The 72,089-nt window shown below is 38.3% G+C and overlaps 1 protein-coding gene across 2 annotated transcripts; it reads left to right on the top strand.

Annotated features, from left to right (window-relative positions):
* The first annotated feature begins 29,030 nt into the window (after positions 1–29,030).
* On the top strand, positions 29,031–65,533 carry Pgant5 (polypeptide N-acetylgalactosaminyltransferase 5). 2 transcript variants are annotated; one of them, XM_071584043.1, is made up of 11 exons: positions 29,031–29,145; positions 29,620–30,357; positions 33,368–33,534; positions 35,595–35,802; positions 36,053–36,163; positions 41,747–41,924; positions 45,185–45,365; positions 56,040–56,179; positions 56,583–56,681; positions 59,809–59,943; positions 60,049–65,533. In XM_071584043.1, exons 2-11 carry the CDS (start codon positions 29,858–29,860, stop codon positions 60,202–60,204), a joined length of 1,875 nt encoding a protein of 624 aa, XP_071440144.1. In that variant the 5' UTR covers positions 29,031–29,145; positions 29,620–29,857; the 3' UTR covers positions 60,205–65,533. The 2 variants fall into 2 exon arrangements, with proteins under 2 accessions (XP_071440144.1, XP_071440143.1); XM_071584042.1 differs by lacking the exon at positions 45,185–45,365 and adding an exon at positions 44,382–44,562.
* Positions 65,534–72,089: the final 6,556 nt, after the last annotated feature.

Genomic DNA, 72,089 nt, shown 5'->3' with positions numbered 1-72,089 from the left:
GACACTTATTATTTTAAGGGAACAAATAGTAACGATCGCCTGGAAACAGCGTGACATTCAAATTCATTTCATTGCCGAAAATTCAGAACAGCCTTAAACATTTTATCTTCGTCTCATCTTCTCTTGGTGTGCAGCAGACAGCGACCATTGACAATCAATCGGTTGGAAACCCGCTCCTCCCTCGATGCGTATTTCCACTGCTGGTCGAAATGCCTTTTGCAATACACCCTTTCGGCAGAGCGTGGGGCATTTTGCAAGCATATCATATGCATAAAAAAACCTATTCATTCCCGCTCCCCGTTGGGCAGAGGCACACGCGGAGACTGGACATTTCGCAGTACCCTTGAATCAATAACTTGAAATTGAGGGAAACCGTTTCATGATTCACACTGCTTTTCAGGCCGAGGTTTTCAGACTTGAAATTCAATTCTTTTTTTCCACAACGCAGTGGAAAATACGCATTTAAATACGTTATTCCTCAAACGATTATTCTCTGCAAGAGGTCATTACGTAAAAAGATCCACAACTGCTTTTTACAAGCATTTCTTCCGTATAATGAAGTGGGAAGAGCATACGAAACGCGTCGATACGAGACTTTCATAGGCTCTCTAGTCGCTCGAGTTTCCCAGTGCAAATAACTTAACAAACGTGGTTGATGCGGTCGCTTCCCCGTGAGAGGCAGTAAATCCAATTGTATGTACGAATATTTGGTACTCAGGCCGTCTAGCAATGATCTATGTTTTCCTTGGAAGGGGAGTGATGACGAAGCGGTGAGGATGGCGATGGATGTCAGCCGGAGACAGAGGATGTCACCATTCCTCCCCTTTGCAATAATAAAATCCCTGTTGCTTTTGTATTGAAGTTTATAGTCGTGACGATCGTCTGGAAACAACGTGATATTCAAATTTATTTCAGTGCTGAAAATGTGGGGGAGATAAAGGACATTTAAGTCCATTTTATCTTCGTCTCATCTTCTTTTGGTGTGTAGCAGACAGCGGCCATTTAGAATAATTCTGATGGGGGCCGAGCTGGTTAAGCCCAGAGAGCCAGCAGCGTTGAGCAATTATAAAAGACTACACCGGAGAGGAAGTGAAAAGCACCAAGATGGCTTAACCTTATTACAGCAAAGGGGAGGAATGTTTGTTAAGTTATTTGCACTGGGAAACTCGAGCGACTAGAGAGCCTATGAAAGTCTCGTATCGACGCGTTTCGTATGCTCTTCCCACTTCATTATACGGAAGAAATGCTTGTAAAAAGCAGTTGTGGATCTTTTTACGTAATGACCTCTTGCAGAGAATAATCGTTTGAGGAATAACGTATTTAAATGCGTATTTTCCACTGCGTTGTGGAAAAAAAGAATTGAATTTCAAGTCTGAAAACCTCGGCCTGAAAAGCAGTGTGAATCATGAAACGGTTTCCCTCAATTTCAAGTTATTGATTCAAGGGTACTGCGAAATGTCCAGTCTCCGCGTGTGCCTCTGCCCAACGGGGAGCGGGAATGAATAGGTTTTTTTATGCATATGATATGCTTGCAAAATGCCCCACGCTCTGCCGAAAGGGTGTATTGCAAAAGGCATTTCGACCAGCAGTGGAAATACGCATCGAGGGAGGAGCGGGTTTCCAACCGATTGATTGTCAATGGTCGCTGTCTGCTGCACACCAAGAGAAGATGAGACGAAGATAAAATGTTTAAGGCTGTTCTGAATTTTCGGCAATGAAATGAATTTGAATGTCACGCTGTTTCCAGGCGATCGTTACTATTTGTTCCCTTAAAATAATAAGTGTCGGACTCCTCCTTGGATATTGCTCTCATTTACGGGCGTCACTATTTCTGCGCAAAACGTTCACGGCTTCATATAATTTATCCAAGGGGATGCATATCTCGTTAAATTTCTGCTGCTGCCCTTTTTCCAGAAGTTTCCATTAGTTACATGCTTATTTCGTTGCCTCTTCTCGCCTTTTCCTCACTCACATTTTACTTCGGAGTCAACGTTAGACCCGAGGTTATTGTGTCCTTTCCCTTAGTCATCAACATCCAATCTTCCGGGAAGGGGAAGGTAGACGTTGGGCATGTTGGATTGAATGAGCTATGAAAGAAATATGCGGCATTTAAAAGATACTAACTGAGGCAAGTTAAAGTGTCGTGCTACCATTGTATAAGCGCTCTTACCCATGACCGCCATCAACCCATAGAAAGCGTTAACCATAAAATTCAAAACTGTATATTACAATAATTATCATCATTTTTAGTATATGTATACAAACACATACATACATGCGCACACATGTCTGCATTTCCTGACTCATTAGGCGTAATATGACTTTTCAGGTAATACTTAAACTAACTGTAAGATGTTAACTGTATCGGTTATCATTATATTCCGAGGAAACACGACAAAAATGTGCACTATATTTTATTCAAATGGAGTAAACCGTCATCTCACTATGACTGAAATCACAATATGGAACGATTAGGTTTTTCTGGGGGGAGACTATTCGAAATGCAATTCCCGGAAGATATGGTGGGTGAAATAATTTTTTCCTGCATGAATGTTGCATTTAAATCCAATATAGGTGGAAATGAAATTTCAAAGAGGGATATTTTTTTAAGGATAACTTACGCAAAATTTCAGTTCTATTTCGCATAACATTTTCCAGTCGAGTTCATTTTTCTTTGCAATTTTTCTGGGTTTTTTAATAGAAAATCAAATTAACCTAGAAAAAAATTTCTTTTATACGTATGTCACTTCCAATGATGTAACCGGATTACACTGATAAACCTGGTAATTTCCGATACGATCCATATTACGTAACCTGTCGCAATTAAGCATTTTAATTTTTCTTAAAACGGACAGGCACTGGGACTTGGCGCACATTTTCCTCATCCCTTAATCTTCAGTAACAATGCGAAACAAAACTGTAGCCGACAAGTTCAGTGCATTGGCAACCATCTTGATACCCAATACACGGTCAGAGTCCAACAATTGTCGAACACGAGCCACATTGTGGTCGGTTTTGCTGGATGACGGCCGCCCAAAGCGTTGTTCGTCGTGAACCTCTTCCCGGCCCTCCTTAAAGGCCTTTAGCCACCTTGAAACTTGCGATTAGGACAGAGCAGATCCCCCCGTAAGCCTCACGAATCATTTTGTTAGTCTCTCCAAGAGATGTTTTCAGTTTGGCAAAAAACTCAATCGCGTAGCGTTGCTTGATCGTCAATTGCATTTTTTCGTGGCACGGTCGGCGCGCAGAGGTTTACAATAACTGATGTCCTGCCGCTTCCGCAGTTGCCGAAGCGAGAAAAATTAGATGAACGTGCATTTAATATTCTTAGTGACATACTCATTTCACTGTTTAAAAAGCAAATTAATGTTGGGGCCACATTGAGGTATCGCCAAAGTTCACATTCCAGGCTATAAGTAAAAATTTTACTTTAGGTTTCCGTTAAGTGCGTCATAATATTGTTAAAGGTGTGACATTATGGCAGAAGTAGAGGTGCGCGCCCCGCGGAGACATTTTATCGCTCCGTCGTCGCATGTTACCCGAGGCAGTGCGTCATGGCAAAGCCACATGCGATGGGAGTGGAGCGAGCTTATCTAGCCCTCACTATCTAGCCGCCTCCTGCATAGCTAATAGATATAATTAATACAACTTGTCCCCGCCTTCGTTTTGTTACTCAGAATTCTTTGGGTGAATTATCGGCGTTTGGCCTACCCGACAGACCTTATTGATGGGGAAACATTACGTGGATGCCATTGTATAGCACTCCTCTTGATATTCCTGCCCACTTATTTCTGTTCGATATTATTTTTCCCTATCACGGCTGCGGGGGCTGGATGTATCGTGGGAAAAATGTGTCCCTTCGCTAAAATAAAAAAAAAACACTTTCCATTATTTGAAAAGGCCAGTGGGAAACGGTTTTTTTCTCAAAATTTCCTTTGGCTGCAACGCCACCAAGCCTTTGACTTCCATGAAGTGAGACACATTTTCTCCGCTTGTCCCCCAGAAATTTGGGAAGGAAGCACATGCCCCTTGTATTTTTTCCCGCGCTGTCCTTTTCACTCCCATGTTGATGCTATGGTTGAGCATAACTTCCATCTGCCTGCCATACGATCCTTATTTTCGGCTCGTCGGCGCCCCAGTGTTTGTGGAAGGGCGTCTAAAAGAAACATGTTTGCGTCAAGAGCACTGCTGCACATTCGTGCTAGCGGAGGAGAAAAACGGAGCCCGAAGGGTTTGAGAGGAGTCAGAGGATGGAGAGCTGGAAAAACTGCGGCTTCTCTCCGCTCAAGATAATTGGAAACGAAAAGACGAAGTGATTAGCATATTAAATTTAATATTATGTATTATATATATATACACACACATATATACATTAATATATATATATATATATATATATATATATACACACGAGGGTCATCCGGAAAGTAGTACCCGTTCGTGCCGCATGAAGTGCTGACGACGCGAGTAGCCGCTGGACGAGGTCAGATAGCTTCAGTGGCTTGTCTGCCTTCTCTGAGCCAAGTTGCGTGACGCTAGCATTGCCTGTGTTGTTTCTGTGATTGTTTACAATGTTTAAAAAAATTGAGAACGCCGCCAGTTGTGAAGTGAGGGCAGTGATTAAATTCCTCAATGCAAGAAACGTTCGCCCATGTGATATTCATCGCCAATTAAAGGAGGTGTATGGAGACAATGTAATGGACGAGTCGTCTGTTCGGCGGTGGTGTCGCAACTTCAACATGGGGAGGGGGAACACACACGACGATGAGCGTTCGGGGAGACCGTCTGTCATTACAGACCAACTGGTGAGCTCAGTTGACGAATTCGTGAGGAACGATCGGCGCGTCACAATTGATGACATCTGTGAGCATTTTCCCAATGTTTCTCGAACAATTGTTCATGAAATTGTTAAACACCATCTGCATTATGCAAAAATTTGTGCAAGATGGGTCCCTCGCGTATCTCAATGAGCTGGCGGCGAAGGACTATGCAGCAGGAATACAGAAACTTGTCACACGTTATGACAAATGCCTTAATTTGCTTGGAGATTATGTTGAGAAGTAGTTTAAAGTATCCTCTTTCATATAAAATTTTTTATGTTTGTTAATATTTACTTTTGTCTTTATTTCACGAACGGGTACTACTTTCCGGATGACCCTCGTGTGTGTGTGTGTGTGTGTGTGTGTGTGTGTGTGTATATATATATATATTTTTGAATCTTTTTTTTTTTTTAAGTAATCTACCGGTTAAGGTAGGTTTTTGGACTGACACAACTACCAAACAAATATTTTATTACTCCTAACAAAACACAAAATCAATCATCCTACTCTATATCAGGTCCCTCTTCATCTCTGAGTACTTCCTTCCTCCCTTCATCCCGTCCAACAACCCTATCCTGTTCCTTCCCTTTCCTCTTTTGCCCAACATTCTACCCTCTATCACAGTCTTCAACATCCCACTGCCAGTCAACACCCCCTTCATCCACTTTTCCTGCCTCCATAGGATTGCTCCCAACAAACCCCTCTCTTCGCCCACCATACCAAGTACTTCCTCATTTGTTTTCTTCTCTGTCCATTTCACCTTCTCCATTCTTCTCCACACCCACATTTCAAAAGCCTCCAATCTACGTCTATCCTCCTGCTTCAATGACCACGTTTCCGCTCCGTACATAGCTACGCTCCATATCAAAGTTTTTACGAGTCTTTTCTTAACATCCTTACTCAAAGTCCCTGTCATCAACTCCCTCCTCCTTGTGAAAGCTTCTTTGCCTAGCGCAATTCTTCTCCTTACGTCCCTACTACTTTGACCGTGTTGGTCCAAAACACTACCGAGATACGTAAACTGTTCTACCTGCTCTAGCTTTTGCCCTCCTATTTTAATGTTAAGCTTGGCCTTTTTCTTTCTAGAAAATCGCATAACCTTTGTTTTATTAATATTGATTCTCATCCCATACCTGTCGCACTGAATTTCCAATTCACTAAGCAATGCTTGCAGCCCCTTGGCTGACTGACAAACTAAAGCTTGGTCATCAGCAAACCTAACTGATTTTACGACTTCCCCGCCCACTTTCATTCCTACCTCGAGTTCTTCCCATGCCTCTTTGATCATTTCTTCTGCGTACAGGTTGAACAGCAACGGTGATAATGGGCAACCCTGCCTTACACCCCTTCCTAACACTGCCCATCCTGACTCCCCGTTTCCCACCCTCACCTGGGCAGTCTGAGACATGTACAGATTGCGGATTAGCCTCCTTTCCCTCCAATCTATTCCTATTTTCTGCAATATACTCATTAGTTTTTCCCAATTTACTCTATCAAACGCTTTTTCGAAATCTACGAAACAGGCAAATACCTCCTGGTTGTGTTCTATATTCCTCTCGATTAATAATCTCATTACTGCAATGGCATCACGCGTACCTCTCCCCTTCCTAAACCCAAACTGATCATCCCCTAAGTAATCATTTGCCCTACTCTCTATCCTTTTGTTTATGATCCTGAGAACAACCTTAGCTGCGTGGGATATCAAACTAATTGTCCTATAGTCCTCACATGACGTGGCCTTTACCTTTTTCGGAATAGGAACTAAAACTGATCTCACAAAGTCTTCCGGCCAGATTCCCTCCTCATAAATACTACGGATCAGCCCATATAGCCTCTTCCTCCCACATTTTCCCAAGCATTTCAAAAGTTCCACGGGAATGTTATCTACCCCCACGGCCTTATTTAGTTTCATCTCCCTTAATGCCCTTTCTATCTCATTGTCTAGTATGCCTGGACCTAAGCTATCTTCCTCTACGTCATGTTCCTTTTCAATGTCTAACTTTGTTGGTCTAAGCTCTTTACTATACAGGTCTTCTACATATTCCTTCCATCTCTCTTGGATCTTTCCTGCGTCAACTATTACCTTACCGGCCTTATCTCTAACTGCTATCGTTGATCTCCCTTTCTTACTTCCCGATAAAGATTTAACTATGCTGTAAAGCGCACCGATTTCCCCCTTCCTCTGCAGACTTTCCATATTCTCGCACTGCGTCTTCCACCATGCTTCCTTTGCTTTATTTGTTGCCCGCCTCAATTTATTGTTCAATTCTTTGTACTTCATTTTGCCTAATTCTGTATTTATATTCTTCCATTTTCGCCGCTCATCCATTTTTGTAATCATCTCATCCGTGATCCATGGTTTACGAGTCCTTTTAGCGTTAACGGTTCCAATAGTGTCTTTTGCCGCTTTAGACAACCCTTTTTTGATACATTCCCATTTTTCTTCAATAGTACTTAGCTCTTTACCGTCCTCCATGATTTTCTCTACCGCCTGTTTGTATTCCTTTCTTTTCAACCCATTTAATGCTTCTAAATTCCATTTTCTAACTCGCCGCCCCTGCCTTATCTTTTTAAAACGTACGCTACATTTCATAACAACTAAATTGTGGTCTGAGTCCGCATCCGCTCCCGGGAAGCTGTGGGAATTTATCACACTGTTCCTAAACCTGTGTCTAACCAGGATATAATCTAGCTGATATCTTCCCGAGTCACCTGGCATTTTCCATGTATACCTGCGTCTTTTGTGGTGTCTGAACCAAGTGTTGGTGATAACTAACCCCTGTCTCCTGCAGAACTCAACTGCTTTCTCCCCGCGGTCATTCCTCGTGCCTAAACCGTAGTCCCCCACCTCATCACCATCTCTTCCTTCGCCTACTGTCGCATTCCAATCCCCCATCACTATCAAATGTTTCCCTGCAGGAACACATGCAATCATGTCCTCTAACTGATCGTATATCCTATCGACCTCTTCTTCCTTATGGTTGCTCGGTGGCATGTATACCTGGATAATAACTAAGTTCGTCAGTTCTGCTTTTATCTCCACTAGTAGTATTCTATCCGTTACCTGTTCTATGTTGACTACGCTTCTTCCTACCTCTTCATTTAATACTATGGCGACCCCTCGTTGGCTCTCGTCCCCACCGCTGTATATTATTCTATACTTATCACTCCAGTAATCCCCGCTATCTTTCCATCTCACCTCGCATAGACCTAAAATATCTATATTTCCCCTTTCCATCTCTCGCTTAACATTCTCCAATTTCCCCGTCCTCATCATTGTCCTAACATTCCACGTTCCTATTCTAACTAATTTGGTCTTCTTCTCCTGCGTCTTCTGTCCTGCTGCTGCTGGTTTTCCCTTGCAAGGGTTTCGTGGGATGACGACCGCGGAAGCCTTGCCTCCCCCGCTGCCGGGCACGACACACGGCCGATTGGGCCGAGCCCCGTGGTTGCCAGGACTCAAAATATCTCTATTGTCCATCACATTGTTCTTGGGAATGATAATTGAGGTGGTTTCCCGTTGCCTTCCTCAATAGTGTTTTTAACGTGACACCATCACTTACTGGCCGCCCCACTGGGGTCAGACGCCATTGCAGCCGCCTCACTGAGGAACAGACGCTGCGTGGACTACCTTTCGTCTGGCTCCTAACCTTCGACCTATCTGGCATGGGTGACCCTACCAGGAGCAATTTTTATTACTCCCGCCAGTACAGCTCTAGGGGTCATCGGAACGCACAAGCCCTTCCACCACGTCAAGGTTGTAGTCCGGGGAGGGATATATATATATATATATATATATATATATATATATATATATATATATAATACATATAAACCATAAACACAGTAATCAACCCGAAGGTCGGTTTGGTATGTGATGGTAGAGTTCACCAGTACTAAGCCCGGCGGCGTGTGAAATTCACACATGAGGGTAGGGGGGGGCAGTTCCTTTCCCTGTGCCGGTTATGGTTTCCCAGGAAGATCTGGTACCTGGAAAATCTTGGGTTGAGCTGAGGACGCCCAGAGAAGCAGTCGTTCCCCGGGAATCGAACCCGGGCCCTCCGGTCAGTAGTTCATCGCTCTACCCCCTGGACTACCGCGACCCATGTAACCGATATATATATATATATATATATATATATATATATATATATATATATATACACATATATACTCCTCTATATAAATCGCTCGTCCCTAGCTCTACATAATTCCGTGAATTTTAACCTTAGCGTACTCATGCCAGTGGCCTCACACCAGAAATTCTCCACGAAGGAAGAAAAGTACGGAGGATGGACCCCCTGAGCAATTGGAGATTAGCATCAAACTAGGGTGAAACTGGTCTATATATATATATATCCCCCCCCGGACGACAACCTTGACGTGGTGGAAGAGCTTCTGCGCTCCGATGACCCCTTGAGCTGTGCTGGCGGGAGTTATGATAATTGATCCTGCTAGGGTCACCCATGCCAGATAGGTCGAAGGTTAGGAGTCAGGCGAAAGGTAATGTACACAGCGTCTGTTCCTCTGTGAGGGGACTGCCAAGGCGTCTGACCCCCGGGGGCGGCCATTGAGTGATGGTGTCACGTTAAAACACTTTTGAGGAAGGTAACGGGAAACCACCTAAAAATACTAATCTAAACATTTTTATGATGGATAGAACCGAGAAAATGAGTCCTCACAGCCACGGGACTCAGTTCAATCGGTCGCACGTCGTGCCTGGCAGCGGGAGAGGCAAGGCTTCCCGCCGTCATCTCAAGAAACCCTTGCGAAGGAAAACCAACAGTAGCTGCACCGAAGACGCAGAAGATGAAGACCGATCGGATAAATTGACGGGTCGTTCGAAAGTAACAGCGGGACGCATCGTGAACTTTTAGTTATTACTAAATATAATCCTGATAAAAACGTATTTTTCTTTGTAATTTTTAATACCTCTTTTAATGGTCAGAATCCAGAGTTGCACATGCGAGAACGTTCCTTGAAGGCTCAAACTGTGTAACTCAGCAAAATGCGTTGAAAACCATTGTTCCATCTCTTGAATGAGTTCATTCAAGAGATGAAATAAATCCCCAAATCCGAATTTTTTTTATTCTGGGGATGAGAAAAAATTGATTGGTGAGAGATCGAGATAATTGGGCAGATGTGACAAAATTTCAAAGCCACGTCGATTTCATTGCAGGGCGCGCCGTGTTTGCTTCTGAAAAGGGTCAGTAGTCGTGGAACCCAGCGTGCTGACAACTTTGACAAGTGCAATTCTTCGTGAGTGATTTTCCATAAACGGCCGTCACTAATATCAGTCTCACTTCGGTTCCATTGAATGGCTTCTCTACGGTTTAACACGTAAGATGAAGTTCTCCACTTTCTTCGCTGTCCCATAATCGTCCACGAGAGATGGTATATTACTTCTTGGATCGTCTCTGATGGATATCAAGCCAGTTTTAAAAATCTCCTTCCGCCTCACAAGTGTGTCATACCGTAATCAGCCATTATTTAACAATGGATTCTTTGACCACTCTAACTTTTCTTATGAAGGAATGTAATCACGTTACGAGGCTCTCTCTCCTCCACACTGCGAGTTTCTTCAATCTACGATGCAACAGACAAAAACTGCAATAAAGCTGTTATTTACAATATTATTTATATAACGTTTAATTTATATGCTGAGTAAATTTTATCGAGAGATCTCGGTTATTTCTTAGTAATAATTACTTTAAAATAATACCCCTACGTAGCATAGGAAATATGCTTGCCGTTGTTTTGTGGTTTTTCAGTTTGGGGAAGAGGTGTTTGGGGGTATGTTTGACGAACTAAATTCCTGGGAAGTAATTGAGCAAATGTAGAGGAGGAGAGCGTTATGTAAGTTGGTGAGAAATTTTTCGAGAGTGATAGCATTGTTACAAATACGGTGACCGCGGGTGGAGAGTGAGTACGGAAGAGAGCGTTTAGTTAGCTCTGCTATGGCGACAGCTGTTTTCACGGAGGTACACTCTGGCTGCGGCTGATCGCTCTGATTGCGGCTGCAAGGCACTCCTTAGGTTCATGCTCGCGGTGATCACCCACGCATCATGTCAATTGTTGTCGGATTGTCCCTCTCATCGCGGGTGTCAACGGCACTCTCTCGGATCCCTGCCCTGCACAGGTGACACCTGGAGGCAGGGCACGTGATGTCTGGTACCAAGCGGCTGTTCTAGTTATCCCTCCCGGTTTCTCGACCACTGGTCAATTAGTTACCGCGACGGCGAGATCGAAACTTGAAACGGTTATCATTGGAATGGGTTCGAGATTAATGATACACTACTTCAATTTGATGGAATGTGTGTTTTACTCTTTCCTCTAGCTATTTAACACGATCTTAGGCAGGGTGGAAGCAATATTCCAATTAAAAATATGAAAAGAGAAAGGGATTCCCTTACGCGAATTATTTGCAGTCGTTTGTTTGACTAAGATTTTTTTCAAGGATAAACCTGAGAGGAAAAACACGAAGAAAGGCCCTTGATGAGAAACGCGGAGCGGAGAATCACTGACACCAGAGGAAGGAGAGTGGATTCGCCGATTGGAATTACTGTCATTCATAGGGACGATTCTTTTATCCCGTGAAATAATAAATGCAGAGAAAATGGAAACATCAGCGAGCATTCCAGTGTACTACGTGCATTTTCATCACGTAGACGGACCCGACTAGTGCGAGAAATGTATCCTCGGCCTTCACACAACAAGAAACTTGTCTATCTTTATAGAATACACGTCCATTTGCTTAACTGATATTCGCGTTTTGGCACGATATGACCCAAGGGCCTTCAAGCTTATTTCGTTTGTAATTTAAGAAGTGCAGCATTTTTTCTTGTTAAATACAATTTTTGATGCATATGCGTAGGAATTGTTATCTTTTCTGCACGTTTTAAATACTGAATGAAATGTTTTTGCAGACTAGTTTTGTCACTTTATGCGATGAAAATTATTTTACTATTAAAAAATTTAAACCAATTACAAAAATACAATGATACATAGATTGAAATGAGGAAAAGTATTGTGGTCTAATGTTTATATTTCTTCAATTTCAATTGAGGAAAATCGTAAACAGATTATGATAGACTGTGATCCATTATCTGATTATAAACTACATTCATTGGTTATAATTCGAAATTTCGTTCAAGTTTTCGCCATAGCAATTCTTTAAACAAACTGACGTGAAAAATCTGCCTCGCAGGGGATAGTGTGTTCGAGTATCGGCAAATACCACGACGGATTCGGGTGCGGTCGAAGAAGTTAAAATGCACCACATTCGGTTTGACGAACAGTGAGAATATCACCCCTAAGATTTATTGAATGAATAATGTATACACACAAGAATGTTTCTTGAGTGTTCGCTCTATCAGACATAAATCGGTCACCTTTAATTGTACTCATTTCGCCATGCCTAGGAGTTTGACTCACATCATGCACTCGTTTGTACTCGGAGAGGAAGACCAGATCATTCTATCGAAGGCCAAATGTTTTAAAATTGCGGGTTGCGGTTCCAACATTTTTTTTGTGAGTCAAATTTCAACTCAGTCTACTGACCCAAATTTGACGCGAACCGCAAGCCCGATGCTCCAAAATATGATCCAGGGACTTGACCCATTCGAAAGCCCTTGCGATCAATTTTAGAGGTCGTGATCCTTCGGCGTTGCAACCACCAACAGAGATCGCCCCAAGAATAGCTAGTGACTTTCTTCACAGTTACTTGCCATGGGCTTCTCGGTCGTCAGATGATGTGATGTCCTCTCGAAGAGAAGACATTTATTCCCGCGCTCTATCACACAATTTCAATCACACCTGGGAAGCAAATCCTGGAAATATCTTTTGCCAAATTTAGGCATTATAAGTGCAGAGGAGTACAAATCCTCTCGAGCCTTATCACGGAGCGTGCCAAATGCACCTTATTGCCAAAAGAAAACTTATTTAATAAGTATTTGGTCTCTTAGAGGTATATGTATTCTATTCTAATTTCGATTCAACAATGGAGTTTTCCTTGACCCACTCATATTTCTATTTAAAGAGAAGTTAATATATATTATGCTTCTTCAATGAAAAAAATGCAGTAATTCCAAAGCGTAAATATCATATGACTAAGATCGCGGTCAAGGCGAATGATTTTTAAACTTTCAAATTGTTGCATTGTAATGCGCATTACCAGATGTCTGCGTTTAACGTTATTGTCGCGGCATTACCCACAGTTCTTTCTATTCTCCGACGGAATGCAGAAGTACTTGCTAATTAATTAGAGCTCGAGCCGTCGAACTGAATTTTTTTGCGAGTTTGCAGAAAGTGGCGTTAAACCATTAAACAATGGTAATAATCGTCATTTATTTACAACGCCGCAGATAATGCATTCATTTGCTGCAGGGAATTGTTTTTGGAACCTCAAAATGCAAAAATATTACAGCTCGTCTTTTCGATTATTCTGCATATAGGGTATATATAAAAGTACCAACTAAGATACGCAAAATTTATATTTGTTTTCAAAATACTCGTAGCCCGAGTTTATTGGCATAAATTTATGACTGTTGGCATAAAGTATTACCTTATTTTTACGTACGATATTCGGGTTCAAATTTCCGATTGCAACAGCAATTTTAGGTCTCCTTACGGTTGAAATGAATTAGAATGCCCTGTTTCGACGAATTGTTTAGGGATTCTCCTTGGCTCAGGTTTTTAAAATAGAATATTTCTTCCTGGTTTTGGAAAATAAGTCGCATGTATTCCAATTTTGTATCTAAACATAGTGAAATTGTTCATTCGTTAGATAATATTTCTTTTATGCATCTCTTATCAGAAATGAAGACGTGGGTAATTAAGCGTCAGGCATACATGTACGTCATGCGCTCATCTCATTATCCGAGTGGTGAGCGCTCGGTGCACGCATTAGACCCATGGGATGACGCTGACGAGTGCCGCAATGTCTTCGCGAACAATAAAAATGAGGAATTGCATGTTCAAGGTCTTAGGCTACTCATCTACTGACACGATTGTCCCAAAAATGGAAAGTACGCGTCAGATTTCCGTCGCTCTGCGGTGATCAATGGGGCGAGAGTCGGGGCGCAATGCGAGAACAAAATTGAAACTAAGTCGGCATTTCATAGAAATGCTCATAAAAATTTCTGAGCTAAAAGAAAATTATTCGACTCTTTTTCGGAATATCTGTAAATAGACCAAAAGTAATGGTTGTCGAAGTAGTTTTCCCTGTAAAATCAGTTCAGTTCTGCTACGAATAAAATGAGGAGCATAAAAAATAACTAAACGAGCAATGTAATAATTTTACCAATGTTAAATTGTGGCGATTATTACTTTTGAATGCCATGCCATACACATGCGTTATGCTTATGTCTTCATTTTGTAAATGGAATACAGAATAATTCAAGTTTAAAAAATACTTGATGGCAAGCTTTTCGAAAAAAATATAATTTTCAAAGAGATCTGAAACGCCATTCTATCAAGTTGGCGTTTGGCTGTAAACAGGTTTTCAACAAGTAAACTTTTTTTGCCTCTGTTCGGCGACAAGGCATTTAAGGCTAATGACGACGCAATGAAATCAAGGGAAGGCTAGTTCCCGAGGCTCTCCTATTGATAAGTCTCCTGAGCCCGTCGTAAGCTGTACTCAAATAAACATTTAGCTAACTTTTGAAGTAGTTGGAGGTTAGGATCCGGATTCACGGACGCTGTGCCGAGTCCACCCCTGGCTGCTCTCGAGCCGTGTTTAACAGTGAGAAATGAGCCGAGACGTCACGCTTATCAAGGCAGAAGAAAGACCACTGTCAAATATTGCGTTGGATTACACTTAACGATGACACTAATTTCACACTTACATTTTCCAATCTATTGGTCGGCTCTCCCATTGATTTATAGGTTATCGACATCGCCTCAAAACCTGCAAAAATTGGCTTCCTCTCACTTGCGCACTCTCAAGTGAGTGCGTAAAAATATGAATCCCATAGCGCGTGCTCTGCGCTCCCCCTTTCGTCGGTCAGGCTCCCTCCTCCCTTCCCACACTTCTACGTGGAAGTGACGTAATATATCGATGCCACCACAACCCTCCGCGCAAAAAACAATTGGCGCGGAAGACGTTCCGCAATCCGGTAGTTTCATCATATCCCTTACTCCGCCCGGTGGTCTTCCAAAACACACGCATATTTTACTCCTGCCGTAGACGGAAGCTCAATCTCCCCAGTTTTCGAAAGAAGCAGTGACTCGGGCGCAGCCGCCTCGTCGTACGGTTCGTGGCGCAGCTTTTTGATGAAACGTAAGCTGAGGTGCCGACACTGTGTGAACTGCTTGAAGTGCCTTGTATGCGCCCAACTGTCGTGAGACGGTTCTTATTCATTAGGGGCGGCTATTGAAATGAGGGCGTCGAGTTGGAAACACGATTCGAGTAGGCAATGGAAAACAACCCCCATTTATTTTTCTCGTGGTGTGAGAATGGATGAATATAGCAGAATAATGAATCCCGACTATGCGAATCCTAACATGGTTGTGTGGAAGGCAATTCTAAAATCTACAGTAATCATTGCATGGCCTCTTTACGGGTAAAAAGAACAAGGAAAAATAAATTCAAAACAATTTTGAGGGTAGGGAAATAATAAATCATGAATTAAAGGAATGCAGAAGTAAGCAAATATATATTTTGTACCTGTGCCAGTGGAATGCAGTGAGAGCAGCCACGGAGCCCATGCATTTGTAGTAATGCAGAGAGGGGGTAGGGCAGTTGACGTGAAACAGCCGAAATGTTAAATATTAATTTAGAGGGAAGGGTGGTGAATATTGTGTCGGCGAGTGTCAGAATTTTATTCGTGGAGACGAAAGCAAACCAAAATCTACAGTTCTTATTGTTTTTAAGGCGCGTACTTGTCAGAAAATATTTTCTATGGATGTATACTATCAAATAGAGGTAATGGTTGGGAAAAAATTGGAATAACATATCTCTTCATGATAGTTAATTGTAATGAAATGGCAGTGGATATAAGAGAGAGGCGCGGATTTAGAACGGGGGCTGGTTGTCGAAACAATTGGATTGAATCACGGAAAAAATATTTTAACACAAAGTCGTTAAAATTTAACAATAAACGCATGTACACGCTGCGTATTAAAAATACCTTAGGTTACGAAAAATGCATGTTAGATATTATGATGAGCATAACCATATTTGGTAGCGGGATCTATTCTCGCGGCTTCCTTGGGGTGGAGGTACGTTCTAACCCCACTTGCCACGAAATGAAAATTCAAAGAGCCTGAAACGATCGACGGAGAGAATAGTAAAGTTTAGATTTTTAAATCAAAACTTATGCAATGAATATCTAGAAGCACCACAAATAAATCAAAATGAGCTTGAGCGATTGGATACGGTGAAAGGGAAAGTTTGGAGGATCTAAATGAGGCTCAAAGAATGGTGCAGAGTAAAGTATGTTCAGGTACACACGAGAATAATTTGACATCCTTTGATTTTAAGATCTCATTATTATGAGTGGCGCGATGGAGAGGGGAAGAAAGGCATGCGAGAACAAATACTTGGGAGCCGAGGAGAGAAATGTGTAGAGAACGAAATATTGAAATTCGAGGAGAAAACAATCAAACATCTGACCCCGATAGTTTTTTTTAAGCAGAGCTATACATGACATGAAATGTACCCTCTATCCTTTTCGTGATTCAACCACGTTACACGCTGTTTTTCGGGTTATTCTCACAGCATGGGTGGTTTGTTATCGTGGGCTGTCTCGACAGGGTACCCCTGCCGGTGGCGAACCTCGACCTGCCTGCCTGCATGCCCGCGGCCGCACATTTGGCAGCGTTTGGGTTATTATTCAAGTATTCAAGCATTATCGAAATATTGATCAGCATTTTTTTCACTCACAAATACTATGGAATATTAATTTTTTGCCATTTAAACATTTCGGAAGCTCATAAAGGAGGGTAAGAGTAGGGTACTTGTGAGATGTAACTTACGGAGATAAAATCACGGCCTTTATCTTGGTTGTTATTCAGATTTATATATAGACAGGCAACCAAACGAAGGAAGACGGAGACAGTGTGTACGATCAACTAGAGGAAATAATTGCGGTTCTCCCTGGAGGGAAGCCCTTGATAGTGAGGGAGACTGGAGTGCAGAGGTGGTGGCGGGGAGGAGTGGGACCGGGGTACGGGGGCTTGCTCTGGGAAAAAATGTTTACCGCGGGGAGAACACAAGAGTTTTGCAGAGGCATGTCATGACTCTTATGAGCGCCTGGTTTAAACACAACAATAGGCATAGGTACTTGGGAAAAAATCTGGGGAAGTCACTAAGAAATATCAATTGCCCTTACAAATAGATACAGAATTCGTAACAGCCTGTTGTTTTCAAATCCACAGGAAACTCGGTGTCCTTTGATGACATTGCAGAGTCATCAATTCAATCAGTTTTCCGGTAGTGGGTGTTGATTCAGATCATAATACTTTTCTCATCAAAATTAATACCAGATTCAGCGCATGAAAAAGGGATTACCTTAGTGATTAGAAATGAAATTCTGTACCGATAACGTAGGCAAAAAGGTGGAGATACCAGGAAGCCACCGGCGATATCCTGGTTACCGACTAAGGGATGGATGTAAGGAGAAATGTGGAAATATTCTAATAATGTGGTAATGAGAGCCCTAAACATACTCGTAACATTAGGAATGTATATATACACAAATCCTTTTCCTCCTTTTGTTTATCCTTTTCACACACAAACATATGTGTGTGAAAAGGATCAACAACGCATTAATTACGGAGAGATGATTTTATATATATATATATATATATATATATATATATATATATATATATATATAGTACAATACACAGTAACACACAATATAGAAACACAAAAAAAGGACACTCACACGTATTTTCTTGATATTTCGACGGAAACAATCCGTCTTCCTCTGAAGATATACGAGGGTCATCCGGAAAGTAGTACCCGTTCGTGCCGCATGAAGTGCTGACGACGCGAGTAGCCGCTGGACGAGGTCAGATAGCTTCAGTGGCTTGTCTGCCTTCTCTGAGCCAAGTTGCGTGACGCTAGCATTGCCTGTGTTGTTTCTGTGATTGTTTACAATGTTTAAAAAAATTGAGAACGCCGCCAGTTGTGAAGTGAGGGCAGTGATTAAATTCCTCAATGCAAGAAACGTTCGCCCATGTGATATTCATCGCCAATTAAAGGAGGTGTATGGAGACAATGTAATGGACGAGTCGTCTGTTCGGCGGTGGTGTCGCAACTTCAACATGGGGAGGGGGAACACACACGACGATGAGCGTTCGGGGAGACCGTCTGTCATTACAGACCAACTGGTGAGCTCAGTTGACGAATTCGTGAGGAACGATCGGCGCGTCACAATTGATGACATCTGTGAGCATTTTCCCAATGTTTCTCGAACAATTGTTCATGAAATTGTTAAACACCATCTGCATTATGCAAAAATTTGTGCAAGATGGGTCCCTCGCGTATCTCAATGAGCTGGCGGCGAAGGACTATGCAGCAGGAATACAGAAACTTGTCACACGTTATGACAAATGCCTTAATTTGCTTGGAGATTATGTTGAGAAGTAGTTTAAAGTATCCTCTTTCATATAAAATTTTTTATGTTTGTTAATATTTACTTTTGTGTCTTTATTTCACGAACGGGTACTACTTTCCGGATGACCCTCGTATATATCCATTACTTCTATATCAAGAAAATACGTGTGAGTGTTCTTTTTTTGTGTTTCTATATTGTGTGTTATTGTGTATTGTACTATTCGGCACTTCCGTGTTACGTCTACGAAAGCATATATATATATATATATATATATATATATATATATATATATATATATATATACATATATATCAATCACGTTGCTGAGTTCTCTGAATTTCTATGTTCATCTAAGTTTTCAAGCAAATTATATGCCTGTGCTTGCGTAGCCGGTGGAGCGTGTTTACTTTCGGAGAATCCATACAAAACAGACGTGCGTGACGCGATTTTGCGGTATTTGGACAAATTCCATTTGATTGCGGAGAGCTCTGAATCAATCGTGCCTTTGGATTTCTCTCGGCAGATCCCTCTCCTCCCCCACCATGCCTCGCACTCCCTCGTTCGTCTATATTTCTGTCCACTTCGCTGTGTCCATCCCTCTTCCCCCTCATCTCTCAAAAATCTCCAATTTATGCCTATATTCTTGCATCAGTGGCAATTTTTAGTAACCAAAACCATATTTTTTTACAGAAATACGAAGACGGTAAAGAAAGTAACTTCCATTGAAAAATAATATTCGAACCTCAATCAAGGCACAATCCTAAAATATTTTCTTCATGGCCGCTATTCAAATTGAGGCATTCATCATAACGATACACAGGCTTTTCAATTCCGCCTCTAAATAAATCTGCCACCTTATTTTTTAACCTCTTTAACCACCAGCATGAAATTCTGCGTCATTGTCAAACCGCTGAGTTGCAAGTCACGTCTAGCGAGAGATCCGCAATCGTAAATCGGCGATTTTAACGAATGTTTTTGTTGATTTTGACCGTCAGTTCATCTGTCACAAGGCTAGACCGGACGCTGCGGTCCTCGTCGTGGGCATCGGTACGACCATTTTTGAATTAAATGCACCACTTCCTCCCTGCACCTTCACTTATTATCCGTCTCCGTCCTCCTCACTTATTTGCCCTTGAATTTCAAGTGGCTTGTGGCTTTTTTTGCCAGTAAAATACTAATCACAGATCGCACTTCACAACTCGCGGGATTTTCTATTGCAGCGCACACTTCAACAGTTCGCAGTGAGCAAAGTAGAAGAACGATAGCTTGCACACTACCACAGCATGATTTTTACCGAGTGTAGTAACGTTGAAACACCAATATGGTGGCTCCTGCCCTCCCCACCGTCACGCTAAGCTGAAACGTAAGTTACCGTCTCGTCGGTCACGTTAAGTTAAACACACAATCAAAAGTTAAGACGATTCTTTTATGTCGCATGGTTAGAGTGTAATAATCCCCGCCGCACACCCCAGCGGTGTCGGGCGGTTACCATGTGGACAGCAGGGAGCAGAGAGTGTCCGGCGTAGTCCCCCAGAACTGAACCCAGACCCTCCAGACAGTGGCTCCGAGTTCTATGCACGGGACTACTGCGCCCCGGTTGGAGAAATTATTTCGAAAGTAATATCATAATGAGTCTTTACACTGAAAATGTTATACTGCAATTTTATATCAAGAACGTGAAATAAATCAAAGCCACAAAAATTGAAAATTTTAATTGAATGGATTGATGATGCAAATAAATTATTAGAAATTTAAACAAACTCGTACTTAATGACAGAATCAAATTAGTCTTTAAAATGCAAAATGGGCAAAAACATCATCCGAGAACCGTTTTACACCAATGGCATGATCGCACATTAAAGCTTCTGAAATTCTTTGGACCTTTCAGAAAATCCTAATCTTCTCTCCTGTTATATATCTTTTCTAAATTTACATTAATCTGGCCTAAAGTTAAACTTAAAAGATTCTCTTTAGCAGTAAGAAATCTTCAGGTTGTTAGTAATAAAACAAATGTGTCATGAAGTATAGGTGAAAAAATATATACATACGAGTATAGATCATAAAAAATACTCATACAAATCTCTAGTTGGCTATATCCCTATTTCTTAGCATTAAGTGTGATATAACAGTGTGGGTGTTTTTAAAAGTATCAAACAATCCACAGAGGAGAGTGTGAGGTCAACATTAGACAACTATCTTAGCAGTTAAATGTCTCTGTGCTTGGCAAGCCTGCCGAATGTATGTGTGGCAAATGCCGGAAGGGCCAAATCTGCCTCTTTCGCTTCTGAAAAAGTAATTTATCAATGATATGAAGGAATATTCGATATGCCGTTATCTATTACTTTCGCAATGCATCCTTAGGTAATATTAATTGGAAAAAATATTCCGTTGCAATGAATTTACTCATCAAAGTTTGCCTCTACATTGAGATACGTCGCACTTAATGATGCAGAGTGCTAAAAAATTAGGTACTCAAATTATTTCACTGAAAATACATTATTCTCTTAATATAATGTAATAAACGAGTTGTAGTTAAAAACAGCTCGTATTGGCGGTTTTGAGCTGCAATAGCTCCAGACGGCCCAGGGCGGACGGTGCGTCTGCTTGTCCGAAGGTCGCTGGTTCAAATTTCGTCTCGGACGAGGTTGCCGCATGAAGATACGGACCACATTTGACTTTAAGATGAGTTAAGGCCTCAGGAGTCGAAGGACTTGGACGATAAACGTCTCGAATAAATGAATGGACAAGAAATACTGGGACAATTTTTTGCACGTTGCGATACACATGAGGGTATGACTACAGTTATTCGGAAGTCAATATATCATGCCTTTTTAATACACTCAAAACTGTGAGCCACATTAAATAAACATCTTAATGGAGATAGCCTTGAGGCCACAACAATCCCGCTTAGGTTACGATTCAGTAATCCTTTTCAAAGTTTTTGAGGCATTTCAACTTAAATGGCCACTTGAAAGTTTTACAATGAATGGCTGTCCATTTCTGTCAACAGCCGAAAACGACTGGATTTTTTTCATTGAAATCGCCAGACAATACGATGACTGAAGAGCAAGCACGCAAAACCTGGTCATCGGATGTAAAAGGCCCGAATTTGACTCTTTTCCAAATAAAGTAGAGCAAATGTTTATGTAATGAAACAAAATAATATTTAAAATTAACGATGAATGCTTAATAGTGTTCCGTTAGGTATATTTTATTCCATTAGAAACATTTAGAAGGTTAGTGACTTGATTTTTCAAAGATGCTGGTTGTAGACTGATTTTTACTGATTTCCTTTCATTTCCACGTGCTCATTGAAGCAGGAGGATACACGTAGATTGGAGGCTTTGGAAATGCGGGTGTGGAGAAGAATGGAGGTGAAATGGACCGAAAGGAAAACAAACGAGGAAGAACTTGGTATGGTGGGCAAAGAGAGGGGTTTGTTGGGAGAAATCCTATAGAGGCAGGAAAAAAGTGGATGAAGGGCTCGATGTTGATCGGCAGTGGGATGTTGAAGACTGTAATAGAGGGGAGAATGATAGACAAACGAGGAAATGGCAGGAACAGGATAGGAATGTTAGACGGGATGAAGGGCATAAGTTAACCGGTAGATTACCGCATTATATATAAATATATAAAAATATACTTAATATACATTTAATATTTAATATATTAATTATTTATAATATATAGTGGGTCGCGGTAGTCCAGGGGGTAGAGCGTTGGACTGCTGACCGGAGGGTCCCGGTTTGATTCCCGGGCGAGGCACTCTGGGCGCCTGCAGCTCCACCCAAGCTAAAGTGATTTTTCGGGTACCAGATCCTCCTGGGAAACCATAACCGGAACAGGGAAAGGAACTGGCTCCCCTACCCTGATGTGTGAATTTCACACGCCGTCGGGCCTAGTACTGGGTGAAACCGACCTTCGGGTTGATTACTGTGTTTATGGTTTATATATATATATATATATATATATTTATATATATTAAATATATATTTATATATATATATATATATATATTTATTTACATATATATAAAATATATACATATACTATATATATATATATATATATATATATATATATATATATATATATATATATATATATATATATATATATATGTGTATATATATATATATATATGTGTGTGTGTGTGTGTGTGTGTGTGTGTGTGTGTGTGTGTAAGCTTTGCTGGGTGCATTAGAAATTCAGTGCGGCAGGTATGGGATGAGAATCAATATTAATAAAACTAAGGTTATGCGATTTTCTAGAAAGAAAAAGGCTAAGCTAAACATTAAAATAGGAGGGCAAAAACTAGAGCAGGTAGAACAGTTTACATATCTCGGTAGTGTTTTGGACCAACACGGTCAAAGTAGTAGGGACATAAGGAAAAGAATTGCGCTAGGCAAAGAGGCTTTCACCAGGAGGAGGGAGTTGATGACAGGGACGTTGAGTAAGGATGTTAAGAAAAGACTCGTAAAAACTTTGATATGGAGCGTAGCTATGTACGGCGCGGAATACGTGGTCATTGAAGCAGGAGGATAGACGTAGACTGGAGGCTTTTGAAATGAGTGTGTGGAGAAGATTGGAGAAGGTGAAATGGACAGAGAAGAAAACAAATGAGGAAGTACTTGGTCTGGTGGGTGAAGAGAGGGGTTTGTTGGGAGAAATCCTATGGAGGCAGGAAAACTGGCTGAAGGGGTATTGACCGGCGGTGGGATGTTGAAGACTGTAATTGAGGGGAGAATGTTAGTCAAACGAGGAAAGGGAAGGAACATTTCAATGAATAGACGTGAAATGTATGGAAGTGTACGACGCACATGACCCGTGAGATGGGCGAGAGTGCTGAGCGGCAATCATTGGAGTAGCTCGGTCCGTTTCAGAGTTATGGGAGAGGCAAGAGGCGTTCTCGTTTTGGAGTGAGTTACTATTCGTTGCGGAGTATGGCCGTCGGAAGGTGGGAGTGAAGACATCTGATCGCCATGTCGCTTATCCGGTCCGAGAATCTCTCTTCTGGCACCGACATGGTGGAGATAGTGGGAGCGACCGGGTCCTGAGAAGGCGACCGCTGAGGCCGGGCGAAGTCAGGGAGCGGGGGGAACAGGTTGGTTTGGCGGCGAATGAGTTATGAAATTTTTTGGTTCCAAACCCATACACTCAGTGCCGGATGGTATCGGTACCAGCGGGTTTATATTCTGTCAAAAAAAGGTATGGTACGGATTTCTTTTCTTTCTTTATTTTTGCAATGATGGATGATGAGGTAGTTGCTATGGAGTGAATCCGTTTACTTTTTTTCTAAAATTCGTGAAGGCGCAGATCTCTCTTCCTGAAGTTGAGGATGACGAGACGAGAGTGGGTGGACTCTGAAAGTGGTGGCACTCAGCCACCCGCCGGGCCCCGATTGCCTGTTATGTGGCGGTTACGCGTCACCTTTACCAGTACGATTCCAAGAGTTCAAGGTTAAAAGAGAAAACAGCGACGGATGCCATGTTTTAAGCATAAGATAAGTCTAGGTATGTAAGGTCAGAGGTCAAAGGGAAAAACAGGCCAAGGATGGTTGAGAGGGTAGGAGGAGGAGGAAAGGAACGTCGCGATCAGCTTACAGCAAACAATCCTATTGAATTTCAATTCAATTCAATTAGCGAGCAGTCTCTCCCTCCCCCCTCTCTCTCTTTACAAGGGATGTTATTTCTTTTTTAATTTCCTCTTCGGTTGTGCCCGCGATGGTCTCGAAGTCATGAATCCCTAGCGAGTCGTCTCACTATATCAGAGCAACTTCCTCTGCCTCGTCGTGTGATTGGGGATCGGAATAGCTTGGTGGATAATGCAATGTCTTCTTACCCTGAGAGTCCGCATTCGGATCCCGGAAGCGGTCAGATTCTTTATTGTTATTCCGATCTTTACTTTGGGTGCTATGTGGAGAGCGACGTAGGCGGACACGGCGTCTGTTGAATGGGATGTTGAATGACGGATCCCCTGACGTATACTGTTAAAAGTAGGTTAATATCGACGCCGGGTTTCTCTTCGCTCTTCCTTTTATCCCGAAATGCCCTGCCTCTGCCAGTTACCCACCTACAGGCACCTGTATTCTCAATGGCTAAATGACCTTAGCTGTTGGTGATCTATCTCGTCAGTTTCTGGTCATCTCTGATAATTTTCTCCGAAGCTCGTCCCTTTTCAGAAAGGACACAATACAACACGTGTTGAGAAAGGAATGTTGATAGAAACACAGAACAGATCTTGCTCACTTTTGTTAATGAAAATGGCACAACAACGTTAGCAGTTGGCAGCGTCTGGTGTGTCCAGCGCTCTCAAATTTGACGATGAAAGAAGACGTTTTTCCGCATGTCTGTAGATATTTTTAATATTATGACCTAGGTTTTGTTACAGCGTAACATCTTCAGATGGTTTTACCTGAAGATGTTTCGCTGTAACGAAGCCTAGGTCGTAGTTTAAAAAAAATTCTATGTGGAAAAGCAAGATTACCACCATTTGCTCCCAAAGTTCCTCATTTGGTCATTACGGATTGCATCAGAGGGATTAAGTCATCAGTAGTCTTTCAGGTGTTATAGCGTCTCCCGTACTTCTGTTTCGATGCCGTATATTATAGTGTTTAGGGAATATTTTCATATTACCATTGGCTCAAATGGACAAAATATTTTGTGATAAATAATCATAAATTATTGGCATACTATCGATGTTCAAAATACTTCCATGAAATGCCTTTATCTAATTGAATTAATGGTGTCCTTTAATAAATTTGTACCTTATATATACCCTGGTAAAATTTGTAAGTTGGGATGTAAACAAAAATACTATATTTCTTCCATTGAAGCGACTAGACGAGTAATTTACGGCTTCCACATGCTGGAGTAGAGTTTTCCTGGATGGTAGATTGTCGAGCTGAATAATTAGAGGTTAGCTGGGTAATGAGAGAATTTTATGGAAATACAGCATTAAAAAAACTGACATACTATGACGGTGTACGATCATTAGGTCAGATTTAGTATTACCATTCTGTAAATATACAAAGAATTAGCTCGTAGCTGTTGTCAGTAAATAAATTTCAAACCTCGCGGAAAGGGGGATTCTAAAATAATATATAGAATACACGATAAAATAGGAATAAAATTCTAATTGTACGGAGTGGATTAATCTTTAAACCATATTAACCATTGTTAATTGGCTGGGATGGGCAAATTAAATTCCATAATTACGAACAGACTTATTCTGAAACCATATATTGACGAATGTGTCCTATCAGTAAATAAAATTATATTCACACGGAATAGTTTGTTGTTATTCTGAGCCATATTAAAAATTGGCGAGTGGCTCTTGTCAGCAAATTAAGATCTGTTAGCTCGGAGACGAGTTATTCTGAGAGCACACAATAAATTGTCGAGGGGTTGGTGCCAGTAAATAAAGGTCTGACAGCACGGAGGTTGGTTATGCTGGCGCCATATTGATATTTGATGAGTGCCTGCTGTCATTAAATAAAGATCTAATGGCACCGAAGGGGTTATTATGAAACAATATAAGGAATAGGCGAGTGGCCGACGTCAGTAAATAAATTATTAATATAAAGGTTTGTGTTGTTCTAAAACCATATAAAGTATTGGTGAATGGCTGTAGACTGTAAACAATGTTCTAACAACACGGAGGGAGAACAGTGGGCCTTATTTTTATGAGAAAAATTGCGAGATCATATTTGTTGGTACAGCAATATTCCTTTCACTGCAGGTGCAGTAAAAATTCCTTCATATTAAAAAAAATATTAATTTTGTGGAACAAAGTGGTAGTGGATGAATCGGCTGATAGGAAGGAGGTGGACTAAATGCTGGCCAACAAATTTTAAGAAAGAAAGAGAATACGATGAGGGAGAAGGAGAAGCTTTGGAACAGACCTACTTGATTGCGAGATAGATGGGGCATTAAGGAAATTGATTTCAAATAAGGCCTCGAGGGTAGATAACATTCCCGCAGAACTATATAAAGGCCTTAGACAATGAAGAAGGAACAGCTATTATGTGTTGCTTTTTAGTATTTCTAATGGGGAATTTCGAGGGGATGAATTGGTCAGATTAGTGTAAATTCTTATCTAAAAGAAATGACGGGTATCCTAATGAGAGGACAGGAGGCCTGAGGCAATCCTATGGAGGCAGGCAAGATGGATGCAGAACGTTTTACCTGGAAATGGAACACTGGAGACTGCAATGAAGGGTAAGGGAGAAAATTTGACTGGTTAGTTATGGGGAAGAAAATGACTCATATTTGGAACGGAATGAAGGAGAAAGGAAGTGCGTGGAATTGTGGAAGAGTTAAATGTAGATTGGAATGTAAGTGTGTGTATTTGTAGACGAAACTAAGAAATGTTGCGACGCTCAGTCTGTATCTATCCACAATATACCCGATATGGTAAAATACACACCATGCAAGAATATTTCTTAACTTGGTAGAGCGATACAGAAGGTAACGAGGAGTCAAAATTTACTATACCGAAGAGCAGAACTAAGCTCTCATTTCTTCAACAGATCATGGTTTGATTGAAATTAATGGACATTAAGTCTCGACGACTCAGAGACGCAGCCGATAGAAGATATAAGAAGATTTAAAAGATTGGGTGAATAAGAATAATACGGATAAATAATATTTGGTAACAGGAAAATAATGGAATTAAACTGCGGAGACTAAGCAGAAGATTAGCCAATCTGTTCAGGGTGCGTTCCGAAAGTAATGCAATTATTTTTTAGTAATTTATTGAACAGATTTGCCAAACCACTTAAAATCTTCAAAGTACTGTCGTTGGGCCTATACACATTTTTCCAGCGATTCAACCATGATCGGTACGCGCCCTAAAGGCGTCTTCGGGGACCTCTCGCAAGGTCTGCGTCACGGCTGATTGGATCTCTTCTATAGATGAATACCCTTTTTCGGAGTATTTCCAGCACATCCACGCAGTAGGCAGCGTTAACTGTCTGTCCTTGAGGCAAAAACTTCGCATGGACCCCTCCTTTATTGCCGAAAAAGGCAATGAGCATTGTTTTCACTTTTAATTTGCTTATTTTTGCGTTTTTGGGCTTGGGGAACTGGTCGGTGTGCCACTCAGAGCCTTGCCGTTTAGTTTCTGGGTCGCATTCAAAAAGCCAGGTTTCATCACCAGTGATGACGTTTTCCAAATAATCAGATTAATTTTCAATACGTTGCAAAAGTTCACTTAAAATAACCGCTCGGTTAGTCTTTTGGTCGTCTGATAACACCTTGGGCACGAGCTTGGCGCACACTTTCCTCATTTATAAATATTTGATGACAATGCGAAACACAACTTTAGACAACAAATTCAGTTCATAGGCAACCATCTTGATACTCAATCGACGGTAAGAGTCCAACAATTGTCGAACACGAGCCACATTGTTGTCGGTTTTGCTGATTGGCGGTCGACCAGAGCGTTGTTCATCGTGAACCTCTTCCCGACCCTCCTTAAAGGCCTTTAACCTCCTCAAAACTTGTGAGCAGAGTCCTCGTATGACTCACAAAGAGGTTTACATTACCTGACGTCCTGCCGCTTCCACAGCTTCGAGAGCACTGAACTTAGTTTCGCGGCAAAGTTTAGCATCTCCTTCATCTACTTCAAATGGTTCGATCCCACACCAACTAATAGGAGCGGCGGGTAAAATATAATTGCATTACTATTGGAACTCACCCAGTATGCATGGTAAAACGTTTTCTCTGTAAAAAATGGTAATTTCCCCGAACAAATTTATTAAAAATTCTCAGTGCATAAGTAAAACACTGGGATGGAAAACTGGCATTTATTAATTAAACGGTAAACCTTTTTTGTATTTATTTATTGGCTGGTGACTAAAGTTCAATACATCTCCAAACGCAACAATTTGGGGGGGGGGGGGGTGCTATACTGGAAAAATTAAATTGCATAATACTGCTGGTTAGTAATCTTTAACCACACCTGTAGAGAAGTCAGTGAATGCCTATAATAAAGACCTCTATCTATATCTATTCCGAATAATGATTAAGCTCAAATGAACGGACAGTATTACCAACGAAGAATAGAAGAAAGGAAAGCAGTAATAAATCATATCCTCAATAGTTTCAAGCTTCACTTCGTGGAAGTATTTGATATCTATATTAAAATATTTTGTATTTTTTCACAGATACCACTTGTTTCACCGCGTCCCATGAATTCTTGATATCTATTTAGTATGCGTGAGTATCTGTGAGATCTATACCACTCTCGAGCAATGGGTTATACCACATTCATGAACTAGCATGAAAAGACTGCTTATATACTCTAGGTCTCCCCTACTCATTCACTCAACTCAGCTACGATATTCTAACATCGACATATGTAGAAGGCATTCAACAATCAAGCACAAAATTACGCCAACTGTGATGTCCCGGGGTAGATATGAAACAAATCTAAATTATTTGAGGCTAAATTTTATACTTTATTTTAATATAACTTAAATCGTCTTCCAAAAACGCAATAGCATCAATCGTTCTAATCGAATATCTCTTTACGTTTTTAAAACAGGCGCTCGACGGCCTTCTATTAAACGTATGTCATTTGTTTTCTTACTAAAATGACAGGAAGAGGCGCTGTGTCCGTGGCTTCTGCCAGCACGGGCAGAACTGGTCAAAACTGGAAGTACGGCTTATGAATGTTTTAGTTTGTCGAGGTGGTTCGTTGGAGGAACAGGAGATTTTGCGAATTTTATATTATTTACCCCTACAATTAATATCGAGGTAATGTTAGTAACAGTCATTTTTAAGTTTTAGAGGAAAGCTGCTTTCTTTCGAAGTTTTTTTGATTAACACATACTTACGTGGTCCAATGTTTTTAACCTGTTCATTGTCGGGTCATGGGTATTGTCGGGTAAAAGGGCCTGGTTGATGGAGATATTCTCTGTCCTTAGGCCATTTCTGGGGTCGGGGGAAGATATCATGATATATCGTGGCATGCTATTACTGTCTGACGTGTATGTTTATAATTTACTTATGTGATGGCTCTGCGACCTGGCGATGAGCTGTTTAACGGCATTGGAATTTTGATTTCATTTGGCTTGCGATTTAATTTTTTGGCTCTTCATTTTCTTAAAAGGTTTTGACCCCTATTGCCTATGTAACTTTTCTCACTCACAGTGCTTGCATGAAGTTCGTCAAAATCCATGTGACGGCGTCTTGTTTTCACTTAAAGGACATTTCTCTTTTATATTTTAGTTGGAAGATTTTACCAAACAAGAATAACATGTAATTGAAACATTCCGCTGAAAAAAGCACCAATACTGAAATGGTGTTAATGCTCGGTGTCTAAGTGAATGGGACACTTTGTGGGAAACCTTAGTGAATTGTTGTATCATCAAAAACATTTAGTCGTTCAAACGTTCAGGGTTGTTATGATCTTAAAGTTGCCATTGCTGATAAACCTTGCAGTGTTATACTAGTTAAATATCTTGTGATGTTTCGCAGTAAAGTAAGAATTCATACGTGTAAGATAATTTTTCTTACATCGCTAGTTTGGTTTCTTATAGATGTTGTTATTCTCATGTACTATTCTGACTGTGTGGGAGGAAGTTGCTCATCTTCGGTTAGTGGTGATACATCTAGATTAGTTTCTGGGCCTGTTCCTGTTGATGAAGAAAGTAAAGGGAAAGGCATACTCATCAAGCAGTTAAAAGATAGGGGGAAGCGTGAAGATGAAGTGAAGAACGTGGAAGAAAATAATGATAGTGTTGGAGGAAAGAGGTCAGTGTACTTGGCATCGGAACTGAAGATTTGGGTCCCTGCCCCCGTTGTTGAAGAAAAGCGAGGGCTTCCAGGTGAACTTGGGCAGGCGGTGAGAATACCGGCTGATCGAGAAGGACTGATGAAGGAGAAATTCAAGCTAAATCAGTTTAATTTGCTGGCTAGTGATGCAATATCACTAAATCGATCATTGGCAGATATTAGACTTCCTGGGTAAGCCATTATTTGGTTCATATAAAGTGCTATAATTATTTTAGTAAAACCATTTATAGTGCAACCAGCATTCAGTTGGCAACTTAAATTGGTAATCTTTTATTCTTCACTTACAGCTTATTTGGAGAGGAGTTAATTTTCATGTCATCGATTTTCATTTTCCAATTAAGGAAAAATAATTAATTTTCAGGTGGTGTTTTTTAATATTCCATATATTGTTGTCCACAAGTGATTCAGATATAAAGCTCACATTTCATAATCCTAGTAATCTTAATAATCTGAATTTGGAAAGTGCTTGCAGCAAATGATTTTTAATAGGCTTGAATATGTTAAGACCTTACCTTAATGTTAGAATTTTCTGATTTCCCTAGACTTATTGGCGGTTTTTGAATGCTTCCTTTTTTTATTATGCTATGAGGACTTGGATGAATATCAGATCATATGCCAGGAAGGGCATCAAATTGAATGGCTTAAGCCACTTGCTGTTTCCTTACAAAAGTCAAGCCCTTCTGCTGTCAAATCCACCCAGCTGATTGTCGTTCAATGTTAAATACGAAAAATTGCAGAATTACTGATTTCAGGGCGGCAATTTTCATTCATCTCTTTGTGGCAATAAATGTGTAAGGACATTTTTTAGACACTTATCAACTCAAATATAACTTATTTGTGGCTGTCTGGAATGCCACAAAGTTGAGTATCCTCCTTGCTCCTGACTTCACTTCTCGAAATATAACTGCCCTCTGTGTAAGTCTCCTTTTCTAACTTATTACCCCCTCTTTCAAAATATTTTCAAATTTCCACTATCCAAATTTTTCTCATGCCTGAGCTTAAAATAATATTTAAACTACAATCTACCACATTTCCAAGGCTTGTGTGTGCTCAAATTTTGCAGTTGTCAAATAGAAAGTTTCCTACCCGGAGTTCTTCCTCTAACCTCTCTCTCTTCTTACCCTCTATCGCATATTCGTAAGTGAGTAAGATGGAGAAAGTGTAGCCTTTATTATTTTTTATGGGTCAAATAATTTGAGGACAGAAATAAATGTATCTTCTTAGACATGTGCTAATGTTCTGCAAATGTAGGCTGTCTCATGTTGCAATTTTTATTCAAGCTTCCAGGCACCTGCGCTTTATATCAATCAGTGCACATTGTTCTAGGATAGACACAAAATGGACCTGGTTTTAGATCTGGTGCCTGATGTGAAGGGAGAAGTTGGTTGTTTTGCATGAATGCAGTTGAAATTGAAATATTTATTATATTGTTCTGTTGGTTAGGCATGTAACATAGAATATGGCCGCAAAGATACAAAGAAAATAGAATTTAGAAAAATACACCGAACCACTACATAGACACCCTGACGTATAATACAGCTGTCAATCACAAATTATCTCTCATAAACTCATCGACACTGTATTAGCACTTTGTTAATTGCAGCTTAAGTTCAGTTTTAAACATTTGCTGTGTGCTTATATTTTTATTCATTTGCAATATCTTAAAAATAGGTGAAACAGAGTGATGATGACCTTTCTTAGATACTGCACCAGGCTGTTGAGTTAAATGTATACTCTCTCTCCCACAAGTGAAGTAACGCTGTACGGATGAGTTAAGCAAAAATAAACCTAGATATGCTTTTATAAGTAATGCACAGCAAAAATATGTATGCATTTCAGTGTTGTTGTTTTGATTTCGAGAAAGGGTGGCCTTCCAAGAGTTCTGATCAATGCTTCAGTCATGGCTTTCACTGGCCTTTGTTGGAGCACTTGCGATTCCCCAACAGATTAAACAATAGGACTGATATGAATGGATTTTGGCATAACACACCTGTTTAAGGACGTCAAAAGAGTTAGTTGAAGTAAGTTAATGAATCATGAAAGTTGCCATTTATTGATTATATGCTCTGTTAATTGTCAAGCAATCTAGTCTAGAGCACCATTCGGTGAAAGTCCATCAATTAGTAAATGCCATTATTGTTGCCTTGGATGGATTTATGTAAATAGATATGATGGCCATGATGAAGGAAAATCTATGCCTTGAGAAATGTGATGGCAAATTAGGAAATTGAAGTGGATTTAATTGAAAATGATATATTCCATTCATGAATGAGATGATTAAATGTTGCATGGGTGAAATTAATTTTAATGGAGAGGAAAATATTTGAAATTTCCAAAATGAATCCTATACCTGCGCAGATAATAGATGTTAAGAGGTGGTGGGATGTTGAAGACTGGTGAAATGGTTGCAAGGGAGGAGGAAGAAAGGGAAGGAAAATTTTATGAAGGAAATGGTATGAGGCGAATGAGAGTTTGGGCTTGCGGAAGACCAAATGATATGTTGAGAGTCGATGGGGATGATCGAAAACTTAGCATTAATGGGTGGACAGTTTATGAATGAAAGGAATTGTGGCCTGAAAGGAAAGACATTTTAATAAAGTGAATGGGAGGTTTGTCCAAAAAGAAAATTGCTGAAGATAGTCCAAGAAAAGTTCAATGTCTACTATTCTTGGGCCCTTGATGGTGCCTTTTGTCAGAAGATAGAACTCTTAAAGTGACTTGTGTGAAGGGAGGTAGAAAAAGGGTTGGGTATTGCTAGTAATGGTTTACAAAGATGTAGACGTTTTTGAAGGAATTAAAACTGAGCAGATCTGGTGTCCTGGATTGTTTGGGTGATGAATTTTAAGGAGCAGATTAACAGATCACCCACTGCAGGGGCTGCAGTGGTCAAGGGATCGTTGGAGAAATACTGCGAAGGCATATGAGCCTGTGTGCATGAATAATCATGTATATAACTAGCATATATGTGTATACCTCCCATTCATTCATATCAATAAATTCATTTCTAATATTAATTTTTTTAGATTAGGAATGGTATTTTTATCATCTCGTTAGTCTTGACAAGAAAAATAGGTTTTATGGTATTTCATGTTTCAAAATATATTTAATTTCCTTGTCACGGGGCTCGTGGATAATTTTGTATGCCAAGTAATATGTCTAAGTTTCTTGTCCACATTTTCAGATGCAAGAGAAAAAAATATCCTCCGCTGCTACCCACTGCTTCAATCGTAATAGTGTTCCACAATGAAGCATGGTCTACTTTGCTGCGTACTGTTTGGAGTGCAATCAATCGATCGCCTCGAGGCCTTATCGCAGAAATCATACTTGTGGATGATTCCAGTGAAAGAGGTGCTTACAATCTTTATTAATTATCCTAGTTTAAAGGATGTAATTGATTTAACTGTGACTTTGATCATCATTCAAGGATTTGTGTGCTTACTCTCATAGTTGAGTGCACCGAAGTAGCATTTATGTTTACTGCTGGTAGTGTTTTTTAGAGGTATGTCAACATGGCCCAGGGTGCCGTGAAGCAAGAATGTCAGATGTAGATTTCTTTTGAGTTCTCTGGCATAGTATCACATAATAACACAAAATCTTTTATGTTTCATTCTTCATTGATAATGCTAAGGCCAATGAATTGGTATCCACCTCCCCAGTACTCACTTTTTTTTGACTTGCTTCAGTTACCCATCCTCTAAACAGTGTAGGAATACATGACGTGGCTGACATAGTCTGCACAAACTCAATCACTCATGTTGTTGCCAGGGGATTATCTGCCCTGTTCAGGATGACCAATGAAGCATTGTTTGAAAGCATGGAACTGTATAATCCATCTCAATTTATACTGTCATTTTGTCATTAATTAGTATGTATTGTTATTAGTTGGTGGGTTTTGTCGGTTTTAGATCATGAAAATTTGTTTGAGGAATTGATTGATGTTTGAGAATAATATTAACCCTTGTATATTACTCTGGATTGCTGTTTTGAAGTAGACACTGAATGTGCAGGATGTTTATATTTGAAAATACTCTGTCTACTCTGGATGGTTAATATGAATTAATTTTCATCTACTTATAATACATCAGGTGACCCTGGGGATTAGTGTTTGGGTGTTTTAGGATAGCATTGTCGAAAAATAATATAATATGAGCATGCATTTTAAGTTAATTTTGGTTTCATGTGGTTTAAGACTGTAATTTCCAAGCATGTAATAATGCATGCATGATTACTTGTTTGTATGGTGATGTTGCCTAATTCTTGATTAAGACAATGAAATATGTAATTGGATTATATGTTGTCCTTGTAAGAACAAATTTAGGCAGCTCATAAAGTTGCTGTTTCTGATTTTTTCTTTGATTGTTGTGTCAGATTTTTCACTGGAATTAATATTCTTTTATATCATGTTGTTGGTTTGCATTCCCCACCCTTGTGGCCTCATTTATTAACATAATGTGATATTTAAATTTTCCCATCTGTGTCAAATTTCAAATTGATTGATTGGTATCATTCTAATTAGGAGAGTTGTGTATATAAGAACTAAATGAAATTGTTTTTCCCAGATTCTCTTTGCTTTCAGTTATCAAAGGTGAAATGCCATTTCCAAGTTAATATTGCCACAGTTCAATGAATTTTCCATCATTTTTTTTCTTTTCTTCCATGTACATTCGTTTATGTGCTGACTAAATTCGTTTTATTTTTCAAAGTGACGTTTGCTCTCGAGAGCTTGCTGCTTCATTTTTAGGTGAAGTGGTAGTGATCCCTTCCACCTATGCAACTGAATCTCACTGGCCCTAACCCCAAAATCAATAGTCATACTCTTTCAAATCAGTTCAAAGAATGCCTTTAGGAGAAACTTCATTAATTTTGATGAGTTCTCCTTGTCAGTTGGTAGATAGATAAATATTTTGATTCCCATGTTTAAACAGGTTTGTTGAGATATGGTTAACCTACATTGATTTACTGATAGAAAATTTTTTCTTGTGTCTAATCATGAGTTTCATGTCTTGTGAGGAATGTGTACCTGTTTTATATTTGTATTGTCATTATTGTCTTGATGATGTCAATTTTATTGTATATACCAGACGGCGAATATTATTATAACTATATTTATTTGCCAGATTCCTCATTTAATGAAGCAAACTATAGCGAGTGACGTTCAATGGAAAGATGAGTTTATGCTAGCATTTACCATGAAACAAGTTACTTGGGGGGTGTGATATTAGTTACCATACAATTGATCGTAAAATTCTGCACCTGTGATCCAAAATGTTTGTGCATGTCATATTAGTGTAGTGTTTATTGTGCTGACCTATCTCAGTTCTGTTTTGAATGATTAAGTTAAGAGTTACTATTAATTCTTTTCCTCTGAAAGAATTAACCAAAATTATCTTACCTCTGCTCCCTTCCAGAGCATTTAGGCAGACAACTAGAGGAATATGTGGCTGATCTTCCAGTGAAAACCAAAGTGTTGAGGACTGAAAAGCGTTCTGGGTTAATAAGGGCTCGTCTTCTTGGTGCCAAACACGTGACTGGCAAAGTAATTACATTCCTTGATGCACACTGTGAATGCACCGAAGGATGGTTGGAACCACTTCTCGCTCGCATTGCAATGGACAGGTAATGTCTCTGTGTAGACTTCTTTTATGTACCCTGTTTATATCTTTGCTTTTGTAGTTTTTTTTTGTCTCTTCCATTTTAGTCTACGAGGAGTAAATTTACCTAAGAAAGTAATTGCATGATGTATTTGTAAGTCATTGAAAATTCATGAATGTCACACAGGAGCCATGTTCATGTGACCTGAATTTGCTGTGTTGTGTTTTTAAAAGAAAATCCATTTTTTAATCATTGCTGAATGTTTTTCCTGCAGGAGAACAGTGGTGTGCCCTATAATTGATGTTATATCTGATGACACATTTGAGTACATCGCTGCTTCTGACATGACATGGGGTGGCTTTAATTGGAAACTCAATTTCAGATGGTATGTGTAGTATTTCTTCTCGCATTAATTTTCATAGTTAATATTAGGATGATAAGGAATCTTATTTCTTATTTTCTGAATCTTATTTTATTATTTGAAATCATTCGTTGATATTGAAAGTTTTTAAGTCAGAAATAATTTCTGTGCGTCAGTTTCCTTTGTTAAAGCCAGAATATGCTTGGCATTTTGTTTCTCAGACATGTGTATTTGAAGAAGCCTAGTTTACCTCCCTGGGCTAATTAAACCTTAAATGCGAATGGCTTTTTAAATCATGGTGGTGACTGGATGATTTTATTTGCTCATGACCCAGATAAGATATTTAGTAAATTTATTTTATTTGTTTCTATCATGGTGGTTTTAGCAAATTTTCCAGGTTGAGAAAGCCATGAAAATACCACCTATTTCAATAATTTTTAGTTGTTGTGAGTTGGCCTCCACTTTTTAAGAAAATTGCTTCTGTCTCATGATTCTGTAGAATTTTATATTTTTGTATCCTCTGTCTGCTGTGATACGTAGTTTATTCCTGTTGAATCAGTTACAATTCGTTGTATGTACTTATTGATGTGGAACTGCTCCCTCAATCAGGTTGGCATTATGTGGTGCTTGATGGAAGCAAATATATATGGTAGCAAACTGATGGGAGAGAGGGACCTGCAGTCTATTCACACCAGCTTCCGCTAAAAGCATTAATAAAAGTAGATATGTCGCATAAACACTCGTTCTTTTATAGTTTATTCAGAAGGGTTAGTTTCACTTTGCTGCATGATCTAAATTGCATATTGTTGGATATGGCATTTAGTTGCTAGATATAAGTGATATGTCACGAGAGACTTATTTTATTGAACTTTCAAATGTGTAAGCTAAATGTGATGGTGTTTTGTTGATATTGTAATAAGTTAGCGCCTAAATAATATCTGGTGTATAATAATTTGAAAGCAATGTTATACTTATGGTATGATGCCTACTTTGCCATGAGTTTTCTAGGATTATCAAATGCCAAAGAAAACATTTTTGAAGAGGAGTACTATTTCCCTAACAGGTCTTCCCCATTGAACACTGTTGGAAGGTTAGTCTATATCTGAGTAAAATTATTTGGTCATTTGATGTTTTGTTTTAGCTCATTTTTAAACCAATAATTATTTTGTGGACATTAAATAAGTTGAGAAAACTTTGGTGATCATTAATCCAGGTGCAAAGCAATTGAATTCTCTCATAATATTTTTGTTCATTGCAGATAAAATTTTGAAATTAAGAGTTGATCTAAAGGGAAATTTGTTGAATTTCTTTAGGTCACGCAAAATTTTCACCTATTAATTGAAATAAATAAAGCAGCTTTTTTATCAACAAAAAAATCCTCATGTAAAAAATCCAGGTGTTCTTGCATCATAAAATCTGAAGGCACAGAGTCACAGGGCATAAAGCAGGGTGGGCTCCTGAATTATTTATGTACTACCTTGATCAAAAAGTTCCCGGAATAACCACCGTGTGGCGCTCCCATCGTTCCGATTTGAGTTCTGTTTTTTTTGTTAAATTGGTACATCTGTTGTTGATATTCCCTTTAAATCTTAGTGTCATAACTTGACATTTGCAAAAGTTACGGTCGGTTTTCGGTATGTCCATCAGTGCTTCCTGCGATTTTTCCATTACTTCCTCTCGGCTGCTAAAACGCGTTCCCCGTAATGGTTTTTTAACTCGATTGAACAGAAAGAAGTCACAGGGAGCCAAATCAGGTGAATTCGGTGGCTGTTGGATGGTATTTGTTGCATTTTTCGTCAAAAAATTACGAATAATGATAGCACTGTGCGACGGTGCGTTATCATGGTGCAAAATCCACGAGTTTTCTGCCCACATTTCTGGTCTCTTTCGGCGAATTGCTTCACGCAAACGTCTCATAACGCCCAAATAATACTCTTTGTTTACTGTCTGGCCTTCTGGCAAAAATTCATGATGCACTACACCGTTGTAATCCATGAAAACCGTCAGCATTGCCTTCTTTTTTGACTGAAAACGACGTGGTTTTTTTGGTCTCGGCTCATTTGGTGAACGCCATTCACTTGCCTGATGTCTGGATTGCGTGTCGTACTCATAAACCCACGTCTCGTCTCCAGTAATGATCCTTTTGATGAATGTGGGATCGGATTCAGCCTCGCAAATCATGTCTTTTGCGACGTCAACACGGTCTCTTTTTTGCATGAAATTGAGGTCTTTTGGAACCAACTTTGCTGCTACACGACGGAAACCCAAATCATTAACCACAATGTCTTGGGCGGATCCATAGGCAATGTTCAAGTCCTCCGCTATTTCTCTGATGGTTAATTTGCGGTTATTGACCAACATTTCTTTTACTTTATCAATTTTTTCACCGACTTTCGATGTCGATGGTCTGCCACTGCGTTCATCATCTTCGATTGACTCACGACCACTTCTGAACCGCTCGTGCCACTGGTAAACGACCGTTTTTTTTAGAGAATCGTTGCCGAAACACTTTTCCAACATTTCCAACGTCCGTGCGCCACTAAATCCGTTTTTAACGCAAAATTTAATACAAGTTCGTTGTTGCAAATTTAAATCCATTTCTGAAATTGTAAAAAATCGCCAACACACACAGAGATAGATGTACTCTTGGCTACGTAACTTTTGCAAATGTTAAGTTATGACACTAAGATTTAAAGGGAATATCAACAACAGATGTACCAATTTAACAAAAAAAACAGAACTCAAATCGGAACGATGGGAGCGCCACACGGTGGTTATACCGGGAACTTTTTGATCAAGGTAGTATATTTATTTGTTAACATATTTCATGGGTAAATAACAGATTTGAGCTTGGTGTGTTCAGGAAAGGCAAATACAGACTAAAAATTTCCAGGGAAGAGGTTAATATTAGGAAACAAGTAGCAATAAATATTAAGGCATGAAATGGCGTTAACATAAAGTCTGCAAGACTGCCTGAAATTGATGTTGGGAACTCACTTTCTGAGAGAATTTTTTCCTCAAACTGGAAAAAAACATATGTTTGAGCATGAAATTTGCTTTTTCACCATCTCAACCTTATAATCTCCTGTCTCACAGTAGTGGGGAAGTAAACGAATTACACCGTAGTATCAGCGTGCAAAGTAAATTGCATTGACTGCCCAGCACCATACGTGTGGCAAACCAAGAGGAAATTTGAGGGAAGGATCCGAGAACGATATCTTTTCCAATGAAATGTTCCACTGTTTTCTATAGTCCTTGTTCAAGATAAACACTCTAGAACTTTTGAGACAGCCACGTTGCATGATCATGGCAAGGGAGCAATTTGAAATAATGAGGAATGCAGAAGGAAAGATTTGAATGGCTAGTGGCATTGTGCATCCATCATACCACCCTTATCTCCTCGCCCTCAGTCATCATGGCTCCCAGGGGTATAGATACTTTCTCTTTCTGGGGGTTCAAATCGTCTTAGCCTCAACATTATCTCATTGTCTTCATTTAACTAGATGGAATGCTAGGTGAGCTGTAGCTCATGTGGCCCTTGTTGATCATGAAATAATCCTTAACTGAACGATGTTCCAATTTTTGAATTTTTCAGTGCCTATCATCTACTCTTTCTTTGTAATGTTTAGGCATATTTTTACATTGCGCCTATAACATCACATTAATATTTATGTAAACTGCCTCCAGACAGGTATGCAGTGTACAGCACAAATAAAAATAAATTAAGAGAATCAAAAGTATGACTTGTGCTTGGTACAGAGTACATAGAGGGTGCGGCAGTTATCTCCCGACAAATTTCAGTTTGAATTTCCCGCCCTATCATAGTTCCACTGGAGGTCACGATTGGCATTCTTGAAAGCTATGGGCATCTAGTAAACAGTCACAACCTGAAAATGGCCGAGATGTTTTTTACAAGTGCGGAGTACAATCGAAGACCTGCTATTATCGAAAGTATTTGCACTGGGCGTGCGCCCAGTAAAATAGTTCGATTCTTTGGGTACCCCAGATCAACTGTGTACGATATTGTGGCTGAGTTTTATGCTTCGGAGAAGTCTGGGGTTAAAGGTTTAAGCTAACCCGGCGAGGAAATCTCTTTGGAGGAAACGTGTGGCATGAACTGCGGCAGTCGTCGAGAAGGCTCGGGCACTGATTGCAGCGGACCCGGGGTGATCGCTGAGGAAATTGGCGTCAGAATTAAATGTTAGTGAGTGAATAATGCGTCAGATGGCAGAGAAGGACCAACAATACAAGCCGTACACAATGAAGTTGCAACATAGGCTGTCTGAGACTGCCAAGACAGAGCTCGCTGCAACCTGCTATTGTGTTCTCTAAAAAATGAAGCTGCGGGGTGAATGGATGAAAACATTTTCACCATCGACGTGAAGATCACCTGGACAAATGATCTCTGGCTAGCCCACGACCCCAAGGACGTCCTGATTGTTGCTCGAACAAAATTCCCAGCTAGTGTTCACGTCCTAGGTGTTGCGTCCAGAGAGAGGTGATATCATGCCACCACATTTCTTTGAAAAGGGACTAACTATCACAAATGAAGTCTATCTGCAAATTTTGAAGAATGTCGTGAAACTGTGGCCTCGGGGAGGCAATATGTCTTTTAACAGGATGGTGCACCAGCTCATACGAGTCATTGCAGCTGAAGGGGGTTACATTGAGTAATGTTACTCTTGACAGATACCACTACTTGAATGTAACAGGATTTTCATTTGTATTTTTTTTTTATAAATTTGCTTTTGAACATAAGTTTCATTTGTCTGCATTCAAGCACTGTGCCCTGTGTTCGATTTATGACATCTTACCCTTTTTGAAATGCTGTTTTGAATAAGTTGCGGGGATTGAGAATTGGCCTCTCTCTCAGTAATATCAGAATAAGTGTGACATAATGTGTTTATGAATGGTTCAGTGATCGCTCCTACTGCATGTCCTGTCTTCATTAATGGCTGTTTGCGAATGATGTCACTTTTTCTATACGTAGTGTGGAGATTGAAGGCACCCTGTTAAAAACTATTAGATCTTGCTGATTTATCGAAAACATGTAATGTAGGTTGGGGGTGGTATCAGGCAATTAGGGTTCTGCACATTACTTATTTATTTTTGTGCTTTGTTTCAATATATGTATATTTTTTGGTTGGAGGTAGTGCACACCCTCTCTCTGGACACTCCCATGACCTCTGCCCTTAATGCCACCAACCAACACTCGCCCCCAGACAGCCCTGACTGTGAAAATGAAGAGCACGCTTTTTCTCCAACCTCTCCCATTTTCCCTCTTCACCGATTGGCAATTCATTTTCTGTAACCCATTGTGCCAAACATTGTCCACCTCCTCCTCCTGTGAAAACTCATGGATTCTAAGACTGTAACTGATGTCACCAAACTTGGCAAACTTTGGTTGTGTATATTAAATAAATTCTTGTAGAAATTGTCTAAGTATATTTTTAATATGCGAAAATTCTAGCTAGTGGTATCAGAAGCCATTAAGTTGGACACCAAATGTACCCTCATACAACGGTGATGAGGCATGCATGGTAGGTGATGGCAGTTGAGTCTACTTCTGAGTAGTAACATTAGGGTATGTTGGTGTTCTTTTTGCAGGTATCGAGTACCTCAGAGAGAAATGGATCGCAGGGGAGGTGATAGGACTGCACCGCTTCGTACTCCCACCATGGCAGGTGGTTTATTTGCAATTGACCGGGATTATTTCTATGAACTGGGAGCATATGATGAGGGGATGGACATTTGGGGTGGAGAGAATCTGGAGATGTCATTTAGGGTAAGTAAATTTGATAATTTACCAAACCAATTAACAACACCACTCATTCATAAAGCAAAATTATCCTCAAAATATACATGATGAAAAGTTTGGTACCTCATTGAGGAGGGAATTTTTTATTTTCTTGAGAGTCCAAAAAGTAATTAGCAATTGATTCACCTTTAGAATATGTCTCTAGCCTTTTTTGGGGCTGATGGAACACTTCTAAAATGTCATGTACATATTCTTAAAAAATTATGTTGTAGTATCGCAGTACGGGATATTTTACATGCAAGTTTATAATTCATTCTTTCTTAGATATGGTACATAACCTTTACAAATGTATGTATTTTGTTGGTAACATCCATGCCAATATCTTATTATTATGTTTTGTGAAAAATATCGCCAGAGGTTTTTCCCAACCCTAGCTAAAATGTGCTTGGTGCATTCCTTATCATTCTCTCAATTTACTTTATTGGAAACATTCATTCAGTAATCTTTTTTTAAGTATTAAGTGAAACATGAAATTGTGTGACAGGAATTTGTACTCATCTTAAGGGCCATCCACTAATACTGTGCCCAATTCGCTTCTCTGTATTACAGATTTCAGCAAATATGTATTTAATACCACATTGTAGATGTTATTGAAAATGTAGTTCTATATTTTTAAGATAAGGTGAAAACCAAGGAAGCCAAATTAGTAATGATATGTATGTATTCTGTTTATTGTTCAATATTTAAAAAAGGTGCACTTGAACAGAGTCAAATGAGGACAGACTTGTGTCTTTATTTCTTACTGCTGTAGTTGCATGTAAATTCCTGTTATTCAGTCATTTACATATTACTGTATGTTCATAAATAGAAGCCAACCATTAATTTAAGCTGACACCCCTAAGTCACTGGCTAATTTTGAGAAAAGTAAATTTTGAAACTCTTAAAGCTCCAGAATTCCAGGCATGCAGGTGCAGTTAATTACAATCACCTGACTCTAATCTTCTGTATACGTACGGTAGATATAGCTGCAGGAAATTATGATTTCATGTATTCATTGGTTCTTACCATCTATTAGTGTGCGGTGATAAGCGTATTTTTACTGACAATATATATAATTTTTACACATATATATATATATATATATATATATATATATATATGTATATATATATATATATATGTATATATATATATATATGTATATATATATATATATATATATATATATATATATATATATATATATATATGTATATATATATATATATATATATGTATATATATATATATATATATATATATATATAATGTTTAAGTGCATATATATATTTATACAGATTCGCTGTATCTATACACGTTCAAGATAACTATGAAGCCCTGGGCGCGTGGTATTTATACAAATTCATGATAATTACATAGTTATGGGTGCGCGTTATAAATAAGGTGTGCAATTTGATGGGAAAATGCAATAATTTGGCACTTTTCGGCATGTATTTTGTTCTTGGCTGAAATTTTGGCAGACGATGCGGGCGAGGGGCCATATGTCATCCAGAGAAATTAGTTTTGATGCAAGAGACTCCATATGACTGCTGCCTAATGCATTTTGGTGATTTGCTTTGTCCATTTGAAGGAGAAATGTTTCATCTTGTACCTCCTTGAATTTGTGACCAAAGACTTATCAATTGCCCACATTATTTTACTTACCCTATTTTGTGTAACATATGCAAACCCCTTTCCTCACATGGTTAAAGTCATCAGCTAATGACTGCGCTCTAATAAAATGTTTTAAACTTCACCCTCAAGAAAATTTATAAATAAATTCTTGCTATCCTTATCCTAGCCGAGGCAAGAGTCCGATGTCCGTATCAGTATTATCAATATGAAGTGAAGGCTAAGTCATGATGAAGTTGTTTGCTCAAAGATAATGCTTGGAATACCTCTATTTTATAATTCCTAGTTATCCCTTCTGTGTATGGTTCAAATTATTTTAGTCTTATTAATGAACTTCTGATGATGGTTTTTTTTACAGTATGCCGTTGAGAAAATTTGATAATTTTGTTATTACTTTTAATACTATTCCTACAAGTATATACACTAAATTGATAATTTCAAAGGCAATTAACATTGTTTTTCTATTTTAAATAAGTATATTTTCTATGGCTTCTCATTGTTTTCATTATAGAGTTTTGATTAATTCAATTGATATGTTTAAACCTCTGCATTATCATGTTTTAAACACCATTTTTATTACTGGGAAATAATTATCTGCCAATAATTATGTTGCCCTCATCCAAGGCATAGTTTGGAAAGAAATTTTTAAAAATCAGAAATGCAATATGTTTCATTCATTTTGGAAAGATATATATATATTTATAAATGAATGTTATAATGGCATTGAATGATGTGATTTTGCTTAATTGTGAGTGTTGGTAATTAAGTTGGGGGGTTGGGTATGAGGAAAAAATTCATCATCACTCCCGGCAGGTATGGCAGTGTGGAGGGGTGCTGGAAATCATACCATGCTCCCATGTGGGGCATGTGTTCCGGGACAAGTCCCCCTACACTTTCCCTGGTGGGGTGTCAAGAATTGTTCTTCACAATGCCGCTCGAGTTGCAGAAGTCTGGATGGATGAGTGGCGGGATTTCTATTATGCCATGAATCCAGGTTAGAGGAAAGCTGTTAAGACCATCTATTTTTTCTGTGGGAGGCGGTGTTTGTTGGGGAAGAACTTGCAGGTCCTGTGGGAAGAGGTGGTCATAAATGTGTGTTTATTTGGTATGGGTGCTCGTGCAAAGCCATAGCTTGGCTGAGCAGATATGCATTGGTTTTATTTATCTAACCCACTAATTTCTGACATGCTGAAGAATGGTGAACAGTTTGGAGATTTTGTGAGCATCAAGCTAATGAAAATTTCTCCCGAGAATGTTAGTTAAATGACAAAAAATGAATTCAAATTGAGTGAGTTTAGAAGTAAAACATGCTTATGTTAATGTTCAGATGTATAAAAATTCTGTGGAATTAAATTGAAAAATGTATTTCAATAGTTTGGTCCTCACAAAAGTGCCTTTACCTTCACCAGTTTTCAATGAATGAGTATTGCGTGAGTAGAAATGCCTTGCTTGCTTATGAATGTTGAAGTGAGAATTTGTGGCATTGGCAACCCTTATGCAGAGCAATGTGGACATTGGATAACCTCACTTAACACCATTGGCATATGAACTTGGAAGCATGATAAAGCCCATTGAGATTTGGTTGTTTCGTGTGCCTACTTTTGCCGTTGTTGTAGGTTTGGATGTGTGGCGGAAAGCTGGAGATATCTACATGTTCTCATGTGGGCCACGTGTTCCGAAAGTCGACCCCATACTCCTTCCCTGGGGGAACCTCCAAAATAGTGAACCATAACAACGCTCGACTAGCTGAAGTTTGGCTTGATGAATGGAAAGAGTTTTACTACGGCATTAACCCAGGTTAGATTTAATGCAGTAGCTAGTAACTAAGTGCTGTCTAACATAATCTTGCTTGGAATGTTAACGGCTCTGACTTGGTTGCCTGAATCCTGTACATCTGTAGTTATCAGTTGATTGTGCCATGGTGGTTTGCACTAATTTCCCTCTGTTACTGCTGTAGTTGTTGTTTATGGCATTGACAACTAACTAACACACTAATACCTTGGAATAGGTTAACTTCATTGATTACCTGTAATTGATAGATTGATAATAACTTATTCTATAAATAATTATATGGGAGTGATTCTTTTACTCTTTTGGCTGTCAGAGGTTTACGCCCTGTAGTTGGTTTCTGGAATGAGGATTCACATACATTGGTGTATGAAATAATTTAGGAATTAGATGGCTGCATGTTTTATTACAAATCAGTTGCATTGTCATGAAGTATAACTTGGTTGTGGTTGCATCAGCTAATTTAATAATTGGAGCATGAAAGATAACTATGGTGCCTATATGATCAACTCAGAGCACTCTTCACTCTGGCAATGCACTTGTTGCCGAATGAGGCCCTAATAAAATTATAATAAACCTTTCTGTAATCACAAGTCCAAACACAGACATCGTTGTTCTAGTTGGACAGTCTATCAAGGCAGGATTTATCAACATTTGGGACCATAGGGAGAAGCACCTCCGGCACAGAGTTGGCATACTTTATTAGGCCTCTTGGCTTGTGTGTTATTTATTATTGCAAAATTATCCTTTGCACTTGCAGTTATTGACTTAGGGACAAAGTTCCGCTGGTTGCTGCATTTCTAATGATCAAAAAAAGGAGTTAAATGAGGTCACCTCTAATCTTGGAGAAAAATTCCATTGCCATGTGTACTTAACCATTTTTACTGCAAGAAAAAGTGATAAGATCATTCGAAGTTAAATTGCCAATGTAGGAATTACTGACCTTTGCTGACGATAACCCTGCTTAGAATGATGCCCTAATGTGTTGTTTAAGTGTATGAGAGAGGTCTGTTTGAAGACACAAGTTTTAGTTTAGTTAGCCTAGGAGTTTTCAAAAACTTGAAGAGGTTCTTTGGGGTTTAAGGAGATTATTGATAATAGCGATAATGACTTAGAGATGGTGTTAGTAATTAAATCTCATGAAATGTTTTTCAGCTTATTATGAGTCTACTTTTACTCTGTTAACAGTTCCTGCGAGTATATGCCTTAGCGAACCGATGAAAGAATTTTGTTAATTGAAAAATTATGATTTGAAAACCTTAATATATATCAGCCTGCGTTATATGGGCTGGGGATACAGAGCCCATTATTTCAATCATAGACTTGTAATTCCTAAATTCGATAGATATTTGTTATATTTTTTATTTTTATTTTATAAAAAATTAGTTTTAGACTATGCATGAGTTTTGAAACAAATTGAAAATTCTCTGTCAAACAATTTTATGCGTATAAATGAATATGTATATGTAGAATATGAACTGATCCTACCGTGAGCTTATGAAGATACAACGTATCCATAAACAAAATGTTAGAATTTTCAAAACTATCAAGTTATAATAATCAATTATTATGAAGTAATTAAATTTAAATACTAGTAAGGCATATTAAGTAGCATGTAGAAGTAAGCAATTACCATGTTAATGAAAAATTGGCTGACAGCCTAAGGTTGATTAATTAGGAACCATTTAGTTGACCTATATTCTAATCTATATATCTCTATTGCAAAACCTTACCTTTATATAGCTCCAAGTGAATCAGCGCATTTCACTGACTTTAGTTGAAATTTAAGGAAATTGAATCCTAACCAAAAGAAATGCATGACGGTTATTCTGATCAACTTCCTTCTGTGCTGATTTCATGCGCCAGAATACTTGAGTAATTACGTTATTCTTTACCCTTAATGTCAAACATTGTTGAGTGTGGTTCCTACTGATGAATGTTTTCAAGGCAATTAATGATGATCAATACAACCAGCAAGTTATTTCAAAATATCATGTGCCCGGACAGCACATGAACTTAGTGTGCGTATGAGAAATGAATTGATACATGTATCAGATCCATTCATTTGCATAAGTACTTCATTATCATTCATGTAATAATAACAGCTGATTGGTAATGAAAGAAGTGTTTTCATTAAGTTTTGTTATTTTATTAAGCCCATTTCTTATGTGTTGCATCCAACTGACGAAATCGGGAGGAATTGTGTAATTTTGGATACTTTTGAAATCTGTGGAGGTTAAGGTAGCCTAAACATATTCATTTGCTAGCATCACTCACGGAGATGGTTTCGGATGATTTTACATTTGGTTCAGTGAGTGTGTCACCCATCTTTTGTGTTTCCCTGAGTATGTTGTAAATATAATGTAGAATTTATCAAAAATATATTAATAGGAGCAGATGTCATGCTCATCTTTTATTTGCCAGGAACAGGTCCGTGGCAGTGGTAAAGGTCTCCTAATTTAAGAATTTTAACAATTTTAACAATTTGTGATTCAAATTCTTTACATTCTATGATATTAGATCCTTATTCTATGATATTAGAGATTAGGCTGTCAAGTTTTCTTTTACCCCTACATGATAGAAACTGAATGTGGATCTCCATGGCAACTTTTTATTATTTTTGCAATAGGATTACACATGTCAAAACTCTTAATGAAAGTAGTATTAATCTTAAATATACCATTATAAAAGTTCAGGAGTTTTAGTACCCTTCGTGCCGCTGCTAGGCTGTGTGGTGGGGAGTGAGTACACCCTAGACTGATTTTGACCTGAATGTGACCCCTACCTTGGTCGGAAAATGTTATTTTGATCCCCTGTTGCTCATGGAAAAAATGACATCTTGAATATATCTGTTCTATACCTGATCTCTCTAATTTTATTGGTTTGATCTCTCCTACCTGGTGCCTTTTACCTTAGTACAATGGGGGTAATAATACATTTTCAACATAACTGCTATAGAGACTGCCTTCCAATTTATGCAAGAGATTTAATCTGTAAATTAACCTTTGCTCCGTGAGTGATTCCTAGCCTAGCTCCTCGAATATTTTGGATATGATGCCCAAAATTGAAATCTTATATTTGGAATGGGATGTTTGCTGTAAAATCTTTAGCCCAATAAATCCTCCGGGCCCATTCAAATACCCACTTGTATGTTTAAGGATCTAGCATTGGAAATTGCACCGTATCTAGAAATAATATTGAAGAAGTTGCTTGTAGATCACAAGGTTCCCAGAGATTGGAAAACAGCTAACGTAGCATCGATATTTAAAAATGGAGTCGAAGAGGAACCTAGCAATTATAAACCTATTTCCTTCAAATCCATATCATGCAAGTTATTGAGACATATAGTAGGTAATTTGATGGTGAGACACCTTGATAGTCAGGAGTCATTGATGAAAAATGAGTATGGTTTCCGAAAGGGTAAATCATAGCAGACCCGACTTGCAATTTTTGTTCATGGTGTCATTATTTTGGGCGATAGTGGTGCTGCAGTGGACACGGTCAAACCACATGTACAAACTATTGTAAAGAATGTTGACCTGATTTATGGTGACAGCATGCAATAGTTTGATTATTGGTTTTGGTGGCAAATAAACCTTTAACTATCCTGTGGTACCGGCATCATCCTTCCAACTTCCAACTGAAATTTCTTCATCCCACTCTACATCAAATTTTTTCTAAAGTAGTTCTCTATTCTAGGACCCTCGATTTGCTTCCAAGGCAAAGATATGTAATGTAAAGCATTTAGTGCATTCAATCTGAATGCCTTTGTATCTTCAACTTATGTGCTCTATGAATAGTCTCCTTCAGATGTTATTACGTTGCATAAATTATGTAACTAACTCCTGGTTGTACAATTTATTCAATTCATGGCACAAATCTTATCCTGGCAGAATGAGATTATAAGTTGAAGTAGTTCATAATTGCATGACTAGTACAACCCTGTTTTTGCCCACCTTATTCAAATTTTTCATTTAAACCATTCACATTACTTCTTTCTCCCATCGTTTTTAGGGGTACACATACAAAACAAAGGTGGAGTAAATGTTATAGAAATGAGAAATGTTTTCAATCCACCACTTATAGATGCAAATGTTTAGTTAAATTGCCAGAATATGGGGTTCCAAATAATTTGGAAAAATAGGAAATTGTAAGAGATTTGATAAAAATGTGTAAATTGCAGGAAAACATAAATTCGAGCAATGCAAATATGGATTTCACTGTATTTCCTTTGTATGTAATATCTAAAAATTCAGAATATATTCACCAAATAGTATCCTGTCAGAGACATACAAGGTCTGTCCTAAACATAGTAGGACTGAGTCAATTTAAAGAAATTTATTCCCAGGTTTGATTCATTCGCTCAAAAGTCTTTGAAGTAGAACCCTTGTGCATCCACACATCGCCGCCAGTGGGTTTTTCATGCCTCGCATGCCTTCTAGAAGGCGGCTCCTGGAATGCCCGTCCTCCCTGGTTTCAGTCTGTTGTGATGCTTCCTCTGAGTTGTGGCGATGCTCTTTCAGTACGGATTTGAGATGGGGAAGAGGAAGAAGTCTGGTTGGGCGTTGTCTAAAAATAGAATCTTCACTCACATGGTGGAGAAGCTCTTAGCAGATCCAGGTGCGAGTTTCTTTTGTTCATGCGAGAGCACTTGCGGCACCAGCTTCGCAAACGCCTCTCTTTTGCCCATGTTTTTGGACGCAAGTCAATAGAGATCACTTATAGGGATTCCATGCTCATCAGAAATCATGCAGACACTTAATCTGCAATACCTATTCAACAAAGCCTTAACTCTTGAAAGATTTTCGTCACTTTATGAAGTCGAATGTTTGGCGTCTTCAACATCTTCTCTACCCTCCCAAGACAACTTGTGCCACTCAAAAACACCCTATCTACCCATGGTGTTATCACCATAAGCTTCCTTGAGCATGTCTTCAGTTTCTTTTCCGGTTTTGCCTAGTTTAATGCAAAATTTGATGGCATAGAGCGGTTCCAATAGCCACTTCATGACGGAGCATAACTAGGTACCTGAGACTCCCCTCCCAGGAACTCTATCCGGGAAAAAATAAATCATGCTATTTTTGGGACTTACCTTGTAATGAAATGATGACACATTAAATAATTACTTACATATTGTTACTTCAATTCTCTTAAAATTATGCAAAATATTCAGTTTTCTATAATAATAAAAATGTTACTAGAAGAATACATTCATGGGACCGTGAGAGGTTAAATTGCTATCATGCTCTCAGGATTTGAGCCATGATGTCACTGCTGCCGAAATAACATCTGTACCACATTTATGGTGCTACATGCTAAAACATTGTGGTTTGCAATGCATACACTTGTGAACTCTAATAATTAATTCTCAGTCTATACTCAGTCTATAAACTCAAATTGTGTTGCCTAAATATGCAACCCATTTTGTATAATCTATTTTGTTTTTCAATGGTCCTGGATTTTACGCATGGCTAAGCATGGGAACAATCGGGTTGTGGTATATTGAAAACATTTGAGGTATGAACACATGGGTTATTTTCCAAGAACATGAATGGCAATAAAAAGTCTTGGTGAATACTTCTTGATTGCCATACTTCATCTCCAATTTATTCCTTAATTGACTTGACGAGAGTTTATTTCTAAATTACTGATGGAATTTGGGAATCAGTGGGGTAAATGAAAACAAAGAGTTAATTTTAAATTTGTTGGTAAAGGCTGGCTCAGGATTCTCTTCTATTAACAATTTAGTTTACGTTGATGATTTTTGAGACTGTTTTTGCCCTGACTGAAGTTATACTTATTTCCTTCTATTTTACACGACCCATAAATGCTATCAATTAGCCCACAAATGCTATCTTCCATAATTCCTAAAACTGCAGAATAATTCTGCTGGGATGTTATTTATTTTAAGTGCCTTTTTTGGTCTCATTTTCATTAATTATTTTTTTCCCTGCTTTCTATTGTTTCCCTACACAAGTTAGTCTTATCTTCTTTGCATTTCCTGCCAGCATCAATCAGCCAAGATCAACTTACTGACCTTTACATACGTTCCCACTGTGTATTCTCTCCTTCTATGCTGGGGCGTCTTAGGTTCAAGGATGTTTGCTATAATTTTATGTATTTGCTCTAGATTGCTTTACCTCTATCTCATGCAATTATTCTAAATTCTGTTATACGAGGCATATTCAATGAGTAAGGGTCATTTTCTAATATTCAAACATCGGCAGGTCAGAACAAAGTTGTATCCATGCAGCTCCATCTAATGATTGTTTTCGAAGCTATTGTTTTTCTTCAAGAGTGATTCACCTTTCGGTGAATGCAGATAACAATGTCTGCGAAAATAATTGCTCCTACCAGTTGGCAAGTGCATGCTATCACTTGATTTTTGTATAAAAATGATCATCAGGTGCCCAAGTTCATGGAGAGTTGCCCGTAGTTAATGAGCCTACAGCAATGAATGAAGGAGAGGTTACACAATGGTGTTGAGACTTCAAAAGTGGCCTCCTAAATGGAGCATAGTTACAGGCACATTATCCAGACCAATGAAATTATTTATCAAGTGTATCGATACATTCCATCTGATTGACGATAGAGGATTGAGGATGACCTGGCTGATGAATTTCCTATTGTTGGATGCACCTCTAATTGTCACAGAAAAGCTTGGATGTCACATATTGTGGGTAAGGTGGATGCCAAAAATTCTAACTGACTAACGTGAAGAAAAAATAATGTCTAGTGGACAAGTGTTTTTGGGCTTTTTGGTTGCCCATCCTACTGTCCACACTTAGCACCTAGCGACTATTTCCTCTTCTTGCACTTGAAACAGTGGCTTGACAAACAATGGTATTAATATGATGAAGAATTTAAAGATCACCATTGTCAAATGTTTTGTTACCCAGGCAGTGCAATTCCATGCTGAGAGATTGAAGAAGCTGCATTTGCAGCACTACGGGAAGTGCTTGGGAGTGATTGGCATTTGTGCAGAAAAGTGAAGTGGAGTTGTTGGAACCTAAAACTGTCGCTAAAAATTTTTGTGATGAATATAATTTTTGTAATGACCAACTCTTCAAATATGTCTCATAATTGGTCTACTATTAACTTTCTTATCGCTCTCCTGTAATCCATGCATTTATTATTATTGTTGTATTTACCTTTTTTTATCTTTGCAGTCTTGCTCTGCTTGCTTCGAAGATTTTTCCATACGTCCTTTTCTCTTTCTGCCTTTTTATCTTTGTAGAAAATGTCAAATGATTATGGGCAACATCTCATTTCATTTGTCCACCATTCTCTTCCTTTGCATCATGTTCAATTTGAAGTTGCATTTAAAATCCCATAAATTAGTCTGAATCTGTATCTCTTCTCGGGTTAGCTCTGCAAAGTGATGCTTTTGATCAGATTAAGTAATTTTGTTGGAAGTTCTTTCATTCTTACCGAATGTGAATGTAATGCTACATATTTTTCCCCATTCCTTTTAATTATGAATCAAATGATGTGAAAGTTTCAGCTTTTTTGTTTGGGGACAGTAATTGTAAATATTATCATATGCCCATTATTTCCTGTGAAAGATGTGTCAAATTTCCTCTATTGCAACGTGAATAGAAATTTGCTTAGTCATAGATGCCTCAATATATAATTTATGCTCCATGAAAACTACTGTATATTTATACAATGCATGAAATCTATCTTTTTAAGTGTAATTGTGCGTAGAAGTTGGGGCAAATAAAAAATATGCGTCCGTAGATGTGCATAAAATTAGGGAGACATCCCATTCATTTTAACTGAAGCCTAAGAGAGCAGTTGGAATGGTTGAAACGGGATCTTTTAATGCACTTTGCAGACATGCTAATTGTAAAATTACAGGCCCCAAACTCTTCACCTAAGTCAATGATTTGATTGTGATGTCGAGGCAAATTTTCATCTGTGAAAAAAAGGTGCAAAATTTCTCTTTTTTTACTTGCATGCCAAAAGTACTCATTCATTTATTGCATTGAACAATATTAATTTTATACTTGAGACAAACTGTATCATTGCCCTGCAATATGGAATATTTTAGCCTGTAAGAGTGAGAGTACTGGGCGTTTCTGTCTCTCTCCCACTATGAATCTCTTTGCTTAATATGAGAGAACAGTTTTTATGCCACTCCAGGTAGCATGCCTGGGCGAGATCTGTTTCGCCAGAAATTTCACTGCTTAGTAAAGAGTTGCTCATGGTGGAGAAGTCGATGTGGGTTTTCCCGTGGGTCAGGGTGTCTCGGCCAATGTTTGGACGACTTACTCTGTCATTGTCCTCAGGGAAAGGATGCCTTGAATGATGGGGATGTCAGCTGCCTATGTTTTGATGACTAAAGTTAGTCATTGAAACATCAGCAGTTGACTCCCCGATCTGATGGAAAACCCCCAGAGGCTTCATCAAAATCGTGCATTGGGAAAACACCAAATCTTACAATTGCTCATCGCTCCATAATTGGCCAGATCCATCAACTCGTCCATTAAACTCTTCCATTTGTGTGATGCTTATTAGCCATCCTCCCGATGAGATTGCGAGGTGTTTTGCCTCCCAGTTTCTGTTGCTTCCCAAATTGATTTTAGGATTGATTGATCATGGATTATATTGCTATGATTTTGCTGGGTCATAAATATTTACCAAATGTATTGATTCAGTCACCAACTCTCATGTGACCTATGTTATCCCAAAGCGGAGTCAGTAGAAATATGGTGTTGTGAAAACCCGAAGCACCAGATCTGACTTGTAGATTCTACTTAGAATCACCATGAAACATTTGTTACCTGATGAGATCCAACGTTGGAAATATTGATGGCCTATCATTAAAAGAGGTGTCCGAGATGTTCTCTAGGGCTGTTACAAGGATAAACCCTCCTCACCCTCTCATACATGTTATGAGAATCCATATTGATGTTTTAAGCTGTATGCTGTGCTGTCCATTTGCCAAGCTTCAAAGATAAATTAATTGTGCTCACTTCAAATCGTCATACTGCCTGCTTACATAGTTGTCTCTTCTTAAGTTAATGAGGATATGCTTGATACTTTGGTGAGAAATGTCTCTCGAAGATACGGTTGTATGATAAATATCATTACCTTGATTTCACTGTCATTTGGGAATGATTGAGAGTATTGCTTTGTAATTTTGTAGGGTTTTCAAAATTTAATTTCAAAATGTATGATTATGTGTTGTATGAGTTGCCTAGTAGGTGTTTAACAGGAGATTTCCTGCTACTGGCAGTGGGATGCCTTGTGTACTAGGGTGGGCAAAAGAGATGGTGGGTGTTTAAAGGCTTATGTGAGAAAGTTGCGTATTATATGCTCTCTTCCTGTTCATATGAACTAACATTTTCCAACTTAAGCTTCTGTATGATGGTGCTCATTGCACAAACTGATTGCTAGCCACCAGCTAGGATTGAGTGGGGGTTAACATGCATCAAGTAACCTAGATTTAAATCTTGCCATGGTATGGATGTAGCCTTGTTTATATATGGTATTGTTTTCATATTTGAATGGGCTGAATGACTAAAACCTGTAAAAGAATCCTAAATCTAACAAAATGTCCTCTTCTGTCAAGAAGTTGTATTGATAATTGTTGTTCAGCCTGGAGATGAATATATTTCTAATGTGAATTTAGACCACATCCTTAAAACGCCCTTTGAATTGCAACATTTATTGACAGTGGGTGGAGGAAGTTCTGGGGATTGTTTATGTAAATTTAAAGTTAATGTAAATAACAGGGTGAGTCATACTGTGGGGCCATGTATGCAGCAAGGTCCATGGGAAGCAATTGGAAAGGTCTTCCTGTCCATCAGAACCTGTATGTGGTTTTAAAATAGTGAAGTTTACTCATTGATGCTGACAAAAATGTATGAAGTAGATGATGTGATCAATGGTAAAGACATTCATTCGCACTTTGCAATTCATGGGAATGAGCATTTCAGATTGAACGTTCAGTGCCTTTTATAATTAGTGGCTCCTTTCAGCTGAACTTGATTGATCCCGATCCGGTCTTCAAGTCTCTTGTCTATTTAGATTGTCTCTCTTCCATTAGGGCTACTTAAAACCAATGGAAAAAATCAACTATCAATCTGCCATGCACAAAGGGTGAGCCTCTTTAATTGTGTTTCCATCAGAAAGACTGACGAGAAGATTCAGACATTAAGTTTGTATGTGATATGAACCTGTTTCAGGGCATGAGATGGCACTGATGTGCATCCAGTGCTTAAAATGTTCCAGTAATGCATTGTGAAATTGAACAAGATTTGCTGTGGAATCAGTAGTTAGTTTTGATATGTTTCAGTGGTGGTATTTCATCCTCCTCAGCCCCAGGTTGGCTGGTGAGCAGGAATTCCAATTCAGAAGTCATGCCATTTGGACTTTTTTTATTACTCTTGAAAAATTCTGAGCATGAAGAAGAATGTTTCATGCGTTCATGGAAGTTTGGCTAAGATCGGGTGCTCTTCAACCAAATTTATTTAGCATCATTGCACTTTTTTTGCTATGAAATGGGCAATTTTTTTTAATTGATTCATCTGCACTGCTCTTTTATCTAAATATATGCTTGCATTGAACTTTCCGCATAATTCGTAAATATGTAATGAAGTATGTGAAACTTGTGCATTATGTTCAATTTGTTCCAGACAGGTAATGGATGTCATTGAATCACATTTAATGTTCCAGGTGCTCGTAATGTTGATGTGGGCGATGTCTCTGAAAGGAAGGAACTGAGGAATAAGTTAGAGTGTAAGAGCTTTCGGTGGTATCTTCAAAATGTATACCCTGAATCTCAGATGCCTTTGGACTATTATTATCTTGGAGAAGTATGTATGAATTCTTTGTTTTATTTTTCATTGTCTCATTTTGCACTGCGTTGATGACCATTCTAAGAAATAATCAGAGTCTACTCAGTATGTGGCTTAGTCTATATGAAGACCACATACTAATTTGAAAATAATTTTTCAGCCACTGGTGAGAGGATTAATAGTATTATTCATGCATTGTGCAAGTTAATTAAATTGCATTAGCAATTGGATTTTTGAGTGTGTAATGAGTGGCTTCTAAAATTTCATTTTTCTTTGGTTATAGTATTGTTAGATGGATCTAGTTGTTTGCAATACTTATTAAATGGTTAGCTCTCTGTTTATTATCTATGTACTCTATGGTGAATCTAAGGAGTGCTTATTGATCAACAGTGAATGTTCCATGAATATGATCAATTTTTAGGTGAGGAATGCTGAGACCCAGAATTGTCTTGACACATTGGGAAGGAAGAGTGGTGAGACTCTCGGAATGAGCTACTGTCATGGTCTTGGAGGAAATCAGGTATATTTAATGTATTATGGAGATTATTATTATTTTATTCTCAAGCTTCAATTGCTAAATACACATTTTACAAATTTGATAATATTTCTTCAGTAGAGTCAAGCATGGGTGAATTTTTAAACCAAAATTTTGATAATTATTCCTATTGGTATTATCCCTATCCTTATATGCTACCCTTACTATAAAGAGCTGGGTTTTATCAGGTTAATGTTCATGATTTAAGTGTTAGTAAAGGCTAAGTACCTGTTTTTACATGCATCAGATTTGTAATTTTGTAACCTTCATGATTCTCATATCTGTTGAGCTACTAAAATACTTTTATAAGGTATGGAATTAGTGTTGGTAGAGGAATGTTTTCATCAATTGGCTAGAAAATGATCACTTGCCTCATAAAAATGAAATTTATTTGAAGTTTTAATAGGTAGATTTTGCTGCCGCCATTCATTATATATTGTGCATCTCAATATCATTCTTCACTGACGTAAATCCAAGGCTAACCTGAGAGGCATAAGAGATAACTAAAAATCCTGACAATAGCGATTGAGAGGGTGATTATATGCTAGGAAATGGCTAGAAGAGGGTATCAGGATTGACACCCAAATGCCCAGCTCAACCAATCGAAGCAAGCCCAGTGCTCGCAGCCCCTATAGAAGATGGCTAAAATCTACACATCGTCACTTCTGACCAAAAGATGCTAGCATAGCTGGCGAAACAGTTTTTGCCAAGATAGCCGGATGTGAAGTAATGCCTGAGAGCCCTAAACAATTGTGGATATATTCCACGAAAACCTCCTGACTAGGAGTTAGCTTTTTAATGTATGCATTGTAATGACTGAGGGAGAATATTCCTATCGTAAATAAGTGGAAGATATGAGGAGTGAAAATGACTTTTACCTGAACATGATGAAGCATGAACAATGCAAGAACTGGTGACTGAAAACTGGGATCATTTGCACTGCCTGGACTCATCAGATAGAACAGTGATGGGCTCCAGAATATTATAAAGTGTTGAAACTTGCTCTATCGCATCAACACTGCACTGAATCAAAAATAATTTTATTTTCTTCAAACAATATGATGTTGAATAGCAAAGTAGCTCCGATTCTCACGTATCAAGATTTCCTCAATTAATCGGGAATGTAAATTTTATCCTGCCTTGACAATGGAAAGATGAGGTGAAAAGAAACATTTTAAATTGAGGGCAAAATAAAATTTTTGGAGCCAGTTGATTCCAATGGTCGAATCCGTGTCGATTTGTTGAAACACCTAAGATTGCAGGCCTCTACACTGAATAAAATGGTGGAAAATCATATTTTAAATTCTGAAACACGCAAACCAGTGCAGACATTTTCCCAATAGGAGAAAATATGTCAAGAATTGCTGGAAGAGTGGTTTTTAATTGATAAATATTTAAATGTCCCCGTGAATGGTGTCATCACAAGAGAAAAAGTATTACACCTTCCCAAAACAATGGGAATGGAAGATTTCATAGTGTCCAATAGGTGGTTGTGTGTTTAAAAATAGGCACAATCTTGTATACAAGACTGTGTGTGGTGAAAGTAGAAGTTTTGATGTAGAGACTGCAACTTGGTGGAAGGTGTCGGCATATAATAAACTTCCTGTTTGGGCTTGAGCCCAAAAAATGTTTTAAATGCAAACAATAGAGGGTTATTTTTAAATGTGCCGTCAGTAAAAATACTGTCCTTCAGAGTCAAACAATGCCATCCATGGAGGCGTGTTGGGCAACAAAAGCTTACTGTCTTATCAATCACAAATGTAGATGGAAACAAGAAGCGTCAGCCACTAGTGGTTGGTAAACCAGAGTCCTAGGTGCATCTTAGGTCAAAGGTGTAAAAATGTTGCCCAATCTTTGTACAGCATTTTCCAAAGCATGAATGACTTCAGAAATATGCGAGGATGAATGTCATGCTCCAAATGCTAAGATAAGAGTTACTGAACAGGATCATTCTGCTATTAATTGATCAATGGCCAACTCATCCACCAAATGTTCACTTTGGAAAAGCACAGTTCCCATTATTCCCTACCTGTGCCAGTGAGCTCCTGCCAGTGGATTTAGGTATAATACTATCATTTAGGTGCATCATCTGAGAAAAATTGTGCCCAAAATCATATCTCCCTGTGCTTATAATATGGATATAAAGGCCACCAAACTGAATGTACTGGATGCTTTACACTGCATGTCATCAGCTTGGATGCTAGTAAAGGATTCTACGATATAGAGAACTGCTTGAGGAAGGCAGGATTATATGTTGAGTGGAATGAAGAAAGTCCAGTCGATGCTATTTGGGATGATGGTGTAGACAATGACTTAAATAATTAAACATGCAAAAATGAAAATTCTTCTTTTTCTGCCTTTTGCATTTCCATACATTTTACTTTTTTCCTGGGGTCCCTAGAAAAGTGCGAATAACTGGTTTCACTGTATTATATTTTCTTGAAAGCAGAAGGCATACTATTGTTACATGGATGGGACTGATAGATTGGATGAAAATGTCCTATTATAGAAAGTACTGAATAGGAGAAGCAATAATGGTGTCGTCCATTTACCTAATAGCATACTCACTAGCATCTCCATAAAAAGATGGAGAAATCAAACTTTCCTGTCAAATGTTGATGCATTGTGGCTCATGTCTGGCTGACTGGAGAGAGAAATATCCTGCTTGAATTTAATATGAAGCAGCCATTTATGTCAGTGAACAGCAGCATGCTAGTCCAAGTAAGTGATGATGTTCAACTTAATGTAATTGGCCATTTTGTTTGCCAATTTGGTCGTCCACAAAATTGAAATTTTCTCAGCCGGGATGCTATTGCTCTGAGATCCTAGCCTAGCATTACTTAGGTTGTGTGCCTTTTCTTGGAAACCTTTGCATATATTTGAGTGAGATTTAAAGTAAAGTGTCCATATAACACGAGGATCTATTTCTGAAATAAGGCAACAGAATTGGTAACAAAAAACTGCAGCATTAAAGGTTTTCTTTTTTTAAAAGTGCGTTTTACTTTCTCATGGGACTAATAACATTGATACCAGACAATTTGTAGTGTGATGCATTGTTTTTTTAAAAGTTCTTATGCATTCCCATGGTTTGTATCTTTGGTTTGGCATTTAGGTATTTGCATATACAAAACGCCAGCAAATAATGTCGGATGACAATTGCCTGGATGCTGCCAACAGAGATGGACCCGTCAAACTTGTGCGCTGCCATGGAATGGGAGGCAACCAAGCCTGGGTCTATGATGCTCAAGTAAGTCGTGTACCATTCTGTGCAGTGGAAATTATGTGCCCGCATCAAGTTTTCGACTGGATGAATTAGAATTACCTGCCGCCTCATGCATTATTTTTCTTGTAGGAAGGCACAATCAAGCACATAAATACGGGGCAATGTTTGCAGAAGCCTGATGCAAGGGATGTATCTCAGCCACTTTTGAGGACTTGTGAGCCAGGTTCATTGGGACAGCAATGGATAATGAAGAGCAAATTCAAATGGCAAGCTGATCATCAATGACCTGCATCAAGCCTGGATGCCAGTGCATAAAGGGTCAATGATATTTTTTTAAACCATGCTTGCATGCATTAGTGACAAGAGATGGAATGTATAATAAGTGCCTCCTGAGTGAGTTATCAGTTTTGAAGAGTGTGTTTCGATTCTTCGAAGATTACTATGGTTATCTGTTGGAATAGTCTGCACATTTTTGATAAGTGACTGGAATTGTTTGTAGCAAGGTTGTCTAATTAATCTTATGATGAAAAGAAATTATCTTCTAGCAAATCATTCGGCATTGGCCAGGGAATCTATTGGTCTGTACGAATGGTTTCTGTTGTTAATTTTTTTGATTTCCTTGCATGCAATGCCTCGTTCAAGAAATGACAACATACAGAGTGTATTGGCAAAACTATTGTGACTATTAATATTATTTGGTTTATAAGCCAACATGTGGTTGAAGTTAGTACATACTAAAGAAGCCACACTGTAATATTTGGGCTGGGAAAAGAAGAGTGGATATTTTATAGTGCCGTCTTGAAGTTATGCATGATTCATACTCAGTGATTTGATCATGACCACATAATAAGTGCCTCAGATGCCTTGATTAAAATTGCTGTACAATCTAATGATATGCTGACCTGAATTCAGTCAGGAACAACTGTTCAATACTTGGATATTTCTGAAATTTGCAGAAAAAAATATTTAACCATTTGCTCCTGTTAGAAATTTCTAATTTAATTGTAATAGCACTAGTAGTTCACTTGTATTTACCTGATGGGAAGACAAGTATTTTTCCCAGAAGGGTAATGGTAAAGGAGGACTTATTTATAAATTCAGAGCTGTGTGCACGAGTAATTTTACTTGCAGTAAGACAAGTCCCAATATTTATTCTTTTTCTGCAAAGTAGCATGGACCCTCACGGTAATTTCTACTAGTATTTACAGGTGCTTTGACTGAGTTAATATAATGGGAAATATAGTTTTAAGAATAATGTTTCATATGCATGCATATCGTAGAATGTAGTCTAGGGAGTCGCAAAAATTTTCATTACAATTTGAAAGGCTTACGGTTTGTCCTCCTCTGAGCACTGAATACTAAAAAACATGCGCGCAAAAAACTTAATGTTCTACCTCTTTTTAATGTGAACTTGGATGAACTACTTGAGATCACATTTCATTCATATAATGATACTGATTTTTATGTTAGATAACTCTTAAAAGTATTTCCAAAAACTTGAATTATATGTTAACACCTCAGTACTCAGTGGATTATCTGAGACGGAGAAATTACAGTGGACTCTTGTTAGCATGTTTTGAAGAGGACCCAACATCCGGAGTGCACTAACCAGCAAAATGTGTAAACCAGGCTGAACCAATGGCAAATCGTACTTATTAAGCGGGTAGCAAAGCGGTAGGGTAAATAATTTATGCCATATTAACTTATTACTGTTGATTTCATTGTTCCTTGGTGATAACATTTGGAAAAACCCTTCATTTCCTCAGTATTACAAAAATATATAATGCATAATGTGTAAATACTTTTCTATGCCCATATATTGGACACAATTTTAAAAATCAATGCTTTGATAACAGCTTGACATTCCATGTACACATGGATTCCAATTTTTAGCTAAGTGTTACCCAACTATTAACTGACTCACATAGTGGTTATTTTACACTCCTTATGACTTAAGTATTAGTTAGAAACTAGTCTGCGACGTGTATGTTGTAGTCATTTCATGTTGTTGGAAGTCCCATGAACATTCTATTTATACCTTTACCATATCTCCTGGCCCATAAGATGCTCTTTTTTTTTTGCTTCAACATCTGCTCTAAAATCAGCCTCTATCATATGGGTACACTGGTATAATTTTGACCTATTAGCGCAAGCTCTGGAAAAACACTAACTATTGTCCACTTTTCCCTCATCAGGCACAAAAAATGGTTGCGGCAATTACAAATGTTGATAATATAACCGTTTTGAGTCAGTAGTAAGCACAGTTTTAATAATTCATTGAGGGTACTTCCCAAAAATTCCCAAATAAAGAGTAAATGTATACCCAGGTGCAAATTTAGTTGCATCTCACATGTGGTGCTTCTGCAAAGCTTAATATGCAATGGGGATGTCACCTTTCTGCTTACACAATCATGGGTACATGGTTGCTTTCAATACACATTTTGACAATATCACAATAATAGCAGAAACTAAAAGTCTCGCATTAAGTTAAAATGGTAATAACTTCATGGAATCTTAAGTGAAAAGATTATCGTACAATATTGTATTTAAACTTGAATTTGTGAATTACATTGCGAAACACTGAAACAAGGCAGTGTAAAGGCATTTTGGCCCCTTGATGACAAATTTCTGGGATTCTACAATGGATAAACATTGATATACATGTAGCTGCTACTTGTTTTATGGAAAAATTTAATTTTCTTCATCTTAAGTGTTAACAAAAAAATAATTTGATCTTTTCTCCTGGTCCAAGTATTTTATCTACATTCTAATCTGAAAAATCAGGTTGTCTCTTATGGGCCATGAAGCATGGTAATCCTTTTAACAACATATTTCTCCCTGGTTGACTTGTTGCATCATATTTGTTGATTCTAATGAAACATCCTGCTTGCATTCATGCTGTTATGATAGCATATCAATAAAGATTGTACTATGGATATCACTATAAATTCATGTGGAGGTGATGTCATTAAACACAAAATAGGATCTGCACATATTTGTGATTTTTCCTTTTTAACAAATGCTAACACCAATTTTTTAAAAAACTTTTTTTTAATGAAATATTGTCTGACATAATTTTGATTATTTTAATGATAAAGTATCTTTTTATAAACATTTTTAGAATATTTAACTTCTGGACGGACTCTTTCAAAGAATTTTAATTTTGAGCTTTCATTGAATGTACAAATGAAATAAGTGAATTGTGCTGGGCATATTTATTTCATGGGATGGGACCAGGAGCTGAAAAAGTGGATGTGGTAGGAAGGGACAGTTACATGAGTCCACTGTAAATGTTTTCCCATTTTCTACAGAAAAATTATTTTGAAAGATATTTTTTCACTTTGTAACACTGAGCAGGAGTTTATGGGGACCCATTTAGGTGAAATATTTAGTTCAACATAAACTTGGGTAGTGTTGAGAAAATTGGCACCTGATATTTTTGAATACTGAGTGATAATGGTCACAAGCAAAGATTTTTCTAAAGCACCCATTCCCTTGTGAGGTTTCTCTGAAATCTAAGTTTGTCTTCCTCACAGGTAAATACAATTATTTATACTCTTAATAAGTTTTTCAATTTAATGTTTGAAACTGTTAGCATAATTTGTTTGAATGTTTACCTTCAGGACTCTTGTTGATAAATTAATTTTTCTCTGTGGTGAGTTTTATTGTCGTCAAAATTATTTATAAGTTCCGAGAGTAATGTATGACTTTAGAATTAGGAGGTAAATAGTGTGCCTGGAGGTATTTTTAGTTTTAATTTCCTATATTAGTATTTTTGTAAAAGAACATGTCTAAAACTTAAATTTCAAGAGTGTATTTATGGAAGCATTATCATGCTTGGGTGAATGTGTGGTAGAAAGGATAAATAGTTTTGTGAGAATGCATGTTTGTTCTACATTTATAGAAAAACATTAGTCACTTTCTATTTTCTTTTAGTCATTATTTTCTTTTACAAATTCCAAGAAGGGTGGTTTTATTTGTGTTGAATTTTTACAGTTTTTCAAATAACTTTGTGATTGATGCTATGTTTTTGCTTGGGACTTCATTTTTTTATGCTCTTAAGTGAAGAAGGGATCTGCAGGCAAACGGGGGCATAACTTAACGGTTCTGTTGGTACAGAACTCAATCCTCCATCACAATGGGCTCAATTGGTGCAGGGTGAAGCATATGGGGCACTCTGCCGTGTATTTAGAGTACCCTCCCACGTTCTCATGTTTCCTCACACATGAAGTGACTCTCGTATTCTCTCTGAACCACAAAGTTATTTGAAGACAACTGCAGCAGAAAAAAATATCATAATGTGAAGAAGGTTCAGTTTTGTAATTTTTATATTTTGTTTGGATGGTTGTGAATATTTTGAAGAAGTATTTCTGTCATTGGCTTTTGACTTGGTACAATGCATCTAATATTGGGGTCAGGAGCTTTGAATGATGTCCTATTGACTGCCAAAATATATTTGACATCATTTATTTCATATCATTAATACATTAAGTACCAAAAGCTCTGAACAACTGAAAAGGTTGCTAAAATTTATTATGACACCAAGAGGAGTATATTTTAATATTTTGTAGTGTGTGCGCACTGCACTGATTGACCAAGTCCACAATGTTTACCACTCAAAATTCAAGGAGTGAGCACCAAGTATGGGAGATGTTAATCTACGGCAAAATTGGTTATTGAACTAACAAGTTAATAGTTGTTGGGTGAACAGAATCCATTAAGGTATTAGTGTAGTTGTCTCATGAGTTACTCATTGGAAAGGTGCTACAATTGATTTGGTTACACTGAAAGTATTTGTATTCGCAGTGGGTGTTTTTTAATTGGTGAGATCCAGTTTCTGATTGGTCTTTTTCCAGAAATTTGAGAGAATCAGTCATATCAAAAAGTGAATGATTTCTTGGGTAATGTTTAAATTATATAGCCAATAAGTGTGCCTTGCTGTTCCATAGATCTTTTTGTTGAAATTTAATCGTTTCAGTGAGTTATAATATTGTTGTTTTCCTTTGTATTCTAAACCATAGATGATGGTATATGATTGGTGATGGCATGAAGAACACCATTTGTGCTCTTATTGTATTCTTAATCTCAGTATTATTGTTTATGCTGATATGGGTGTACATTCCACTGTTTTGTTCCTGCCAAACTTCAAGTTTCATTCCATACTAAGTATTGACCATTTAAGTGATCGACATACTTTACAGAAAATTGATATTTTTAATAGTTTCCTCTAATTCCTTGCACAATGTTATATTGTAGATTCATCCACCACAAGGAAAATGTATTATTTCCCGGTAGTTAATTTTGTTTCGGCGAGACAATTTATTTATATTCCTTTCATAAGTGGTTAAATTGAAATGTTAATTTTGAATGTTGCTTTTATTCACAGTGTTCAAGGTGACATGCAAGACGAGCACATTCATTCAAATTGTACTGTTACTTTTGTTTAGAATGCATTTTTATGAATTTTGTATTTAATTCTCATCTATCATTTGTAATATCCTGACTTGCTGCTTGATATGTGGCCCTCAAGTTGGAATTTAACTTTTTTAAATAAATGTGCCTGGAAATGAATTATGCCTGTTGCGTCTCCTTAAATGTCAATGTTTCCATGGGAGAAGGGAGAAAATGTTTTCTATTTTAGAATTTTACCCGGGCAAGTCTGTCACTGGAAGAGAAAACTATTTCTAAAGTAGAGAAAAGAGCTTGAATACAAAGAAGATTGAAGTTGAGGAGTTTTTGTCGACTTGTTTCTGGAGGCAATGTGAGCGCTTTTTTGTCCCTCTTTGTCCATTTTCAGCATCCAGGGACTCCTTCAAATTACAGCATGATGAAATGGGTGGCTGAGTTTAAATATGGCTATGAAAGCCTCGCAGATGAAGGACATCCAATCATTCGATCAAAAATTAATTCGGATGACAATTTCCCAACTGTGCTTGGCTCATTTTATGAAAAACAGTTATTTTCTTTATCTATATGTGACAATGGATGAAACATGAATTCGCCATTACACACAGGAATCGAAGCAACAATCCATGCAGTGGATAGAGGCCAGCTCTTAGCTCTGAAGAAGCGGAAGATTGTGCCATTGGCAGGAAAGGTCATGGCGTTGGTTCTTTGTAGTTGACATGTATTCTGTTGATTGGCTATCTTGAAAAAGGTAAAAAAATAACTTGGGAGTTTAATTCTAACCTTCTAACAAAACTGAACACCAAAATTTGTGAAAGTAGACCCAGCTTGTGGAGGAATAAAACAATTTCCCATCAGGACAATGCAGTGGCCCACTAAAGTGTCTGGGCGATGGGAAAATAGAAAGATTTGCTGTTGGAAGTGCAGGAACATCCACCCTTTTCCCCTGGATTAGGCTCCCTCAGGCTCTGAAATTGTTGCATTTAAATGCACATGAGCGGATGACTGGGTTAAAAGTTACTGTTGTGGCATCTCTCACAGTTTCCTCGGAATTTAAAAGGTTTCTTCACTGGTAAAAGTTTTCATCCAATCAAGAAGTTATTGTAACTAGACGGGTGCCTTGCAGCCCTTCAGGAAGAACACTGCTTAGACAGGTTAGTAGCACAGGTACACAACTGGAAGAAATTTATTAATATTGAAGGCGTTTATGTTGAAAAATATAACTTTTTTGTAAATTTAAATGACCATTTTCACCAGGCTAAGAACTTTGCAGATCACCCTCATTCTTAAATTCAATTCAACTTAGTGGTGCAGTCAAGATCTGATTTGCGAGAGGTAGTGCTTGAAAGAAATGACATTTTTTTAAAGCTTTTATCAACCCAATATTTGATGAATACCTGTACTTGTTTAAAAAATTAACGTGATCATACGGAGTTGACTTCTTTTAGTAGTGCTTCTGCATGTGTATGATTTAATGGAAGACATTAGATCATTAGTGGCCATTAATCCTCATAATATGAATACCTTTCATTATAAGTCTAAGTCTAAGCAGTGAAGTCATTTTTGATGGAGGAAAAAAGGTAAAATGAAGAATTCAATACCATGGCTAACATGAGTACTTTTTTATGGTATGAATACTTGGCTAATGGAAAAATTCACCACACAGTGCCATATAAACAGGAAAAGACCATATGGACAATTCTAAGATAAAGTCAATGCAACAATTTCAGAGTTTAAAAATCATTTGCCTTGACTCGGAAATATTTGTATTGAAATGCACATTAGCGGATGACTCCGTTAAAAGTTACTGTTGCGGCATCTCCCGCAGTTTCTTTGGAATTTATCTAAGACAAAGAATATCTATATGGATATGACCCAAGTTGAGGTACAAAAGATGAATGAATGTCTTGGCAAAAATTTCATAGCAAGTTATTCTTTAATCGGTCACCCCAATAAAGAGCAAGTTCACTGAATATGCGCCCTCCCTTGATTACAATGGGGCCACCCAGGTTGGTCACACTTCTTACACATTGTGTAGGCAGGCTGGCAAGATGCATGACGAGAACATTAACATTCCGCTACGGGCTGGCCTTGACCTTGGTCCGGAGCAGTATCCCATTGAGACGAGCGACTGAAGGCCTTCACACGTTTTGTATTTGACTGAATTCAGATAGGATGAGAAAATGTTCCTTCCATGATGATGCTGCTCAATTATCTTATCCCACTATATTTTTAAACACATACAGTATAGGGTATTGCACTGGGTGTGTAGAAATGAGGCTTTGCTTCTCAAAGCTACTGTTCAATGGTCAAGTCCCTGTAGTTTGTAAATAATGACTTCTCACGGCAATTGATGTGCAGATACATCATGCCTACATACCTCAGGATACATTAATATTTTATATTACTTAATTTGTAGCATTAGAATTTGAGATAGAAATTTGTTTGACATCAAGCAAAGGATAGCTCAAGTTAAGAAGGCATTCACGAAGGAGAGGCAGCTGCTAGGTTCAAAGAACCTGAGGTTTAAAGCAAGGGAGCAGCTCATCAAAAGGTTTCAGGAGCATGGCACTCTGCAAATCAGAGTATGAGATATTTGAAAAGTGGACCAGCACAGAAACAGCCTTTGAAACATGGTACTGAAGTTGGAGATGGAGAAAGCGAGGATGAGGAAGTACATAGAGGGGCAGGAGAGAGGGAAGGACAGAATGGAGAACTTCACAGCAAAGAAGGACTAGATGGATTGGGCGCGTGAGGTGAAACAGATCAGTTCAAAACATATTAGTAAGGAAGACCTAGAGACAAGTACTTAAGATAAAATTAGAAGGATATATGCCTATCACTATGAGGGGAAAAGGGAATTAGCCCTGAGTAGAGAAGAATGGAGGGCTGTAGTAGACCAATCCAAGGTTTGAAATACTAATTATAATACAGTGAGCAATTAATATCAGTGCAATATTTTGACATATATTGAAAATTATTTGTAAGCAGATGGCAGGGTAAATTGATGTTGCAAACTAGATATAAATTAAAGTTGAATAATTATATGAATATTGAAACTGTGGAATTAAAATTATTATAGTCAATGATACATTAAATTTTCAAGTGAGGAGGATAAAAAAGAAACTTTACACTTCCGCAATAAAGATTCAATATTTCACGACCATTGTTTCAATGCTGTGCATCATTATTAGGTAATATACAAAATTTTGTAACTTGTATAGGCTGGCTCCAAGAGGGGAGTAAGGGAGAGGAGAAGGCGTAAGTTGAGTACAGGTCCAGCAAGCAATTAGTGGGCTAGGGGAGGGGAAGGGTATGTATTGGAAGGTTTCTAGCTCGAATTTGTGAAAGTTTATGTTAATTAAATGATCATTAAATGAGGAACACAATTTAACACTCCACCGTTCTTAGAAATAGGGGAAAAAAAGAAGCACACTGTGTTCTACATTTAATTAGGAGGGGTGTTTGTCTACAATGGTTTGACTCTTATTAAGGGATGGTCGATGATCAGCACTGCCTTGGTGGGGTTGGAGCTGAAAGATATTGGAGTCTTTTAAGAATTTTAGGATGGGGGAACGGGAGAGGCGTATTGTTTCATTGACCACCTCAAACCTGTCAGACTGAAGGGATTGCCAAATTTCCAACTCCTCCAAATCAGTCAACCTGCACCCTTTCATTTCAGTGTGAAGAATGTCTGCTGGGAAGTTACTGGTGTGATTTTTATCTAAAAGGTGTTTGGCAAATTGTAATATGTTGTTTTTCTTTGTGAAACATGAATGGTGTTTTTTAATACTAATATCAAATGTCCTCCCTGTCTGTCCAATATAGATGGTGTTGCAGTCGGCACAATTGAGTTTATAAACCCCTCTTTGTTGTATTATGTCAATTTTTTCTTTGGGTGAACCTGTTATGTTTTTTAAAGCATGAAAGAAGGAAGAAAAATTTTTAAACTTTCAAGTGTTTCTGTATTCCCTGATGGATGTTATATGCTAAGTTGTTGTCCTTTCTATCCAATTTATTCTCCATATGGATGGAATTTTGGGCTGTTGACCATTCCGTCACAATTCATTGATAGGCTGATTTAAATGCTCAATTTTTTCACCCTTAATAATCCCCATAGCTCAATTTTAATGTAATTACTATTAAAATTATTGGGCTAATTGTAATTTCTGAGTAAATAACAAAATTATTACTTTAGATTCTTCAACTAATGAAAACAGGAAGTCCTGAGTTTAATACTGGTTATTGTGAACAAGGAGGAATATACCTACTCCCATCCTGTACTTTCTTCTTTGTCTAGGCAGCCCCATGGCTTCTACAAATTATTTTGTAAACTACTATTTGCATCTACTCCCAAGTAATACCCTCACCACTTGTCCACAATAATGCCAATGAAACATTAACAATACCTCCAGTTTTGCAGGAAGTGCATACCTCACTGGACACCCTTTCCACGCTAAATACTCCATACCATTTTCCTTCTCTGCTCACTTTCACCATACATGTAATAACCCCCTTCCCACAGAAATATACAGATAGCCTCCACCACTCTTTAAGCAAATGCGGGTGCCTAGAACATTACTTTAATGCAAAAGATTACTTCTGACAGCTGGATACATTCCTAGCAGTAAAACACACCATAGCCTAGGCCTTTCAAACTGTATAGTTACAGGTATGATATAGTAGAATTTGAGCATAATAATGGACAAATAGTAATACTTTTCCACTGTGTATTGATTTATTACAATGACTGTTTCATTGTGCTACATCATCTTCAGGTATAAACTGCAGTCAAGTGCCATCTTATGTACAATAATTTTACCTGGGAGGGAAATGAGGCTTGCACAGAAGAAGGGGAAATGGTGTAATTCTGCTGATATGGTGTGCACTGAGATGACAGTTAAATCACCGAAGTGGGACCCAGACTTTCTCTTTGAGCTGACTGCTTTTAACATTGTATTTTGCTATCCTCTACTATACCTTCCCTTATTCCCCCTTCTTCTTTTCAAACCATGTCCTCCCTACCCTTCCCCTTCCCTCCTCCTGACACACATTTCCCTCTCCAGTGAACAAAATTTATGTATGTATATCAGATGGCACGTGACTGCAGTTTGTACCTGAAGATGATGTAGTGCATCAAAACTGGTTTTAATAAATAAATACTTAGAGAAGTAGTGTTACCTTTTGTTTATTATTAGCGTAAGCCTTATCACTACCTACATCCCAGGCACCCACGAAATCTGCCAGATTCTAAAGGAAGAAGCAGTGTACCCCATGGTAAAAAATAATGAATCCACATCTCTCCTTCCAATGTGCGCCTCCATTTCTTTCAAATGTATGCAAATTTCTGCAAAATATTGTAATCCACAAAACCCCCACTTCCCCTGCTGCTCCCTCCCTCTGCATTTCCCACCCTGCAGCCACTCAAGGTATAACTGCTGGCTCTTTTTCTTCCAAACAGTTTATTCTTCCAAGCAAACCTTGAAGGCCGCTTGCTTTTAGAAAAATATATTATTATTATTACTTTCTATTTGCCCAGAGATCACAATACAAAAATACCAGGTGGATGGTGTATGTACATGATATAAGGCACGTCAAAAAGGAGCAAAGACACGGGCTCAATTAAGATATATAAAAGAAATGATGCTCACAGTTACATAATGTTTGGCACAAACCCATGAACATTGGCTGTAACATGCACATGAAATATCAAATTCAGAAAAATCATTGATCGCCAACATGAATCAGACCATGACCACTGCTGGAAACTAGAAGTATGAACTTACTGGTCGGGGATATTGTTGACATATTCGTCAACTGAGTAGAACATATTGTGCCGTAGACATCTTTTTAATTGATGCCTGAATGCAGCAGTTCCCTTTGTATCCTTGATACTTTTGGGTAGTTTGTTATATAATCTGATGCCCATTTCATTGGGTCCTAATTTCAATGCTTTAGTTCTTATATTCCCATGATGGATGTCATTCCTTCCTCTGGTGTAATGATAGGCAGAGTTAAGAGAATAGTTGCAAATGTTATTTTTTATGTATAGAATTATAAACACAATGTAGATGCACGGGAGTGGTAGCAAATTTAATTCATGGAAAATAGGCCTTGATGGAGGATTGTGAGGTTTCCTGGTGATGATTCTAATAGCTTTCTTTTGCATTTTAAAGATGGTTTGAGAAATAGCAGCTGATCTCCATAATATTATACGGTAGTTTATATTTGAATAAATTTCCCCATAGTATAAATTGAGTGGTACAGTTTTACTTGTAGTTTCATACAGGTGTCTTAATAAGTAGCAAGTTGAACTGAGCTTGTGCTGAAGGGCTTTTACATGAGTATCCCAAGAAATATTTGCACATAGAGAAATACCTAGAAATTGGCATTCTGCCACATGCTCAATTGATTGGACGTTGATTTTTACCAGTAAATCATCTGACACGTTCTTATTGCATGTAACGTATGCTATTTTACTTTTATTTACATTTAAGTCTAGAAGGTTGTCTGTATACCACTTGTTTATTGCAAGTGTGACAGACTTAGATTTTTCCACAAGGCTGGGATATGTTTGTGTTGATATTATTACATTAGTGTCGTCAGCATACAACACTGGTATTATTCCTTCATTATTTGGTAAGCAGTCAGGTAGGTCATTGATGTATATCAGAAAGAGGAGTGGCCCAAGGGTTGAGCTTTGTGGAATGCCTTTTTTAACTTGGTATGCTTCAGATGAATATTTTGACCCATCAACTGATAGC

This window comes from Hetaerina americana, unplaced genomic scaffold (genome assembly GCF_022747635.1).
Source record: "Hetaerina americana unplaced genomic scaffold, ioHetAmer1.1.p SCAF_16, whole genome shotgun sequence".
In the NCBI taxonomy this organism is placed as follows: Eukaryota; Metazoa; Arthropoda; class Insecta; order Odonata; family Calopterygidae; genus Hetaerina; species Hetaerina americana.
The sequence above is the reverse complement of the archived record's forward strand: the minus strand, read 5'-3'. Positions and strand labels throughout refer to the sequence as shown.

What these genes read in the sequence shown, in the direction of transcription:
- Pgant5 (XM_071584043.1), top strand. Translation starts at nt 29,858, where the DNA reads ATGTTTCGCAGTAAAGTAAGAATTCATACGTGTAAGATAATTTTTCTT. An exon ending in GCAGATATTAGACTTCCTGG is followed by an intron (nt 30,358 to 33,367) that starts GTAAGCCATTAT and finishes CCACATTTTCAG; the next exon opens with ATGCAAGAGAAAAAAATATC. An exon ending in GGATGATTCCAGTGAAAGAG is followed by an intron (nt 33,535 to 35,594) that starts GTGCTTACAATC and finishes GCTCCCTTCCAG; the next exon opens with AGCATTTAGGCAGACAACTA.